This window comes from Maylandia zebra, linkage group LG13, assembly GCF_041146795.1.
Source record: "Maylandia zebra isolate NMK-2024a linkage group LG13, Mzebra_GT3a, whole genome shotgun sequence".
Lineage (NCBI taxonomy): Eukaryota > Metazoa > Chordata > Actinopteri > Cichliformes > Cichlidae > Maylandia > Maylandia zebra.
Window position 1 is genome coordinate 4,669,837 of NC_135179.1, and position 72,089 is coordinate 4,741,925.

Genomic DNA, 72,089 nt, shown 5'->3' on the forward strand with positions numbered 1-72,089 from the left:
GATCAGTACCAGACTTTACAGGCATGATGTCAGACCCGCCCTGAACAGATTGATGTGCCCATTGTCGGAAATACGGACAGCGCCACCTAGTGGCAACAGGAAATGTCATGGCTTTAATTTTGTTGTACTGATTTTCACAGGTTCATCGTGGCCACCTCAAAAGCGGTGAATATCAACATCAGTCCCTCGTGATGCTTCAGTGCAAAAATTGTGACTTTAAACTGAACGGCGCACCCTGGTGGTAACGCGGTTCACCATGAAAGATGAAGTGGCTTTTGAGGGGCTTGGAAAGTTTATAGAGGCTTGAAATTTGGCACACACCTCCAAATGGATGAAGGCTTTGTTGTCATGTGATCATTTTCATTGAATAGCGCGAAATGGCTCCACAGCGCCCCCTACAATATTTCAAAACATCAGCCCCTGCTCTGTGTTTCATCTATGAGTCTGACACTTGGTAAGCTTGTGTAAGATATCAAGATGTACAAAAAAGTCTCTTGGAGCAATATCCCAAATCCAACAGGAAGTCAGCCATTTTAAAATTAATGTGTAATTTTGATGACATTTCCCCCCCTTTTCAGGCCTCATACTTTGACGAACTCCTCCAAGGGATTTCATCATATTGAAGCATTCTTCAGGGTGTAGAATCTAAAGACCTTTGTGATGTTAAATTGCGAAGCTTTTTCCGTTCAGGGAAACGGGGTGGTCATGGCGGCACGTAGAGTTTCAATCACTCGCAAAAAGCAGTAATCTGCTGTCACTAAAAAACACAATGTCCAATCTCTCCCAAAGGTCGCAGGTGTGATGAGACTCGAGCTTGGAAATGTTTGTTATGCTATTTGTCAATAATGGTTAGAGCGCCACCTAGTGGCATGACTATAATCCTGGTTGAATAAGATGAAATGTTAGCTGGTGATTAAAAGCATGAAATCCATCAATGTGACATCACATCGGACGTGCCGGTTTGAGGTGTTGGCAGTGGCTCGACGTGCCGGGGGTGCGAGGGCCCTCATAACGCTGCTTGCAGCTTTAATTATTATTATTATTATTATTATTATTATTATTATTATTCACCCCAAACAAGGGCCTTTTTGAGGGCCTAAACATGCTCAAAAACTCATGAAATTTTGCACACATGCCAGGTCTGGTGAAAAATTTTGTATTTTAATGGTTTTACATATGAGCACTGGGAAATGGCTCTACAGCGCCACCTATGCCTTGTTAAATGCAGCCCTACGACCACATCGTTTGAGCTACATGTATGAAATTTGGCACACATGTGTATCATGCCAAGACGAACAAAAAAGTCAGTGGGCCCATTGACGCAAACCCAACAGGAAGTCCGCCATTTGGAAGTGAAGCTGACATTTTGGCTCTAATTTTGCCATTTCCATGCCTCGAACTTTAACGAACTCCTCCTTGGGATTTGCTCGTATAAGCTTCATATTTGGTCAGTGCCAACTACACCCTTGTGCCATGTTAAATTGCGGAGCTTTTGAGTTTTCACAATACTATGAGGCCGTGGCGCCATGGCGAATTTCGATGACTCGCCATGAAAATCTTATTGCCTCTCATTTTGTCATACAATTTCTGACCTTGACCAAAGTGAACACATATGATAAGGCTCCAGCCCTGAACATATTTCAACTGCCATATTTGACATCAAGGACAGCGCCACCTAGTGGGAACAGGAAATGTCATGTTTTACACTTTGGGGTACAGTATAGTGATGGGTGACATCTGCAGCCTCAAATTTCTCCAGGAAAGCCTTAAGGAGTTGGTCTTGGGTTACAGTGAAAACTGTGAGTTTTCGCGAAAGGGTGTGACCCCAGCAGCATGGCGAACTTTGATGTCACGCCATGAAGAAACAAATTAGTATAACTCAATGAAATCCAGTCTGATCAGTACCAGACTTTACAGGCATGATGTCAGACGCGCCCTGAACAGATTGATGTGCCCATTGTCAGGAATATGAAGAGCGCCACCTAGTGGGAACAGGAAATGTCATGTCTTACACTTTGTTGTACTGATTTTCACAGGTTCATTGTGGCCACCTCAAAAGCGGTGAATATCACCATCAGTCCTTCATGATGCTTTAGTGCAAAAATTGTGAGTTTAAACTGAACGGCGCACCCTGGTGGCAACGCTGTTCACCATGAAAAATGAAGTGGCTTTTGAGGGGCTTGGAAAGTTTAAAAAGTCTTGAAATTTGGCGCACACCTCCAATGTGCATAAGGCTTTGTTGTTATGTGATCATTTTCATTGAATAGCGCAAAATGGCTCCACAGCGCCCCCTACGAAATTTCAAAACATCAGCCCCAGCTCTGTGTTTTATGTATGAGTCTTAAACCTGGTAAGCTTATAGGAGATATCAAGATGTACAAAAAAGTCTCTTGGAGCAATATCCCAAATCCAACAGGAAGTCAGCCATTTTAAAATTCATGTGTAATTTTGATGACATTTTCCCCCCTTTTCAGGCCTCATACTTTGACGAACTCCTCCAAGGGATTTCATCAGATTGGACCGATCTGCAGTTTGTGGAATCTAAAGACCTTTGTGATGTTAAATTGCGAAGCTTTTTACGTCCAGGGAAACGGGGTGGTTATGGCGGCACTTAGAGTTTGAATCACTCGCCAAAAAGCAGTAATCTGCTGTCACTCAAAAACACAATGTCCAATCTCTCCCAAACGTCTCAGGTGTGATGAGACTCGAGCTTGGAAGTGTTTGTTATGCCATTTGTACATAATGGTTAGAGCGCCACCTAGTGGAACGACTAACTAATCATGAATGAATGAGTTGAAATGTTAGCTGGTGGTTAAATGCATGAATTCCATCAATGTGACATCAGATCGGACGTGCTGGTTTTAGGTGTTGGGCGTGGCTCGACGCGCCGGGGGTGCGAGGGCCCTCATAACGCTGCTTGCAGCTTTAATTATTATTATTATTATTTCGGCAAATGAATTGGCCTTTTGAGGACCTAAACATGCTCTAAAACTCATGAAATTTTGCACACGCGTCAGGTCTGGTGAAAATTTACGTATTTTAATGTTCTCAGACATGACCAGGGAAAATTAGCTCAGTAGCGCCACCTAGAAAAATGAAAAACGCGAGCCCCCGGTATGAGTATGACCTACATGTATGAAATTTGGCACACATATGTATCATGCCAAGACGAACAAAAAAGTCTGTGGGCCCATTGACGCAAACCCAACAGGAAGTCCGCCATTTGGAAGAGAAGGTGACATTTTGGCTCTAATTTTGCCATTTCCATGCCTCGAACTTTTGCGAACTCCTCCTTGGGGTTTGATTTCATAACCTTCATATTTGGTCAGTGTCAACTACACCCTTGTGCCATGTTAAATTGCGGAGCTTTTGAGTTTTCACAATACTATGAGGCCGTGGCGCCATGGCGAATTTCGATGACTCGCCATGAAAATCTTATTGCCTCTCATTTTGTCATACATTTTCTGACCTTGACCAAAGTGAACACATATGATAAGGCTCCACCCCTGAACATATTTCAACTGCCATATTTGACACCAGGGACAGCGCCACCTAGTGGGAACAGGAAATGTCATGTTTTACACTTTGGGGTACAGTATTGCGATGGGTGACATCTGCAGCCTCAAATTTCTCCAGGAAAGCCTTAAGGAGTTGGTCTTGGGTTACAGTGAAAACTGTGACTTTTCACGAAAGGGTGTGACCCCAGCAGCATGGCGAACTTTGATGTCACGCCATGAAGAAACAAATTAGTATAACTCAATGAAATCCAGTCTGATCAGTACCAGACTTTACAGGCATGATGTCAGACCCGCCCTGAACAGATTGATGTGCCCATTGTCGGAAATACGGACAGCGCCACCTAGTGGCAACAGGAAATGTCATGGCTTTAATTTTGTTGTACTGATTTTCACAGGTTCATCGTGGCCACCTCAAAAGCGGTGAATATCACCATCAGTCCCTCGTGATGCTTCAGTGCAAAAATTGTGACTTTAAACTGAACGGCGCACCCTGGTGGTAACGCGGTTCACCATGAAAGATGAAGTGGCTTTTGAGGGGCTTGGAAAGTTTATAGAGGCTTGAAATTTGGCACACACCTCCAAATGGATGAACGCTTTGTTGGCATGTGATCATTTTCATTGAATAGCGCGAAATGGCTCCACAGCGCCCCCTACAATATTTCAAAACATCAGCCCCTGCTCTGTGTTTCATCTATGAGTCTGACACTTGGTAAGCTTGTGTAAGATATCAAGATGTACAAAAAAGTCTCTTGGAGCAATATCCCAAATCCAACAGGAAGTCAGCCATTTTAAAATTAATGTGTAATTTTGATTACATTTTCCCCCCTTTTCAGGCCTCATACTTTGACGAACTCCTCCAAGGGATTTCATCATATTGAAGCATTCTTCAGTGTGTAGAATCTAAAGACCTTTGTGATGTTAAATTGCGAAGCTTTTTCCGTTCAGGGAAACGGGGTGGTCATGGCGGCACGTAGAGTTTCAATCACTCGCAAAAAGCAGTAATCTGCTGTCACTAAAAAACACAATGTCCAATCTCTCCCAAAGGTCGCAGGTGTGATGAGACTCGAGCTTGGAAATGTTTGTTATGCTATTTGTCAATAATGGTTAGAGCGCCACCTAGTGGCATGACTATGATCCTGGTTGAATAAGATGAAATGTTAGCTGGTGATTAAAAGCATGAAATCCATCAATGTGACATCACATCGGACGTGCCGGTTTGAGGTGTTGGCAGTGGCTCGACGTGCCGGGGGTGCGAGGGCCCTCATAACGCTGCTTGCAGCTTTAATTAGGGCCCGAGCACCGAGAGTGCGAAGGCCCTATTGTATCTGCTCCGTTTCTTATTATTATTATTATTATTATTATTATTATTATTATTATTATTATTATTATTATTATTATTATTATTATTCACCCCAAACAAGGGCCTTTTTGAGGGCCTAAACATGCTCAAAAACTCATGAAATTTTGCACACATGCCAGGTCTGGTGAAAAATTTTGTATTTTAATGGTTTTACATATGAGCACTGGGAAATGGCTCTACAGCGCCACCTATGCCTTGTTAAATGCAGCCCTACGACCACATCGTTTGAGCTACATGTATGAAATTTGGCACACATGTGTATCATGCCAAGACGAACAAAAAAGTCTAGGGGCCCATTGACGCAAACCCAACAGGAAGTCCGCCATTTGGAAGAGAAGGTGACATTTTGCCTCTAATTTTGCCATTTCCATGCCTCGAACTTTTGCGAACTCCTCCTTGGGGTTTCATTTCATAACCTTCAAATTTGGACAGTGTCAACTACACCCTTGTGCCATGTTAAATTGCGGAGCTTTTGAGTTTTCACAATACTATGAGGCCGTGGCGCCATGGCGAATTTCGATGACTCGCCATGAAAATCTTATTGCCTCTCATTTTGTCATACATTTTCTGACCTTGACCAAAGTGAACACATATGATAAGGCTCCACCCCTGAACATATTTCAACTGCCATATTTGACACCAGGGACAGCGCCACCTAGTGGGAACAGGAAATGTCATGTTTTACACTTTGGGGTACAGTATAGTGATGGGTGACACCTGCAGCCTCAAATTTCTCCAGGAAAGCCTTAAGGAGTTGGTCTTGGGTTACAGTGAAAACTGTGACTTTTCGCAAAAGGGTGTGACCCCAGCAGCATGGCGAACTTTGATGTCACGCCATGAAGAAACAAATTAGTATAACTCAATGAAATCCAGTCTGATCAGTACCAGACTTTACAGGCATGATGTCAGACCCGCCCTGAACAGATTGACGTGCCCATTGTCGGAAATACGGACAGCGCCACCTAGTGGCCACAGGAAATGTCATGGCTTTAATTTTGCTGTACTGATTTTCACAGGTTCATCGTGGCCACCTCAAAAGCGGTGAATATCACCATCAGTCCCTCGTGATGCTTCAGTGCAAAAATTGTGACTTTACACTGAACGGCGCACCCTGGTGGCAACGCGGTTCAACATGAAAGATGAAGTGGCTTTTGAGGGGCTTGGAAAGTTTATAGAGGCTTTAAATTTGGCACACACCCCCAAATGGATGAAGGCTTTGTTGTCATATGATCATTTTCATTGAATAGCGCGAAATTGCTCCACAGCGCCCCCTACAAAGTTTCAAAATATCAGCCCCTGCTCTGTGTTTTATCTATGAGTCTGAAACTTGGTAAGCTCATGGAAGATATTAAGATGTACAAAAAAGTCTCTTGGAGCAATATCCCAAATCCAACAGGAAGTCAGCCATTTTAAAATTCATGTGTAATTTTGGCGACATTTTCCCCTCTTTTCAGGCTTCATACTTTGACGAACTCCTCCAAGGGATTTCATCAGATTGGACCGATCTGAAGTTTGTGGAATCTAAAGACCTTTGTGATGTTAAATTGCGAAGCTTTTTACGTTCAGGGAAACGGGGTGGTCATGGCGGCACTTAGAGTTTCAATCACTCGCCAAAAAGCAGTAATCTGCTGTCACTCAAAAACACAATATCCAATCTCTCCCAAACGTCGCAGGTGTGATGAGACTCAAGCTCGGAAATGTTTGTTATGCCATTTGTCAGTAATAGTTAGAGCGCCACCTAGTGGGACGACTATAATCATGGTTCAATGAGATGAAATGTTAGCTGGTGGTTAAATGCATGAATTCCATCAATGTGACATCACATTGGACGTGCTGGTTTTAGGTGTTGGGCGTGGCTCGACACGCCAGGGTGCGAGGGCCCTCATAACGCTGCTTGCAGCTTTAATTATTATTATTATTATTATTATTATTTCGGCAAATGAATTGGCCGTTTGAGGGCCTAAACATGCTCGAAAACTCATGAAATTTTGCACACGCGTCAGGTCTGGTGAAAATTTACGTATTTTAATGTTCTCAGACATGGCCTGGGAAAATTAGCTCAGTAGCGCCACCTAGAAAAATGAAAAACGCGAGCCCCCGGTATGGGTATGACCTACATGTTTGAAAGTCGGTACACCTATATAACGTTCAGAGTCGAACAAAAAAGTCTATTATGGCAATGTCCTAAACCCAACAGGAAGTCTGCCATTTTGGATTGAAGGTGACATTTTGGCTCTGATTTTACCATTTCCATGCCTCGAACTTTAACGAACTCCTCCTTGGGGTTTGATTTCATAACCTTCATATTTGGTCAGTGCCAACTACACCCTTATGCCATGTTAAATTGCGGAGCTTTTGAGTTTTCACAATACTATGAGGCCGTGGCGCCACGGCGAATTTCGATGACTCGCCATGAAAATCTTATTGCCTCTCATTTTGTCATACATTTTCTGACCTTGACCAAAGTGAACACATATGATAAGGCTCCACCCCTGAACATATTTCAACTGCCATATTTGACATCAAGGACAGCGCCACCTAGTGGGAACAGGAAATGTCATGTTTTACACTTTGGGGTACAGTATAGTGATGGGTGACATCTGCAGCCTCAAATTTCTCCAGGAAAGCCTTAAGGAGTTGATCTTGGGTTACAGTGAAAACTGTGAGTTTTCGCGAAAGGGTGTGACCCCAGCAGCATGGCGAACTTTGATGTCACGCCATGAAGAAACAAATTAGTATAACTCAATGAAATCCAGTCTGATCAGTACCAGACTTTACAGGCATGATGTCAGACCCGCCCTGAACAGATTGATGTGCCCATTGTCGGAAATACGGACAGCGCCACCTAGTGGCAACAGGAAATGTCATGGCTTTAATTTTGTTGTACTGATTTTCACAGGTTCATCGTGGCCACCTCAAAAGCGGTGAATATCACCATCAGTCCCTCGTGATGCTTCAGTGCAAAAATTGTGACTTTAAACTGAACGGCGCACCCTGGTGGCAACGCTGTTCAACATGAAAGATGAAGTGGCTTTTGAGGGTCTTGGCAAGTTTATAGAGGCTTGAAATTTGGCACACATCTCCAAATGGATGAAGGCTTTGTTGTTATGTGATCATTTTCATTGAATAGCGCGAAATGGCTCCACAGCGCCCCCTACGAAATTTCAAAACCACAGCCCCAGCTCTGTGTTTTATGTATGAGTCTGAAACCTGGTAAGCTTATAGGAGATATCAAGATGTACAAAAAAGTCTCTTGGAGCAATAGCCCAAATCCAACAGGAAGTCAGCCATTTTAAAATTAATGTGTAATTTTGGCGTCATTTTCTCCTCTTTTCAGGCTTCATACTTTGACGAACTCCTCCAAGGGATTTCATCATATTGAACCATTCTCCAATGTGTGGAATCTAAAGACCTTTGTGATGTTAAATTGCGAAGCTTTTTACGTCCAGGGAAACGGGGTGGTTATGGCGGCACTTAGAGTTTGAATCACTCGCCAAAAAGCAGTAATCTGCTGTCACTCAAAAACACAATATCCAATCTCTCCCAAAGGTCGCAGGCGTGATGAGACTCGAGCTAGGAAATGTTTGTTATGCCATTTGTCAGTAATGGTTATAGCGCCACCTAGTGGGACAACTATAATCATGATTGAATGAGATGAATTGTTAGCTGGTGGTTAAATGCATGAATTCCATCAATGTGACATCAGATCGGAGGTGCTGGTTTTAGGTGTTGGGCGTGGTTCGACGCGCCGGGGGTGCGAGGGCCCTCATAACGCTGCTTGCAGCTTTAATTAGGGCCCGAGCACTGAGAGTGCGAAGGCCCTATTGTATCTGCTCCGTTTCTTATTATTATTATTATTATTATTATTATTATTATTCACCCCAAACAAGGGCCTTTTTGAGGGCCTAAACATGCTCAAAAACTCATGAAATTTTGCACACATGCCAGGTCTGGTGAAAAATTTTGTTTTTTAATGGTTTTACATATGAGCACTGGGAAATGGCTCTAGAGCGCCACCTATGCCTTGTTAAATGCAGCCCTACGACCACATCGTTTGGGCTACATGTATGAAATTTGGCACACATGTGTATCATGCCAAGACGAACAAAAAAGTCAGTGGGCCCATTGACGCAAACCCAACAGGAAGTCCGCCATTTGGACGTGAAGGTGACATTTTGGCTCTAATTTTGCCATTTCCATGCCTCGAACTTTTTCGAACTCCTCCTTGGGATTTGGTTGTATAAGCTTCATCTTTGGACAGTGTCAACTACACACCTGGGCCATGTTAAATTGCGGAGCTTTTGAGTTTTCACAATACTATGAGGCCGTGGCGCCATGGCGAATTTCGATGACTCGCCATGAAAATCTTATTGCCTCTCATTTTGTCATACATTTTCTGACCTTGACCAAAGTGAACACATATGATAAGGCTCCACCCCTGAACATATTTCAACTGCCATATTTGACATAAGGGCCAGCGCCACCTAGTGGGAACAGGAAATGTCATGTTTTACACTTTGGGGTACAGTATAGTGATGGGTGACATCTGAATCCTCAAATTTCTCCAGGAAAGCCTTAAGGAGTTGGTCTTGGGTTACAGTGAAAACTGTGAGTTTTCGTGAAAGGGTGTGACCCCAGCAGCATGGCGAACTTTGATGTCACGCCATGAAGAAACAAATTAGTATAACTCAATGAAATCCAGCCTGATCAGTACCAGACTTTACAGGCATGATGTCAGACTCGCCCTGAACAGATTGATGTGCCCATTGTCAGAAATACGGACAGCGCCACCTAGTGGCAACAGGAAATGTCATGGCTTTAATTTTGTTGTACTGATTTTCACAGGTTCATCGTGGCCACCTCAAAAGCGGTGAATATCACCATCAGTCCCTCGTGATGCTTCAGTGCAAAAATTGTGACTTTAAACTGAACGGCGCACCCTGGTGGCAACGCTGTTCACCATGAAAGATGAAGTTACTTTTGAGGGTCTTGGCAAGTTTATAGAGGCTTGAAATTTGGCACACACCTCCAATGTGACGAAGGCTTTGTTGTCATGTGATCATTTTCATTGAATATCCCAAAGTGGCTCCACAGCGCCCCCTACAAAATTTCAAAACCACAGCCCCAGCTCTGTGTTTTATGTATGAATCTGAAACCTGGTAGGCTTATAGGAGATATCAAGATGTACAAAAAAGTCTCTTGGAGCAATATCCCAAATCCAACAGGAAGTCAGCCATTTTAAAATTAATGTGTAATTTTGATGACATTTTCCCCCCTTTTCAGGCCTCATACTTTGACGAACTCCTCCAAGGGATTTCATCATATTGAAGCATTCTTCAGTGTGTAGAATCTAAAGACCTTTGTGATGTTAAATTGCGAAGCTTTTTCCGTTCAGGGAAACGGGGTGGTCATGGCGGCACGTAGAGTTTCAATCACTCGCAAAAAGCAGTAATCTGCTGTCACTAAAAAACTCAATGTCCAATCTCTCCCAAAGGTCGCAGGTGTGATGAGACTCGAGCTTGGAAATGTTTGTTATGCTATTTGTAAATAATGGTTAGAGCGCCACCTAGTGGCATGACTATAATCCTGGTTGAATAAGATGAAATGTTAGCTGGTGATTAAAAGAATGAAATCCATCAATGTGACATCACATCGGACGTGCCGGTTTGAGGTGTTGGCAGTGGCTCGACTTGCCGGGGGTGCGAGGGCCCTCATAACGCTGCTTGCAGCTTTAATTATTATTAGGGCCCGAGCACTGACAGTGCGAAGGCCCTATTGTAATTGCTCTGTTTATTATTAGGGCCCGAGCACTGACAGTGCGAAGGCCCTATTGTAATTGCTCTGTTTATTATTATTATTATTATTATTATTCCGGCAAATGAATCGGCCTTTTGAGGGCCTAAACATGCTCGAAAACTCATGAAATTTTGCACACGCGTCAGGTCTGGTGAAAATTTACGTATTTTAATGTTCTCAGACATGGCCAGGGAAAATTAGCTCAGTAGCGCCACCTAGAAAAATGAAAAACGCGAGCCCCCGGTATGGGTATGACCTACATGTTTGAAAGTCGGTACACCTATATAACGTTCAGAGTCGAACAAAAAAGTCTATTATGGCAATGTCCTAATCCCAACAGGAAGTCCGCCATTTTGGATTGAAGGTGACATTTTGGCTCTGATTTTACCGTTTCCATGCCTTGTACTTTAACGAACTCCTCCTTGGGATTTGGTCCTATAAGCTTCAAATTTGAACAGTGTCAACTACACCCTTGTGCCATGTTAAATTGCGGAGCTTTTGAGTTTTCACAATACTATGAGGCCGTGGCGCCATGGCGAATTTCGATGACTCGCCATGAAAATCTTATTGCCTCTCATTTTGTCATACATTTTCTGACCTTGACCAAAGTGAACACATATGATAAGGCTCCACCCATGAACATATTTCAACTGCCATATTTGACATCAAGGACAGCGCCACCTAGTGGGAACAGGAAATGTCATGTTCTACACTTTGGGGTACAGTATAGTGATGGGTGACATCTGCAGCCTCAAATTTCTCCAGGAAAGGCATAAGGAGTTGGTCTTGGGGTACAGTGAAAACTGTGGCTTTTCACAAAAGGGTGTGACCTCAGCAGCATGGCGAACTTTGATATCTCGCCATGAAGAAACAAATTAGTATAACTCCATGAAATCCAGTCTGATTAGTACCAGACTTTACAGGCATGAAGTCAGACCCGCCCTGAACAGATTGATGTGCCCATTGTCAGGAATACGGACAGCGCCACCTAGTGGGAACAGGAAATGTCACGTCTTACACTTTGTTGTACTGATTTTCACAGGTTCATAGTGGCCACCTCAAAAGCGGTGAATATAACCATCAGTCCCTCGTGATGCTTCAGTGCAAAAATTGTGACTTTAAACTGAACGGCGCACCCTGGTGGCAACGCGGTTCACCATGAAAGATGAAGTGGCTTTTGAGGGGCTTGGCATGTTTATAGAGGCTTGAAATTTGGCACACACCTCCAATGTGATGAAGGCTTTGTTGTCATGTGATCATTTTCATTGAATAGCGCGAAATTGCTCCACAGCGCCCCCTACAAAATTTCAAAACAACAGCCCCTGCTCTGTGTTTCATCTATGAGTCTGAAACCTGGTAAGCTTATGGAAAATATAAAGATGTACAAAAAAGTCTCTTGGAGCAATATCCCAAATCCAACAGGAAGTCAGCCATTTTAAAATTAATGTGTAATTTTGGCGACATTTTCCCCTCTTTTCAGGCTTCATACTTTGACGAACTCCTCCAAGGGATTTCATCATATTGAACCAATCTCCAGTGTGTGGAATCTAAAGACCTTTGTGATGTTAAATTGCGAAGCTTTTTACGTTCAAGGAAACGGGGTGGTCATGGCGGCACGTGGAGTTTCAATCACTGGCCAAAAAGCAGTAATATGCTGTCACTCAAAGACACAATGTCCAATCTCTCCCAAAGGTCGCAGGCGTGATGAGACTCGAGCTCGGAAATGTTTGTTATGCCCTTTGTCTATAATGGTTAGAGCGCCACCTAGTGGGACGACTATACTCATGGTTGAACCAAATGAAATGTTAACTGGTGGTTAAATGCATGAATTCCATCAATGTGACATCAGATCGGACGTGCTGGTTTCAGGTGTTGGGCATGGCTCGACACGCCGGGGGTGCGAGGGCCCTCATAACGCTGCTTGCAGCTTTAATTATTATTATTATTATTATTATTATTTCGGCAAATGAATTGGCCGTTTGAGGGCCTAAACATGCTCGAAAACTCATGAAATTTTGCACACGCGTCAGGTCTGGTGAAAATTTACGTATTTTAATGTTCCCAGACATGGCCAGGGAAAATTAGCTCAGTAGCGCCACCTAGAAAAATGAAAAACGCGAGCCCCCGGTATGGGTATGACCTACACGTTTGAAAGTCGGTACACCTATATAACGTTCAGAGTCGAACAAAAAAGTCTATTATGGCAATGTCCTAAACCCAACAGGAAGTCCGCCATTTTGGATTGAAGGTGACATTTTGGGTCTGATTTTACCGTTTCCATGCCTTGTACTTTAACGAACTCCTCCTTGGGATTTGGTCCTATAAACTTCAAATTTGGACAGTGTCAACTACACCCTTGTGCCATGTTAAATTGCGGAGCTTTTGAGTTTTCACAATACTATGAGGCCGTGGCGCCATGGCGAATTTCGATGACTCGCCATGAAAATCTTATTGCCTCTCATTCTGTCATACATGTTCCGATCTGGACCAAAGAGCACACATATGATAAGGCTCCACCCCTGAACATATTTCAACTGCCATATTTGACATCAAGGACAGCGCCACCTAGTGGGAACAGGAAATGTCATGTTTTACACTTTGGGGTACAGTATAGTGATGGGTGACATCTGCAGCCTCAAATTTCTCCAGGAAAGCCTTAAGGAGTTGGTCTTGGGTTACAGTGAAAACTGTGAGTTTTCGCGAAAGGGTGTGACCCCAGCAGCATGGCGAACTTTGATGTCACGCCATGAAGAAACAAATTAGTATAACTCAATGAAATCCAGTCTGATCAGTACCAGACTTTACAGGCATGATGTCAGACGCGCCCTGAACAGATTGATGTGCCCATTGTCGGAAATACGGACAGCGCCACCTAGTGGCAACAGGAAATGTCATGGCTTTAATTTTGTTGTACTGATTTTCACAGGTTCATCGTGGCCACCTCAAAAGCGGTGAATATCACCATCAGTCCCTCGTGATGCTTCAGTGCAAAAATTGTGACTTTAAACTGAACGGCGCACCCTGGTGGCAACGCTGTTCACCATGAAAGATGAAGTGGCTTTTGAGGGTCTTGGCAAGTTTATAGAGGCTTGAAATTTGGCACACACCTCCAATGTGACGAAGGCTTTGTTGTTATGTGATCATTTTCATTGAATATCCCAAAATGGCTCCACAGCGCCCCCTACAAAATTTCAAAACCACAGCCCCAGCTCTGTGTTTTATGTATGAATCTGAAACCTGGTAGGCTTATAGGAGATACCAAGATGTACAAAAAAGTCTCTTGGAGCAATATCCCAAATCCAACAGGAAGTCAGCCATTTTAAAATTAATGTGCAATTTTGGCAACATTTTCTCCTCTTTTCAGGCTTCATACTTTGACGAACTCCTCCAAGGGATTTCATCATATTGAACCATTCTCCAGTGTGTGGAATCTAAAGACCTTTGTGATGTTAAATTGCGAAGCTTTTTACGTCCAGGGAAACGGGGTGGTTATGGCGGCACTTAGAGTTTGAATCACTCGCCAAAAAGCAGTAATCTGCTGTCACTCAAAAACACAATGTCCAATCGCTCCCAAACGTCTCAGGTGTGATGAGACTCGAGCTTGGAAGTGTTTGTTATGCCATTTGTACATAATGGTTAGAGCGCCACCTAGTGGAACGACTAACTAATCATGAATGAATGAGTTGAAATGTTAGCTGGTGGTTAAATGCATGAATTCCATCAATGTGACATCAGATCGGACGTGCTGGTTTGAGGTGTTGGGCGTGGCTCGACGCGCCGGGGGTGTGAGGGCCCTCATAACGCTGCTTGCAGCTTTAATTATTATTATTATTCACCCCAAACAAGGGCCTTTTTGAGGGCCTAAACATGCTCAAAAACTCATGAAATTTTGCACACATGCCAGGTCTGGTGAAAAATTTTGTATTTTAATGGTTTTACTTATGAGCACTGGGAAATGGCTCTAGAGCGCCACCTATGCTTTGTTAAATGCAGCCCTACGACCACATCGTTTCAGCTACATGTATGAAATTTGGCACAGATGTGTGTCATGCCAAGACGAACAAAAAAGTCTGTGGGCCCATTGACGCAAACCCAACAGGAAGTCCGCCATTTGGAAGAGAAGGTGACATTTTGGCTCTAATTTTGCCATTTCCATGCCTCGAACTTTAACGAACTCCTCCTTGGGATTTGGTCCTATAAACTTCAAATTTGGACAGTGTCAACTACACCCTTGTGCCATGTTAAATTGCGGAGCTTTTGAGTTTTCACAATACTATGAGGCCGTGGCGCCATGGCGAATTTCGATGACTCGCCATGAAAATCTTATTGCCTCTCATTTTGTCATACATTTTCTGACCTTGACCAAAGTGAACACATATGATAAGGCTCCAGCCCTGAACATATTTCAACTGCCATATTTGACGTCAGCGACAGCGCCACCTAGTGGGAACAGGAAATGTCATGTTTTACACTTTGGGGTACAGTATTGTGATGGGTGACATCTGCAGCCTCAAATTTCTCCAGGAAAGCCTTAAGGAGTTGGTCTTGGGGTACAGTGAAAACTGTGACTTTTCACGAAAGGGTGTGACCTCAGCAGCATGGCGAACTTTGATATCTCGCCATGAAGAAACAAATTAGTATAACTCCATGAAATCCAGTCTGACCAGTACCAGACTTTACAGGCATGATATCAGACCCGCCCTGAACAAATTGATGTGCCCATTGTCAGGAATATGAAGAGCGCCACCTAGTGGGAACAGGAAATGTCATGTCTTACACTTTGTTGTACTGATTTCCACAGGTTCATTGTGGATACCTCAAAAGCGGTGAATGTCACCGTCAGTCCCTCATGATGCTGCAGTGCGAAAATTGTGACTTTATACTGAACGGTGCACCCTGGTGGCAACGCTATTCAACATGAAAAATGAAGTGGTTTTTGAGGGTCTTGGAAAGTTTAAAAAGTCTTGAAATTTTGCCCACACCTCCAAATGGATGAAGGCTTTGTTGTTATGTGATCATTTTCATTGAATATCCCAAAATGGCTCCACAGCGCCCCCTACAAAATTTCAAAACCACAGCCCCAGCTCTGTGTTTTATGTATGAGTCTGAAACCTGGTAAGCTTATAGGAGATATCAAGATGTACAAAAAAGTCTCTTGGAGCAATATCCCAAATACAACAGGAAGTCAGCCATTTTAAAATTAATGTGCAATTTTGGCAACATTTTCCCCTCTTTTCAGGCATCGTTCTTTGACGAACTCCTCCAAGGGATTTCATCATATTGAACCAATCTCCAGTGTGTGGAATCTAAAGACCTTTGTGATGTTAAATTGCGAAGCTTTTTACGTTCAGGGAAACGGGGTTGTCATGGCGGCACGTGGAGTTTCAATCACTCGCCAAAAAGCAGTAATCTGCTGTCACTCAAAATCAAAATGTCCAAACTCTCCCAAAGGTCGCAGGCGTGATGAGACTCGAGCTAGGAAATGTTTGTTATGCCATTTGTCAGTAATGTTTAGAGCGCCACCTAGTGGGACGACTATAATGATGATTGAATGAGATGAAATGTTAGCTGGTGGTTAAATGCATGAATTCCATCAATGTGACATCAGATCGGAGGTGCTGGTTGTAGGTGTTGGGCGTGCCTCGACGCGATGGGGTGCGAGGGCCCTCATAACGCTGCTTGCAGCTTTAATATATATTTTGAGTTCTTACTGTTTCGATGTATCATCATGACTCTGCAAATCTCACCGGTTTACAGCCCCCCCACACTGATAAGAGAACTGCCTTAAAGTTAAACAACTTTTTCATATACACGCTTCACACAGTTTTTTTAATCATTGTACCCATTACACACTGTTCAGGTCAAAGGTGACCTGACATTTAACAGCAGTAATGGTATGATGTGAATGTGAAACTATACACGCCAACGCTGTGTGTATTTCTTATGGCACGATGGTGACAGAGTTCAGAGAAAGACTTAAGACTGTCAGATAAACTTTCTGTGTTCCCACCATATTTGATCAGGTTCTGAGGCACCTTTATCCAGCAGGTATATACTGGTCTTTGAAGGCAATGCAGGAATCTCAGAACAATGAAATAGCAAAACAACATAGGAATCAAAGACCTACAGAGGTCAGAGGGTGCCTGTTTTAAATTGTAGGGCCTTTCTGTGTTGTATTTGCATGTTCTCCCTTCAGGTATACTAGCTTCTTTCCACAGTGCAAAGGCATGCATGGCGCATTAATTATTCTAAACCGGCCATTTACAAAGGCAGAAAACAAACTAACAATATCAAATTAGCATCTATTTATTTATTTATTTAATTAACCCAGAGGTAACTGAGATTTAAAGAAGGTTCGTAAAAGGCGTTGAGGGGTGGATGTGGCTTCCTACTACTGCTTTGAATATAAAGACTACTTAGCTGTAAGATGGCTGAGTAGTAGTTATAGCTTAGCAATAACAAATGCTGCTTTTAACAGTTGAAGTGGTTATGCATGCTTAAATAACAAATCTCAGCAGTTTCAGAATGCTCCAGCCATTTTCACTTTTAATAAATCACATGTTTTATTATGTTTTCTCGTCTTAGGTAAAACAGGACATGATATCGTGTGATAACAGATGTCCAAAAGTATAAAAACCTCAAAAACGCACTCCCTTCTCGCTTTTGTCTGAAATGTTCATCACGGCGGATTCATCCATTTCTTCATGTCAGATCGCCTGTTGATATATTCTAAATTGATCAGTAGTTCAAAATTTGGCATATACATTTATTACAAGGGAAATGACTTGATCCACTTGATCTGACGGATTAAATATGAAACATATGTAAGGCTTAAAATGCATTATACATGCATATTCATTACTTTTGTATTCTGGGTTCTGTTGGTGTTTAGAGTTATTTCTATCTGTTTCTTTGTGCTCAGATGTATTCTAGCCTCCCCAATATCTCTTTGTATCTTCTCAAGTCTTTGTTTCTGTGTTATATGTTGTTGACTGAAGGTGAAAAATTAAATTTTCTAATTAATGGATCTTTAACCTGCCAGTTCCCAAGTACAGAGTTTGCTTGATTTCCAGCTGTGCACATGTAAGAAAAATGCATATAATCATGATATGAGGTTCCAAGTGGTTGACTGATAGCGATAGTGCAAAGTGGAGTGAACTGTGACCTAAAGCTGGCTCTTTTTTTTTTGGCTAATGTAATAATGTGATTACCCTGTGTGTTTAATAGTCACTTGTTTTCTTACTTCCAACCGGTCGCGGTAGATGGCCGTCCCTCTCGGTGTCTTCCTGTTAAAAGCGAGTTTTTCTTTCCCACTATTAAAAAGCGATCGCTCATAGGACGCCATCTGATTGTTGGATTTCGGTTTCTCTTTACTCCGTATTATTGTAGGGTCTCTACGTCACAATATAAAGCACCTTGAGGCAACTGCTGTGATTAGGCGCTATATAAATAAAACTGAAATGAATTGTATTAGATTTTTGTAAGGAAAATGTAGCTCAGACTGGATGCTCACGTAAAGTAGTCAAAGTCAATATATAATTATCTTTTGTTCTGCATTGTAGCTCTCTCTCTCTCTCTGTGCAGACATGTCGACCAAGGTTGCCGTGGTCACCGGCAGTAACAAAGGCATCGGTCTGGCCATCGTCCGAGCGCTTTGCAAGCAGTTCAATGGAGACGTTTACGTCACCTCCAGAGATGTGTAGGTATCTTTACCTGGTACCACCTGGACCGAGCCTGGGTCATGTGGGACAAATATAACTGCAGTCACATCCTTAACTGCAATCTATGTGGATTTAATAGCACTTGTGGACATTATTACAATATCCTTGAAGACTGTGTTTTAAGTTTTAAAGTTTTGGGGAAAATGTAATATTCATGTAAATATTCATGAATATTCACCAACTGCCAGAGTTAATGTCAACGTCAATGTCAATTTTATTTCTATAGCACATTTAAAACAACATAGTTGAACAAAGTGCTTTACAGCTTAGTTAATGAACAGAAAATACAATACACTGTGACAACATAAACAAAAAACTTAATGGTACACAAACTGAATTCTAATTAAAGGCCAAGGTGAAAAATTGAGTTTTAAGATGGAATTTTAAAGACTGTTTCAACTCTGAAGTATGAATATCGAGTGGCGAGTTATTCCAGAGTCCAGGGGCTGCAACAGCAAAGGCCCGATCCTCTCTAAGGTTTAATCGAGACTTTGGTTGTACTAAGAGCATCTGGCTCGATGATCTCAGTGCTCCTTTGAGGTTATACTGTATATGTTGAGGTGTTTGCTTAAACAGCTGCATCCCATACCATTTAAAACTTTGAAAGTAAAAAGTAAAATAATCTGAAAATCAAATGGACAGGGAGCCAGTGCAAATTTGCTAAAGCTGGAGTGATGTGATCATTCCTCCTGACACCTGTTAAAAGACATGCTGCAGCATTTTGGACTAACTGCAAGTGATGGCGAGATGAATGTTCAAGACCCAAATAAAGAGAACTGCAGTAGTCGAGTCTAGTGGAGATGCAGGCATGAATACATTTTTCAAGGTCTTCTGAAGGAAGATAAGTTTCACTTTGACAATTTCACTGAACTGATAAAAATTGGTCTACACAATTGTGGACGCTTGCCTCTCTAATTTAAAAGCTCTATCTAAAAACACTCCAAGATTTCTTACAGTCTGGGAATGATGACAGGAAGGAGGACCGAGGGTATCTGTTAACTTATCCAAAGGGGTATGACTTCCAAAATCAATAACTTCAGTCTTATTTTCATTTAGGGTATAAAAGTTCTGCGTTAACTAGTCTTTAACATCATGTATACAGATAGTTAAACAGTGGGACAGACACATCCAATCCAATGGATGGCATCAGCATAACTGTGAAAGGGAATGTGTGGCATTTCTGATCGGCATGCATAAAAAAAAGTAACATTTTATGGAAAACCTTCACTTAGAATAAATATTAAACTCTACTTTACATTTTAATATTAGCACTTTACTTTGGTCAGTGCTAGCTGTTTTTAAAGTTCTTTAGAAATAAAGTTGGCTTGGCTTTATGGAAATGTAAGATCGAAAGGAAGAGAGAGTTAAAAAACCCACTGAGCACTGAAAGTAACAGTAAATGAAATGTTTTTGGTCCTTTTGCAGAGGTCGGGGTGAGGAAGCAGTGAAGACTGAACTCAGAGGGACTCAAACCCAAGTTCCACCAGCTGGACATCAATGACTTGAACAGCATTAAAAACGCTGCTGCCTACTTTAAAGGGAAGTATGATGGAGTGGACATTCTCATCAACAATGCTGGAACAGCATTCAAAGGTAGAATCATAAATATATACTGATGGATGTCGAACTGGATCCACATATACAATAATCTGAAACTGCAGCTATAAATTGAAATTGATGATTCAACACGTTATCTCTTTTCCTTTTAGCGTCAGACACAACTCCATTTGGTGTCCAGGCAGAGGTGACCCTGAGGACAAACTTCTTTGCCACCAGAGACGTGTTGACTCACTTCTTGCCACTCGTCAAAGCTGGAGGTACAGATGCAGAGCTCATTCCAGTCTACTGCTGCTCAAGTTTTTTTTGGGTTTTATTTTAATAAAAATATTCAGACTCCTTCAGATTCAGACTAACTGTAAAGCATGGTGGAAGTAGCATCATGCTAGGTGTTGCTTTGGAGCAACAGTGAGAGGTAATTACTACTGATGGTTTCCATAAAACCTAGAGGAAGGAATGGCATTAATTGTATGTGTTGTAGGCCGTGTGGTGAACGTCTCCAGCATGCTTAGCGCCAGCGGTTTGAAACAGTGCAGCCCAGAACTCCAGCAACGCTTCCACAGTGAGGACATCACAGAGGACGAGCTGGTGGCACTGATGCAACGATTTGTTGATGAGGCCAAGAAAGGAGAACACAAGCAAGGCGGCTGGCCTGATATGTCGTATGCAGTATCCAAAATTGGAGTGACGGTACAACTGAACACTTTGTCTTTAGATTTTTACCTGACGAGGTTGCAAAATATGCTCAAATAAATGAGCACAGTGGCACAGTGGTCAGCACTGTTACCTCACAGCAAGAAGGTCCTGAGTTCAATTCCACCATCAGGCCGGGGTCTTTCTGTGTGGAGTGTGCATGTTCTCCCCATGTTTCCGTGGGTTCTCCCCAGGTACTCCGGCTTCCTTCCAAAGACATGCAGTTTGTGGGGATACTGTAGGTTAATTGATTAATCTAAATTGCCCGTAAGAGTGAATGTTTGTCTGTCCCTGTGTGTTAGCCTTGCGACAGACTGCCAACCTGTCAAGGGTGTATCCCGCCTCTCGCCCTATGACAGCTGGGGTAGGCTCCAGCACCCCCCGCGACCCTGAAAAGGATAAGCAGAAGCAAATGGATGGGATGGATGTTGAAAAATGGAGGAATATTCAGATAGGGCAACTTGATCCCTAAACATTTGGAAAACTTCAAAGACAAATTTCAATTAAAATGCTTTTGCTTCAGTTTTAAATTCTTGAATCTCATTTATTATGTTTGTTTGTGTTTTAAGGTACTATCCATGATTCATGCTCGTCATCTGTCTAAGGAGAGACCAAAAGATGGGGTAACGGAAATTTATGATCTTAAAATCAAATTATAAACAACTGTCTTGATTCTTCTATGCTGTGCAGCAGACCAGTATGTTTTATTGATATAGTGCCAAATCACAACACCAGTTGTCTCAAGGCACTTTATATTGTAACGTAAAACAGTGTGAAAATAAATTAAACAGGACTTAATATGATATTATGTATTCTTAAAGATTTTGGTCTGTCTTTGAAGCCTCCCTTCTTATACTTGTTATTCTTTTTTTTTTTACAGATCTTGATTAATGCATGCTGTCCAGGGTGGGTACGCACTGAGATCGCTGCGCCAGGTGCCCCAAAGTCACCAGATGAGGGCGCCATAACACCGGTCTACCTGGCCCTGCTTGCCCCCGGAGCCACTGAGCCTCATGGAAAGTATGTCTCCGATAAGGAAGTTCAACCATGGTGATAGAAAGTTGAATATCTAATGACATAAAAAAATAATGTACAAAAACAATGTAGTTATTTTATAAGTTTATACTTTTTCTTGCCAGAATGAAATTTGTAATATTTAAGGCCATAGTGTGATACATTAGATCTACAAACGCCCGTATCACACAGCTAAAACCAAAATGTTTTCCAGTTTAAATGTTTTGTTAGGTTAAATCCATCAATTTAAAAATGATGTTCTGATAACTGACAGTGTTCAACTGATGAAAACAAAACTTAGCTATATTTTTTCTTACGTGTTTTAACATGTGAAAAGTAAACTTGCTGTTTCTGAATGAAGATATTTAAAAAAATAAAATAAAATGCTTGTTATTAAAACTTTACTGTGATTTTTTAAAACAATAAATTGACTTTAGGTTGAAAATGTTTTTGAAAGAACATAATAGGTTTATGGCTACAATGTAATTTTATTTATACAATATAAAATTACAACATTGTGAATAATTGTCAAAAAGCAGTGAGCTTGAGGTGTGAATCAGTTTTTAAAGCAACTTGTCTGGGGTGTAGAATAGGTCACACGTTGTACCCATGCTGTCGGTGTTTTGCTTATCGGGGCAATGTAGAGCAGAACCACAAAGGAAGCTAAAACATAAACATCCTGTCCTGACAAAATGCTGTTTGCTGGACAAAAGCACATACTCTGTTCTAAGCCTCATACTTTTATATGTCTGTAGTGCTAGAGATGCAGTCTTTGACCCTCTTGCTGAATGTGTAGTTGCAGCAGAGGATAGTGTCAAATGTGCAGAAACGCTTGCTGGTTTGCAAACTGCACAATGTGATCGGATCAATAGAACAAACTCTGGCTGCTTGTTTAGACGCGCAGAGAACTTTTTGATTTGCGTGACTTGACGGTTGACTCGAGTACAGCTGCAGAAATCAGGATCAAGATTAACTCAGCTCTGTCAAGTTCACATGAGAGTAACTGGGTGTGTCTGTTTCTTTAGTTTGTATAATTCAATGGTTGATGTTTAATCAGCAGGTTCTTACTCACATATTTAACTAAAAGAATATATATCACAGAATGGCAGCTCCAGAGGCCACAGAGATAAAGCAAACACTGTTTTGCCTTCATCTTTATAAATGCATCAGATTAACAGAAAGATACGTTAGTTTAAACTTCCACACCCCTCCACATAACCTGTACAACTTGCTTTTGCGCTGCGTGGGACTCACTTGAAAGAATGTTTAAAAGTGAAATGATTAGAGAAATGGGTGAGGCAGCAGCGACAGGCCTAAGCATTGTGCAGCATATCAGCGATGTATGTTTTTAAGGACAATGCAGTCATTAATACGGGCTAGCTTAAAGCAGTGGAATGAAAATTTGATGATGTGCTGTGCCCTGACTCTTTGCACGTTCAACTCGTGTGACCTTTTGATATGTGCAGCTGACGATGGGAACTAGACACCACTTTCATTTTCATTTCCTGCTAAGGTGCAGACGCATGCACGCAGGTGAGGTGGAGCAAATAATTCTTTGAAGTTATTTTCACTTAATAGAGCTTCCACTGTGTGACCTGATACCCTATAAACTTTATTTTAGATTCACACAAACACGTGCGCGCGCGCGCACACACACACACCCTTTGACAGCATGTCTGAACAGTTGGTGACTTATCAGATTGTAGCACCACAAAACAAAAATCTGCATGACAGAGAAACAGCAGGTTTCACTGCATGTATAACGTCCTGCAATGACAAAGTTTAGATTTATTCCCATGTTTTTCTATCAGTGGTTCCCTTAAAACTCTGCCCCTGGTTGGTTGAAGATCACAAAACACAAACTGCTGAATCTTAAGAGAACATCCTTTTGTTAACATCTACATGAAACAGCTTTCATTCTGATTCCCATTTAGTAAAGCAGGAACCATTCAAAACATTTAATAAACTCGCTAAATTACTGTTAATTAAAAATAAAAAGAGCTGCCTCAAAGCCACATTGCTACCCCATCTAAAGCGTCTTGTTTAAAGGACAAACAATGTCAATTAGTTGAGTTTACACTGCTAACACGTGTCAGTGAAAGCAGAAATAACTGAATAACTGGAATCAGTAAAAGAACTGGTTTTGTTTACTTAACTGTCCATGCAAAACATTTCAGAGATGGAGGAGGAAATAGATTTTTTCAAATTTAATTCCAAATCAAAGGTCTTCATAAGGAATTACTCAAACTCTGATTTCTTGAATATTTTTTTTTAAAACTGATTAAACTTGATCTTGCATTAAAAATGTACCTGGCTCTGTTACCTGGGTCTTCCGTGTAGGCGCGGTATTACTGCGCAGTGCTCCCTCCTCCTTTGTCCCTCTGCGAGCGCTTCACTCCTGTGGTAATCTTCAGTCAGGACGACAGCTTCAGCCGCAGGTAAGAAACGTCTGCAGCCTGATTAATATAACTGCGTTTTTTTTCCGTGTGGGCGAAGAACCAGTCCCCATTTAAAAGTTTGTCGTTTTGATAATTAGGCAACAAACTTTTCCTGTTTTAATCTCACACCACGTTAGTTCATCACGTTACAAAAGTCGTTATTTTGCAGAACTTGCCCGGTTAAAATCCGTTGTTATAGCAGGACAGAGTGGCTCTAATGTCAGACCGTCGGGTGGTGTTAGAATGAAAAAGGTGAGGTGGCCTGAGCAATTAATTAAAATACACGAGAGGTCTTTTAGGTTTTAATGGCAATTTGCTTCCACTTTGTTGAAACATAATCATTGTGCGTTCGTGTCTATGTGTGTGTGGTCCATCTAGAAGCCCCCTAATGTTGTACCAAGTGTCTTTACACAGTGACAAAATGCAGAAGAAAACCTTTATTTTTTGTAACAACGTCAAAACCCCAGAATGGGTTAGATCAGTCATGGATGCATGACTGTGTGTGTCTGCGTGTGTGATAGATCATCTGGTGTTATGCATTTCAGTCTGGGATGCTCTGTCTCTCCGGATTTGAGAAAGTACTAATAACAGGATGAATAATGTAAATGTTTTTAGTAACATAAAAAGGAAACTATGTCCCAAAACAGGAAAAAGTCAGAACAACATGGAAAAACCCTAAAAAGAAATGCAAATGTTTTATCTACTTTTGCAGGCGTAGACATAGGCTGGACTTTATTATCGAATTATCTATTTATTATCTCCTAAACATTAGATCCTAGCAAATCTGTATGTATGTATGTATGTATGTATGTATGTATGTATGTATGTGCGCCGCTGGATGGATTCTTTGGCCGTGTTTTGATGTGTGTGATCCCATAACGCTATTTGCACATTAATTATTGTTTCAACACTCGCCTGGGAGCGGCACTGTGAACCAGTGATACAGATAGTGGGAGAGAAGTGTTACTACCAGGAGGAGACTGTCAGGCAGACAGAGAGAAAGCACAGCAAAAAATTCTGGCACAACTTCATGACCCTGATGAAAGCCACAAGCCGAAACGCGTTGGTCAATTATTAAAGTTGTTCATCTTCCCTTAAGTGTTGCTGGAGTTCCTGCATTGAGGAAGACAGAGAGAGACAGAAACAGGAAGGTGTGTCTATGAGGACAGGTACATTAAACAAAGTACGAAGAATATGGATCTTATATGAAATATGACAAATCTCTGGCTGGTTAATTTTCCTCTGAATATCACATACTTCAAAGGTTTTATCGAAGCTGTATTGATTTGTATTATTCATTTCCCATCCAGAACTGTTCAGTGTACACACATGTACATGTCCTCTGTGTTATGTTTTAGTATTGAAGAAATAAAGAACTTGACACACCAAACACTTGTGTCCAGGCGTCTGTGTGACTGTGAGTGTCAGAAGTGGCCCAGATGTGTTTGGAGCTTTCAGACTACAAATTTGTCCATAGTTTGGCCTTCTACTAATGTTTGTATGAGTTAGCCAGCTTTATATAACTAGATCCTGCAGGTCATCTCTGAAAGCTAAAGTCAAAGACTTTAAGTACTGACAGCCTGAGTGTGGTTGCTTAAAAACCTGTTAGAATGATATTTATGCAGGATTATTGGAATTTATTTAGCCAGAAGTTTGTGTCACACCTGTAGGTCGTAACAGTCGTTACAGTGACTCTTTAAATCAGGGGTGTCAAACTCAAATACACAGTGGGCCAAAATTCAAAACTGGGACAAAGTCGCGGGCTAACGTTAATATTTATTGAAATATATTTATTCCTCCAGATATAAGAATGAATCTTTTCTTATGGACTCAAACACGTTTTGCTGAAAAACTGAATATGGAACAAGCAAAGCTTAATACTAAACAACATATATATTAGCTGTATAATACCAGTAGGCCAGCTCTAATAGTAATTTGGTATGGCTTCGCAGGCCAAATGTAATTAGGCTGCGGGCCAAATTTGGCACGCGGGCCAGAGTTTGACACCTATGCTTTAAATGATTGCTTTAGTTTGAAACTGTTGCTGTTGGGCTGGTTCTACAGCTGTAAACCACACTTATATGTATTATTAAACTGGAATAAAAATGTGTTTCTATAAGCAGCTTAGCAAATCCTTTAAAAGTACTTTTATTGCATTAGCCCTACCTAGTGTTAGCGGAGGTGACTCAGCAGTTATTTGGAAGGAGTGGACGTCCCTGGCCTTTCATAGAGTTTATTTGTCAGCTATTGATGAGTTTAATACTTTGTGTGTTTGAGATGTTACTTCACATGTTGCTCTCTTTGTGAACAGACATGTCAACCAGGGTTGCTGTGGTAACAGGTAGTAACAAGGGCATCGGCCTGGCCATCGTCCGAGCTCTCTGCAAGCAGTTTGAAGGAGACGTTTACCTCACTGCTAGAGATGTGTAAGCACCACAGCTGGTAACACCTGAACCACACTCATGTTTGCACCTGATTTTACTGCAAAATCATCTGTTTTACTTTATTGCTGTAAGGATATTTTTGGTTTATTTCCATGTATTTGATGTTTGCCTCTAACCTTTTCAAACACTTAAAAATCCTAAAAAAAGGCAATGAAAAAACCTCTACCCCTTGAAAACATAAAGTTACATCATTATTAATTTAAATCTGCAGAAAACAACTAATTAAAAACAAATATTTATCTCTAAATTACAAAACAATTGTAGGTATTAAGATGAAAAGATTAAAAGTGCTGAATCACAGTGACTCCTTCTGTTTAACAGTTTTGAATTCAGTGCAGATTGGCGACATCTGCTGGTCACATGTTGGTATTTGTTTTTGATATATATGAGTTTAGATTTTTTACGTTAGTTTGTAAAGTAATTGCATCTAGGAGCAGATTTGATTACATATTGCAGTTATTTTAAGACAGCAAGAAGAGCAAAGAGCACACACACATGCTGTTGTCCACACTAGGAAGCTGAGTGAGAAACAATAAACCAGCATGGTTTTCTGAGGCAGACAGTAACGCTTTGTGTGTGTTGCAGCGGGCGTGGTGAGGACGCAGTGAAGGTTCTGTCCTCTGAGGGGCTGAAGGCCATGTTTCACCAGCTAGACATCAATGACTTGGACAGCATTAAAACTGCTGCTGCTTACTTTAAAGGGAAGTACGGCGGAGTGGACATTCTCATCAATAATGCTGGGATAGCATTCAAAGGTAGAATTAGATATATACATTGATTTTAACTGTATTGTGCACTACAGCCTCATACACAGGAAGTTCAATTACAACGTCTAGTACTACTGACACCACCACTATTTCTTTTTATCCCATGTGAAACATAAAGCTGCAACTTGCTGCGACCGATCTAGAATAAGAAAGTAGGTTGTGTGATGATTTTTTTTTTCCTCCCAGTTTCTATAACAGAAGGTTGTTTATGTGAGGAGGTTGTTGGCCTCTTGCACAACCATTTGTCTAGCTCCTTGCCTTTGACTAACCTGGTATGCTATGTAGAGCTGAGGCCCTGGGGTCTTCAAGCATGCAACCCTGCCCACTATCGAAAGCCAGGATGTTAATACTGCTGTGGCTTCTGTTTAGACACACTGGAAAAATACTGCTAAGATTGATGCTGCTGGAGCATCAATCTTTATCTAGAATTTAAAACAGTTTACACTTCAGCAGTCAAGATTAACCAAAGTTGTCCTTTTGTCCATTTTGGAAAGGATCCTAATCAAAGTGGGCACAGGAGGCAGGACGGTCGGTGGCTGTAAAGTCAAATGGACACACACAGATTTTGTACTAGAGACCTGAAAAGCTAAAACTAATTTATTATTCAATTGATTCTTTGTCAATATTTGAAAAATATTAAAGTATCCATAAACAAGAACCATTTGTCCTCCTGTGCTACATTTCCTTTCCCCCACTTTTAGGCCTTTTCATTGCATAAATGATCAGAAAGCCGTTTGGCTGTGCTTGTAGCTCATCACACTCACCGTATATGGAGCAAAGAGTGACGTTTTAAGTTAGCAGCTAAAGTTAGCAGGCTGTGACTGTAGCCTGTATGGGTCCGATCTAAAGGGCACCAACACCACAAACATATTCAAGGGGCCCACTTCAGGGAGTCCAGTTAGCTGAGGTGAAGCCAAGCTGAAGCTAGCAGATCTGTCACTTAAAGTAGCTACGCCACATATTCCCCCAGCTGGGCTGAAGGGAAAATAGGTTGAGCATTTTAATGTGGGAGTCTGTGGGGACTGACTTGCTTTTAGAAGAAACCACCAGCGGCCATCAGAGGAGATGCAGGTTTTTACACCTCCGCATTAGCTTCAGGTTTTAGCCCTCAGGGCTGCACTTTCATTGTCACATGCACTTCCATCATTGATGTCTTTAAAAGTTCAGGGTTGCTGTGTATGTGTGACTACAGCTATACAATAATATAAGAAATGCTATGGTGCATATGTAAGTGAATTAATGTGTTGTAGTCTTCCTGAAAACCATCAGATATTCGCCCCTAACATCCACCGTGATGAAGAAGAGTCAGATAACGTAAACATTCTGAAAATTGTCCTGTAGCTCTGAACAAAAAGAGGATTTTTAATCAAATACAATTTATTTGATTAAAAACCCTCTTTTTAATTAAATAAAAAGATCTATAAATGATTAAGGCTGTCATGAATAAGGTGACAACATGTGAACTGTGGGTTTTTTTTCAGCGGCAGACACAACTCCATTTGATGTCCAGGCCGAGGTGACCCTCAACACAAACTTCTTTGCCACCAGAGACATGTTGACTCACTTCCTGCCGATCGTTAAAGCTGGAGGTACGAACACGAGGCTGGATCCAATCTGCCGGTCGTGCCCGTCGCTGCTGCTTGAATAAACAGCTTTGGTCAGCGTTTGATTAGAGGAGCAAGTTTGGCTTTGATTCAGACTATATTAATGAGTGTGGATGTTCTAAAATGTTCTCTGTTGGCTCATCTTGAACATTTTATCTATAATTGGAAAGCGATATCTTTTTTTTGCCCTCAGGATGTGTGATCACAATTTGCGGAAAACAAAGCACGACAATAAGTAAACATACAGACACACTACAGCCAACTCGCATGTAATCTTTCCTGGAAGATGATGAGTTTGCTTGATGTGCTGTGAGAGATGCACATGAAGAGTTTGTTACCCTGTGTGTGTTTCAGGTCGTGTGGTGAATGTTTCCAGCTTTGTCAGTGCACTTACGTTGAACAAGTGCAGCTCGGAGCTCCAGCAGCGTTTCCGCAGTGAGGACCTCACAGAGGACGAGCTGGTGGCACTGATGCAGCAATTTGTCAGCGAAGCCAAGAAAGGCAAACACAAAGAAGGCGGCTGGCCCGATTCAGCATATGGAACATCTAAAGTCGGGGTGACGGTACGGCTGATGTGAAAATGAAGTTCATATCAACATGTAAAGAACCTGCTCTAAATCTTAATTGGCGTACTTCTTTGATTATGATTATGAACGTGTGTGTTTTCAGGCCCTGTCCATGATTCTTGCTCGTCAAGTTTCCAAGCAGAGACCAAATGATGGGGTAACTAATATTTAAAATCTTTAACGTTGCCAACAACATTATCTCCTAATTTCTGCTTTGTTTCCTTTTTATTTTCTGTGTCTTTTATTCTTTTAACAGATCTTGCTGAACGCCTGCTGTCCAGGATGGGTGCGCACCGACATGGCTGGTGATAAAGCCCCCAAGTCACCAGAGGAGGGTGCTGTCACTCCAGTGTACCTGGCCCTGCTGCCACCCGGAGCCACAGAGCCTCACGGAAAATTTGTGTCTGACAAGCAAGTTCAGCCGTGGTGATGAGTGTGTGATTGTCAGCGTTTCCACCCAAACGACATGTCGAAGATCCATATTTAGAATAGATGAACCTGAATAACCCAGACACATTAATACAGCAACCTGAAGATGCCCTTTTTTCAAAACGATGCATTTTTAACAGTTTGAGTCTGTCAGTGTGCATGTGTGTATCTGCTGGATTATAACATATACAGTAATTAAACTTGTGTATGTGTAAGGGCTAATGTTTTTGATACAACACTTTGCCTGTGGCAGTATGAATGTTTGATCATTTTTTTACATGGAGGAAAGTAAATGTGCTTTGTGTATGAAATATGAATCTCCCGAAGAACTAATAGACAGTTTTCTGCAGCACAGGGCTTGTGCATTAACTGGTTATGAGCAGAATAGAAACATTAAATTTATTACAATGATATAGAAGAAATGCACATAAAACCGAAGACTTGTCTTCAGTTAAAAATAATGACATTTATTGTTAGCTGAGGATGAAAATGATTTTGTTATTCAGGTACATTTGTGCCATTATAAAGCATAAAAACTTAAGAAAACTTGATGGTGGAGAGGAAAGGAAGCCATTTTTTTCCTGCTCTTCCATCATCTCTTGAACCAGAAAGCCAACCATACAAGCAGCATGCAGATACAGATTATGATGTAAATATCATGTTGCTGTGAGGTCAGACTGGCAGCCCGTCCTGGATGTACCCCACCTCTCACACGACGACAGCTGGGATAGGCTCCAGCCTCCCGACAACCCTGAATTGAATAAGCAGAAGAAAATGAATGGATATAATATTGGAGCTTATATAATGAACTTGGAACAGAGCGCTCTGGCTCTTGCTGCAGTGGCATTCTGGGATATGACAATCAGATAATCAGCGAAAAGTAAACACAAAGCAATTTCCACAACCTCATCTCCAGCTAAAGGAGTTATCAGCCTCTGATAAGGATAATGACTTTTATTTTTGGACACTGGAAATGGCAACTAAAAACAACAACTGCCAATAAAAGTAAATAATTCACAGCAAAATGTCATAAGATGGCAGCATGAGCTGATTATTATGGACCAAAATGCTGGAATAAACAGGTGTTATGCATTTAAAGGGAAACTCGAAGCAGGAAGTTACAGAGCTCGGGGTTCACATAGTTACGAGGACCAACAATCAGCAGGTGTAAACAGAGACAATATATGCACAGGTCAGCTGGAGAGAGCAGACAAAATGAGACAGGGGGAGTATATTTAACATTAAACTAAAAACAAAAAACTTTTTTTCATCTTTTCCCAGGATCTGCAGCTATGGGAAATAAATTTCTCATAAATAATACATTTAAGTCATGGCCCTTTAATACTCTTTGTTTTCAGCTCTGCAAGTTATTTCCCCCATTTCTGATATTCCATTTGAAGGGTTCTTTCCAGTTCTTTATTATTAGCTTCAGTTCTGGTGTTTAAGCATTTGAAAGGCACTGGTCTGTTTCGTGCTTTAACTCACCAAACTGCTTGTTGCCTCCTGTAACTCAGCACTAAAATTCAAAACAGCTCAGACACTAAAAATTGTAGTTTGCCTTTGTGTCACCGTGCCACTATATTCATTTCTGCCAACATTTAGAAAACAGAACATTTTAAATGTAAAACCAGAGGCTTAAAATTTTAACAACATGGTTATTTGAACAGTTCTGTGCAAAAGGTGATTCCCAACATGGTATTAACTGAAAACTCAAAAAATCTCAGCACAGTGTGCGTCCTTGTCCAACATTGCAGGACTAAAGAAATGAACAATTTCTAAAAGTCCTTAAGAAATAAGAAAACATCCAGCAAAGACCTGGCACGGGACCAGAGAGATGCAGCTGCCCCATCAGTTGATCCATCCACTCTTTACTGAATAATCATCAGAAAAGGATTCAGTGGGATGGCTGGCCGTTCTGGAAACAGAAAAGAAAGTCTGGAGATGCCAAATCACACAAGAACAGAACGTCAAACAAGGGAAAATGAAATTTGGGGTTTAAATAAACATCAATATGCGTCATCCAACAGTCTTTCCATCTCTTTTTGTACATTGTGTAGGGGCGTGGTCTGCAGTGCCGCTGCAGGGGAGGCGGACGCACCTGAGCGGCATGCGCAATCACGCCTCGCCGGTCGGCTTAAGGTCTGTGCTGGGTTCTGCTGCAGTTATTGTTGTTGATGTGTGTGTGTGGGGGAGTGTGGAAGCTGCAGCCTGTGTGTGAAAACGGCAACCGTAATAATAAAGAATGCTGGAAAGCATGAATGTGTGGACGTGTCCTGTCGTGGGTCTGTTACACGCATTTCAGTAAATCACTGCGCCCACAGGAAACTCTAAATTGGCTGTTTCAAGCGCCTTAGTCTAATGTTGGTGTTTAAAGACTTCGGAAAAGGGTGGTGTGGTCTGAATTTGCTGCCAAAAGTCTGAGAGCAAAATAAAAGCGCAGCTTCATGGAGATGTCACGACACCTGCTGGTGATACTGCACATTTATTATTACCAACGCTTTATATTCAAAACGATGAGTATTAAGTGCGATGCTAAATGTGAACAAGAGCAAATCAGATAGGCTCCAAAGCAACAACACAGATATATGCACAGTAAAGGTCAAGTCAAATGTAGCCTTGTAATTCTAATTCATGAGTACATTTATGTTCGGAGACACAACAACATGCACACAAAGGCAACAATAAATGACTCCCTGAAGCAACATTCACAGTGTTGACATGTTTATTGGGGCTGATGTAGCTGCGCAGCTGGAAAAGCAAAGCACACAGAAAGCCGAGCCTGAGGTCTTCTTCTCCCTTCACGTTATATTCAGTCTGTGAAACAAGCTTCACAGTAATGCTGATGTTCTCTTTTAACATGTCCGACTGCATGTAAAACAACCGCCTCACCGCAGATATTATTAAATATAACGCCAGTTTTCAAAGGACTGCAAAGTGATGCCAAGTGTATCATTTTTAATGCATGACTTTTTAGTTTTTAAGACCTCTAAATCATCACTGTGCCCCCAAAATAAATAATAATAATACATTCTTAAGCAATAAATTACACAAATATTTAAATGTTGCAGAAATGACACATATTAAAATTCAATATGGCAATATCAATATCTTTTTTAACCAGAAACTACCCAAATGCACAAGTTATTTTATTTTAACTTATTTTATTGTTTTTTAATAGTTTTCATTGCTGGATACAGTAGGTGTTTCAAAATGCTGTTTGTCTTACATAAAAACATACATTACATTTCATGTTTCCATATATCCTCCATAAATGGCCAAAGTTTAAGATTTCTTTAGCCTGAAAACATTTCATGCTGTCTTAAAATAACAGATAGATGTAATATCTACTGTGTATGCAAACCGCCCGCCGCCCCACTAATTCCCTTAAGTAATGCAAAAAAGGACCTTGGTGTCCTTTACAGCTATGATCCTGCGCCCATTAATAATTTATATGCCAGCTCAAAATTTCCGGAGGAAAAACAAAAAGATCACTCAGTACCAGCCCCGGTTCGTTGTCTGAGCTGTATTTTGTTACTACAACAGCTCTCTACAATAGGTGTTGAATATATACAATATTTACCTTTGGATTTTGGTATCTTTCACCACTCCTGGAATGAAATCTGACTGCTCAGAGTGTTTGTTTATACCAAATGCAAAGAACGTCAGAGAAGGAAATCTCATTCAGGTGGTTTCATATTGTTTGTGCGGAGATAAGAAGAGATTTCATACAAAATAATTCCTGTGGAAATCCAGATTTTTCTGCTTTATCGCATCCCTTTCTGCCTGGTTTAAGTCTCTGAGTCAATATCGCAGTAGACTGTGCAGTGTCGATGTAATCTCTGTGTGTATCTGTGTGTCTGTGTGTGTAAAAGTGTGGGAGTTGTAGTCCTGTCAGACAAGAGAAAAGCCCCGATTACTTTGTAGATAAAACCTAATCCAGGGAGCGAGAACGATAGAGAGATGGCCAAAGACAGGGGAGAGAAATAATCCTCTAATCCCTGCTGCCTGCCAATGGAAGCCCCATCACACGCTCACTTTGATAATCATAATGATCGTCATTGGTTGTAAGTGCTGCACAAGCGTTATAATTTCTTCATTGATCCTGCTGCTGGGAATTCCCTCAAAGCCGAAACACAATTTGTAGACTCGAGAGCTGAAGAGAAGGCAAGCGAGTTTCTTTTTGGTTTGTGAAGATGTTTCCTCTCATCCAAAAAGCTTCTTCAGTTCGAAAACAACCCAGAGAGAGTCCCAGGTTTTTAACCCCTGATTGTCATTGACCCAGTATTGATCACGTGAGTGTGAAACCAGTGTAAGATATTGCCATCATTGTGTGAACTATTGAGAGTGGGCGTTTAAACACCCGGGAAGGGATCTCAAGACTGCATTGTAGATGGCTGATAACTGGTGTCATAAACCTCAACCTCTGTTCAACGTCGGTCATTCGCAGTGGATTCCCAGCTGTTGAGGTGGCTCTCTTGTGTTGTGGGCTGATTGGTTTTTCCTGGGTAAACGCTCCAAGCACTCATCACTGCACTGCATAACATACATGTTGGTCTTTAGTTTGTGTTTGGGTGTTTTGTCCTTGGGATGAACGAGTTTTTGCCCGAGGTGCACAGGGACGTTAGGTTTCTCAGTCTGCCATGTAGGAGATTTTGTTTCCCCCGGCTGCTGTCTAAGGTTCTTTCCTGTACATCTTCACCAATTTAATGAAAGCCCAGTTAGGATAACCACATGTTTAAGGTGCTTTCTTAATTTCTGTCCCATTCTTGTCAGACAGAGGATTCTAGCTGCCCAACAGTCCTTGTTCTTCTTTGTTGTATTTTTCTTTTCATGATGTGTCAAATATTTTCAAATGATCACAGGTCTGGAGTACAGGCAGGCCAGTTCAGAGCCATGCTGTTATAATAGCTGCTGCCTGCAGTTTAGCATTGTCCTGCTGAAATATTCAAGGTCTTCCCTGAAAAAGATCCAAATGGGAGCATATTTTACTCTAAGACCCAACTATACCTTTCAGTGTTGCTGGCACTGGTGATGCCTTTCCAGATGTGCAAGCTGTCAGTGCCACTGGCATTAATGCACCTCTGTCCCATCAGAAATGCAGACTTTTTAACAGCAGGATGAAAACAAGCCTTTTTACATTTTTTAGTCTGGAGGACCCAGGCTCTTGTTTTCCCAAAAGTATTTCCACGATTGATTCGTTTTACTTCAGAACTATTTTCTACTTTGTCTCGGGCCATTTTCAGCCTTTTCCCTCGCACACGGAGAGTCCCTTAGAGTCTCTGAACCTTTTGATAATGTTAGGTACTATACATGATAAGATATTCAAGTCTTTGCAATTTTACATGGAGAAACAAAATTCTGATATTGTTCCACAATGTGTAGACATAGTTTTTGCAGACAAATGAATGTGTGAGATGTTTTTTGAATTTCTAACCAATCACAGTACTGATCTGTTGCCAGTTAACCAAATTAATTGTAAAATGTTCCTCCGGATGTTTCTTTTTAGTACTGGTTACTTTTCCAGGCTTTCGTTGCCTCTGTTCAAACGTTTTTGAGGCATGTTGATGACTTCAAATTCAGAATGAGCTAATACTTTTCATGAAATAGTAAAATGTCTCAGTTTAAACATTTTACATGTTTTTTTTAAATAAACAAAACAGCTTTATGGGAGTCGCTAATTATTTGATTATATTTTTGTTTACATTTTACACAGTGCTCCAACTTTTTTGAAACTGGGGTTGTAAATGCAAAAAAAGAGAAATGTGCACAGAAATGTGAATGAGGCACAGCTGAATATAATCAGGTTGATGACGGGGAAGAAATAAAAATCCAAGCAGGAACAAGAAACTTTCAAACTAGAACAGAGAAATGAAAACTCCTGAAGACTCAGGAGTGATTATAAAAAGGTCATATTGCAAAACTAAAATGAGTCACAATAATAATAATAAAATCAACACAGGCACCCAAAGTAAAAACACAAGAATCCAGAACTCAAAACTGAAGAATCAAAGAAAGCAGAAACACAAACTGAAATATATTTCTTACTAAAAAAAAAAGACCAATCCCAGGGGATCATGACGACCGTATTTAAAAACAAGCAAACACATCCCCCAAACAACAACAACAATAACAACCATATTTAGCATTATTTTGTTTTTTACTTGACAGATTGGGGTAAATTGATTCAGATTGTATTACACTCCCTCTGTCACAGCTTTGATTTGAACTCCCATGTTTCATGTCTCTGTGCAGCAGTGCTCTCCAGGAGAGAATGAGGAAGAAACTCACTTAAACTTAAACTTAAAAAGTCTTAAAAAACTTAAAAAATGTCACCATGGAGACCAACATAACAGCAGCCCGACGTTCTCCTTTGAGCAACACATTACAGTGGGGTTCAAAGGTTTGACACCAAATCAAAAATCTGTCATGAACCTAGAAATAATCCATAAAATATGCACAATGAACAGAAACTATTTTAAGTTAAGTTTCTGCACCTCGATCAGGGATCAGATTTAAGCCAGTTTGGTTCTTTTGTGTGAGACATTTTCTTTGATCCTTCAACTGAAGCAGCATTCAGATGACAGCCAGGCTGACGTGATCACCTCATCAGGGTTGTACTTGTACAAATAAATACGGCTGTGCCTCAATTTTCCAGCAGACCATTACTAAGTACCACTGCGGATAAGCAAGTAGTAAAAGCATCAGAAGACAGACTCTGAAGTAGGGAAACTTAGATCCAAATCATCATTAGAGTGAAGATGGATAAGGAGTGTTGACTCTCACATTTAATTTATAGTCTAGAGCACATTTAAACATCAGAAGATGACCAAAAGCATTTTAGAGAAACAAATCTCCCCAAAACACGAAAAGCTGGTGTTTTGTTGAATATATATAAATATTTAGATTATTTGATTATTAAAATGTGTCTAGAATTCACAAATTTATGATGATTCATCTTATAAAGCATGACACACTGCTCTTATAAGCTGCCAGTATAGTATTTATATTGGTATTGGCATCAGTAATATTAGCCCTGTATTTACTTGATATTGAATCGATACCAACATTTGCAGCATTGCACAGAATGAATAGAAAATCTAAATAAACAAGATAAAAATAGCTGTAAACAAAACACAGCCAGGCAGAGTGAAGGAGACCACCATCAACAGCTGGAACCTTAACCAGTTATATGATTAATTTATGAAATAGTTAATCTATTAAATATAAATCAATTAAGAAAACATGAAATAAATTAATTAAATAATGTGAAATGACCTTATCTTGATGATAGCTAACTAGACTAATCTAACCTGGAGCTCCCAGCATGTCATCATGGTTTTTAATTCTGTCTTCATTTATAAGTTAGTGCACTAGCATGTAGAAAACAATTCTACAAATGCAGCAGTGAAAACAGGTTTAGAGCACTGGACACTATTTTACTCCATGTCCCAGTTGTGTAGAAAAGATGCACTGAAACAGATAAAAAGGACAGAAATATGAGAGTAAGATGTATATGTGAATGGATGTCTGTCTCTCTGCAGGTATAAATAATATATAAAATAATAAATACATCAGATTTATGAAATATTAAATAATAATCTGACATTCTGTCAGTGTAAATTACATATCTGTCGTGCTTCCTCCTGACAAAGTAAATTTAGCCATGTCACATGATGCCTAAGTCTCCTGAGCTGCACAAAAAATACATTGCTCTACATTTACTGTACTTTACGATGGTTTAACATTATTAAACAGCTGACATGTCAATTCAAACAAACACTAATTGTTTAATTTAATTATTATTTGTACACTGCAGGGACCTGCGCATAGGGACTACACATGACATACAGCTTTTAACCATATATCTGGTACAGTATATTTATATTATTTATAAGATTTTACCTGCAAAATGAAATTAAACAAAATTAAATGAATAATGCACAATTTTCTGTCCCTCATGTGCCATCAAATGTCAAAAGTCATCCTTGAATCATTTCCCAGTAATTTGTGTGTTATTCATAATCAAATCAAATCAAAATTTATTTATATAGCACATTTTAAAGATCGAAGTACACCAAAGTGCTTTCCAGTAAAATCATGATACAGATAAAAAAATATCACAATATAAAATATAAATTACAGATATAAATAAAATAAATAAAATATAAAATAATTACATAATCTAAATGCAGAGCCAGATGTAAATTACCCTAATTAGCCTTGAATGCCAGGTTAAACAAATAAGTTTTTAGACGTGATTTAAAAGACTGAATGGAATCTGATGCGCGAATATGAAGAGGAAGAGTATTCCATAACCTGGGTGCAGCAACGGCAAAGGCACGGTCTCCTCTGGTCTTCAGCCGAGACCTAGGTTGCACTAAGAGCAGTTGGCCCGATGATCTTAGTGCTCTCTGAGGGCTATACAGACAGAGGAGATCAGCTAGGTAGTCAGGTGCCATATTGTTGAGGATTTTATAAGTAAACAATAAAATTTTAAAATCAATTCGGTATTTAATAGGAAGCCAGTGTAAGTTGGCCAGAACAGGGGTGATAGAGTCATACTTTCTAGTGCCGGTCAAGAGACGTGCTGCGGCATTTTGGACCAGCTGCAATTGCTGAAGAAGAGAAGATTGGAGGCCCAGAGAGAATTACAATAATCCAGTCTTGAAGTGATGAAAGCATGAATGAGTTTCTCCAGATCTTTGTGTGGTATATAAGGTTTAGCCTTAGAAATTAGGCGTAGTTGGTGAAAGCTGGTTTTTACCACAGCAGAAACCTGTTTATCTAGTTTGAAGGAACTATCCATGAAAACTCCAAGATTCCTAACAGCATCAGTGAGGTGGTTAGCAACAGGCCCGAGTGTGCCAGCCAGTTGTCCCAGAGGCATATTTCTATCAAAAACGATAATTTCTGTCTTCTTTTCATTTAAAGTAAGAAAGTTACGTGATAACCAGTCTTTGACATCCCTCAGACAATCAAACAGAGGATGTAGTGAAGATGAAACATCCCCAGTCAGGTGGAGGTAGATTTGAATATCATCAGAATAGCAGTGAAAAGAGACATTATGTTTTTCAAAAATGGAGCCCAAGGGCAGCATGTACAGGTAAAACAATACAGGACCCAATACCGAGCCCTGGAGCACACCACAGCGAAAAAGGGCAGAAGAAGAGGAATATTTTCCCATCATGACAGAGAATCAATACATCCTTAATGATACGAGAAGGAATAATGTCATGCAGAGAATTTGAGCTTCTCAGGTTATTAATTATTTCCTTTAAAGTCGAGAATGACACAGGTTCCAACTGTTGAAAAACTGTTGAACATTCGGAAACTGGGGCTTGATTTACTACCGGAGAATGTGGGGCCCTTAACACTGAGATTTTATCTATAAAATAATTAAGAAATTTTTCGCAGAGGGCCGGGGAGGCACCCATCGAAACATCAGAGCAGGGATTAACCACTGAGTTAAAGATTTTGAACAGAACTCGAGGATTATGACTATTAGTTGCAATAATGTTTGACAAAAAAGAAGTTTTTGCCATTTTGGCAGCCTTCTGAAATTTAGATCGGCTCATATGCAGGATGTCAACGGACACCTCCTCTCAGCTTGACGACATTCACGTCTAAGAGCGAGGGTGGATTCATTTAGCCAGAGTTGGCGAGAGGTTTTATGGCATTTAGTCTTTACTGGAGCCACAGTGTCCAAAATAGAAGAACATGTAGAAATAAAAGAGTTGACTACGCCATCAACCGAGAGAGGTGCATTACTGATGTCATCATAACAGACAGAGGCCGCAGAGAAAAGGGCAACAGCCTCAGAATTAATCAGACGCGATAGGCTCAGTGGACCCTCAGAGTTCAGTTCCATATTGCATAACTGAACATCAAACATAACTGGGAAATGGTCCGAAATCCCAGCATCATTAATGTCCGTGATGCAAATATCCAGTCCATACGACAATACCAAGTCCAGCATATGGCCTTTAGTGTGGGTTGATTTTCTCACCCACTGAGTGATATTAAAAGAGTCAATAAGGGCAAGAAAGTCCTTAGCCAATAGGTCCGCCTCACAGCATATATGAATGTTAAAATCACCACAAATAAGAACACAATCATAATTTAAAAAGATAAATCCTAAAAGATCAGCAAATTCACGGATAAAATCCTTGTTGCGCTTCGGAGGTCGATACACCACCACACAGAGGCTCCGGGGGAACCGGACAGCTCCAGTAGTTGTACTTCGAAGCTGGAATACGAGGCAGGAGGCAGTTGTCGCACTCGGAATTTACTTCTAAAAACCGAGCCTAGACCTCCACTCCTAACTCTCCTAGGAGAGTTAAAGAAAGCACAATCCAGTGGAAGAAGTTCCGAAAAGGAAGAGGACTCACCGGGGCGAATCCAGGTCTCCGTTAGAAACAGGACGTCCAGTGACGCGAGAAAAAAGTCGTTTACAACGAAGGACTTGTTCACCAGTGACCTAGTGTTTAGCAGAGCCATTCGGAGCGTAGCCACGTTGACGCTACTAGGAGCACGTCCCAGCCGGCGAAGATTGCTGTGATCCACACCTCCTCCAGAGACCCGCTTCCAGCTCCATACACGTGGGCACTCAACTGGTAGGACCGAGTGGGCTTGCTGGCCAGCATAGCAAATCCATCGATGGCGACACAGTCTGAAAGTATACTGGGAGGGCCGCAAGATGTTTATGATGGAGCGGTAATTAATCACTTCATGTGCTTTTAAATAGGCTTTAATACGAACGCGAAAACCACTCCGTTTACCCCGTTTCCTATGTCGTTTCTTGTGTGGTGGAAAAAAAGGCAGGTAGTATGTGCAGGTGGAAGTATCCGTTCGAGACTGGGAAAAATTCCCTAAGTTCCAATATAGATCCGGCTTTTGATGATTCAAGGGTCGAAGATTTAAAAGAGTTTGTCGATCATAGGCAATTAGAGCAGTAACATCCGGAAAGCGTATAGAAAATAGTAAGGAAAGAGTAAACAACACTCAGGAAGACGGATCCAGAGACGGCTCGCCGTACACACTGGCGCCATCTTGTTTGTGCTCATAAGGCAATATTAGGATTATATTGTTGGAGTTCAGTATAATACAAAAATCATCTCCCTACATCACACTCGTGTTGTTTTAAGTCTTTAATATATGAAACAGCTCATGGACTGTTTGATTGTTTGCCTTATGAAAAAAGGCTGCAGGGCATCTGAGCCAAAATCCATTTGTAGGCAAGTTATTAATATTTACAACAACAAAATGAATGGATTTCTAGGACAATTCTTTATGAATATTTTATTACCTTCAGCTGCATTTGACTTTCTGACTTTTGCTGATGGCGTGTAAGAAAATGAGACAATGATCTAACTGCTTAATAATATTTCACAGGTAGTAAAGTTATTAGTCTCTGAAATGAATGAATGCCTGTAATAAATCAGAGGGCGGCTCCTCGTGAAGGCACAAACTTGTCACGAGTCTTGATCAGTGAATGCAAAATGACGCCCAGTGGTTGCACCGACTCTAGTGATAATCTTTTCGCAGCCCGTTGTTGTTTTCTTGTGATCACTTCTTGTGAGGACACTGGCAGAAAAACCGCAGGACTATTTTACACTTAAACTTCTCAGGACTTTCTAAATGTTTCCTCATTTAATTGACACTTCTGCTGCTTATAGTTTGGGAATATTTAGGGCAGGATACACCCTCCGGCATCCTGCTTCTCCTTATTCAGAGGTCAGTTCCACCTCTCAACCGGATGAGCTAAATGAATCCTTCGCTCACTTTGAGGGACAGAATGACACCCCTCACAGAAGACTCCACCCACCCCAAAGACCAGGTGGTGCACACTGGATGATCTGATATCGTCGTGTTGGTGTTGTTCCCAGATCATCATGAAAATGTTGTTCCAGGTTCAACATTGCAAGTGACCAATCACATTGTTGTGACGTTATTATTTTGGGCGCCAAGCCATTCGTGCATTTATTAAATTCCAACGTTGCAAGGACAATATCAATTCTGCTTACCGTTTATTAAAGGGTTACGGTTAGGGTCAGGGTCCATTGATCGGCGGACAGAGGTGGTTTCTCGCAGCTTAAGTACAGGTTTTTGTTTTACGGCAGTTTTTCCCGAAGTCGCAAAAGTATGACGTCACAACATTCTGATTGGTCACTTGCAATGTTGATCCTGGAACAACATTTAGTATGATGATCTGGCAACAACACCAACACGACGATATCAGATCGTGCGGTGACACTATCCCCAGAGTGTGTAAAGGGGTGACCGTGGTTCAGGGGGTTCAAGGTTGCCGGTTCGATCCCCAGCTCTGTCTGTCTTGGTCGTTGTGTCCTTGGGCAAGACACTTCACCTGCCGCCTACTGGTGATGGCCAGAGGGGCCGATGGTGCGATATGGCAGCCTCGCTTCTGTCAGCCTGCCCCAGGGCAGCGGTGGCTACAACTGTAGCTGCCTCCACCAGTGTGTGAATGTGAGAGTGAATGAATTGTAAAGCACTTTGAGGGCCTCGAAAAGCAGTATATAAAGCAATCCATTATTATTATTATCATCAATACACGCAAAGCCCCCGGTCCTGATAACATCCCTCATGGATCCATTTCAGTTCGCATACCGATCAATCCGCTCGACCGATGATGCCCTTCACTCTTCCTCACACATCTAGAAACTAGAGACTCATATGTTAGAATGTTGTTCATAGACTTCAGTCCAGCATTCAACAAGATTGTTCCCCAGCAATCGTGCAGACAGTATGGGTCGGCAGCAACACCTCCAGCACAAGAACACTGACTATGGGGGCTCCCCAAGGATGTGTGTTGAGCCACCTGCTCTTCACTCTTCACTCTGCTGACTCACGACTGCACACCATCACACAGCTCCAACACTTTCATCAAGTTTGCAGACGACACAACTGTGGTCTGTCACATCAGCAACAATGATGAGATCTACTACATGAGTGAAGTTAACCATCTGGTCGAGTGGTGCAGCAACAACAACCTGTCCATGGATGTGGAGAAGACTAAGGAGATCATCACAGACTTCAGGACGACTCACACCCTGCACACCCCACTAACCATCAATGGTGCTGCTGTGGAGAGGGTAAGCAGCACCAAGTTCCTGCACGTCTTTGCACGTCTCAGAAGATCTCTCCTGGTCAAAAACACTGCATCACTGGTCAGTAAAGCCCAACAGCAACTCTACTTCCTCTATAAACTGAGGAGAGCGAGAGCCTCAACCCCATTTGAGCACCTTCTACAGAGGCACTGTTGAGAGTATCCTCACCAGCTGCATCACTGTGTGGTATGGCTCCTGCTGGAAAAAGCTACAATGAGCAGTGAGAGCAGCTGAGAGTATCGTGGGTGTTTCTTTCCCTCCCTCCAGGACATCTACTGCACCCGCCTCACCCTAAAAGCCCTCTGCAGTTCAGGTGACTCCACTCATCCGTCCAACAGCTTTTTCAGTTTGCTGCCATCGGGGAAGGAGACTGAAGAGCCTCGGGGTGAAAACCAGCAGACTGAGAGACAGCTTCGTCCATCAGGCTGTCAGGATGCTGAATCCTCTCCCTGCTCTGTCCTGACTCTCACACACACACGAAGAGACCTTCATTCACCTCTTCCCTCTGCACCACCTACACACACACACATACACAGACGGACATAAAAAACTCTGACCCTCCACCATCACCCTTCACTGATTCAGCCACCCTACTTGCACATGAACTCTTGCCGATGCAGATTTATAATAAAGTGCCAGAAAAAAAACAAACATGGCTCGTTATTATCATTGTTGTTTCCCTGAGTTGCTGATGACCAAATCATTTTACTGTGGCCACTTACTTTTACCAGTTGATTATAGAGACCTGACTCCTGTTTTGTAGCTCTCGTATATAATTAGCTTTTTATATGATACTCGCAAATCTGTAAAGGTTGCTGAAGCAATGACCTTTATCATCAATTAAAAGGAATGAGATAACTCCAATTTAAATGGGTGACTCAAATATGTCTGTGCAGCTATAGAGATGTGGTTACTCCCAGACAAACACTGGATGCAACTGCAGTCATATGAGTATGGGTATCTCCATAATGGTCTTCATTATGTGAATTGGCTAGAGTTGGCTCTGAAGAGGCTGCCTCTTGACTCTGACCCTGGTGTCAGGCTGATGAATATTATGTGAAGAGCTCAGGAGCTCTGAAAGCCAGCAAAGCTTCTGGGTGCATGTATTGTTTCAGTTAAATAAAAACAGTCAGTACTGTGCCACAAAGCAAGAAGGTCCTGGACGGCTGGAGCATCTATGTGCAGAGTTCACGTGTTCTCCCTGCACTGGTGTGGTTATCCAGCAGATACTCCAGCTTCCTCCCACAATCTAAAGCATGTTTGTTCAGCTTAAAATCATTTATAACCTTTTGTACTTTTGATAAACTGAAAAACTTGAGTTGATTGCACACACATCTCAACACCTATGAGTAATGAGCTGGGCTGACAAAGGCAAACCTCACAAAACTGTCACAGATCTGCTTTATATTAGAAGTCAGAGGTCAAATTTCCTCTTTCTCTCCTCTCTCAGGTGGAGAGGTGGGCCGGCCTGCTGGTGGCGTCTGCTGTCGCACCTGTTTTCTATCTCCTCATCAGCCTGCAGTCTTTAATGACCAGCTTGTGCTCCACTCTCTGCTGGAGACACTTTCACCTTCCCTGCTGAAAGGGTGACTGAAAAGCTCTACTGCTGATCCCGGTGCTCCTTTGGGAAACTTATCTCAAGCTTGCTGCTTTACTCACTTCCACAAGCTGGTCCTCTACCTGCAAAAGAAAATAGCTCACATATTACTCACTTGCCTCCCCTCTATCTGCTGAAAGATTAAAAACCCAAATCTTGGACTCTAATTCCTCTTAATTATCAGAAAGCTCTGATAACACTTAACTCTGACTGGGGCAACTTGTCTCCTTTGCTCCCAGAGCTCCCTGCCTTGTTCCTGTAGAAAGTCTGCCGTTAAAGTTCTTTAAACTGCCTGTAAATCATGACAGACCGCCATTTTTTTGTCATTAGTTATTTTAATTTAAACTCAAAATATTCTGACCAGTGCTACATTTGGCCCGTTTCTCTTAGCAGAGCAGCAGTAAAGTCAGAGTCTGTGACATTGTTTCACAGTCCATGAACTTTCACTCATGCGTCCTCTGGGACAGTCTATATCAAGACATTAGCAGCTACTCTTAATTTGTGCACAGTTATGTGCTCTTGCGTTGTTTTATCTTTCACCAAAGAGTTTTTAGACTTAGATTTTTCAGCCACTGTACCGAGCTTCATTTGCTGCCCTTTGTTGGGAGAGACAGTGACAAACAAGGCAGCTTTATAATACATGGATTTTACTCCAAAGAGCTGCATTTTGAGCATAGAATGAAGTGCTGTGTGAATCTGTGTGGGAAAACAAGAGGCCAGTTTTTTCCATGACTTTATCATAGCCTATTCCCTCGTTTTCAGTTTTTATAATGCTGCTGCAGGACTCACATGATGGAACATGTGATGCTTTTATCCAACAATGATGAAGCTTTTTAACTTTGGTTTAAACTTTGGTCTCTGCCTTCTTGGGGCCTATAATAACGAAACCTTTCTGTCTTTTGAACCAAAGCAAAAATAATTTCACAGTTTATAACAAGAATTGTTTGGACACCAGTTTCCAGAATCATTGATTTCACTTCCAGAAAAATAAATGAAAGACCGTCAGTTGAAAAGTTTTGACCGCAGCGTGTCTGCTGGATGAGCTAAGAAGGACTGATCGATACTGAAGTGTTGGGAGGAAATGTACTGCCACAGCAATCATCCATAAAACCACAATTTAGTTTTTACACTTTGTATATGAGGGAAAATATATATATATATCATTACCTAGGAGATTCAGTCTTTGTTGTTAGGTTATGCTAACTTGCCTGCATCATTTTTTAAGATTTGGGTGTGAGAGTTGGCAATAATCTAGCCAGAGAACCAGCTTAGGTATCCTGCCATCTTTCTCAAAGCTTCACCAAAGAGCCTTCAATATCTAAAAGATTCACCACCTCACATGTGTCTCTCAGATGGTTAATTTGGGTGCTGAAGTTAGATCTTTTTCTTTACTCCCTCCACTTTTCTCTTTTTCAAAAGAAAGTGGAGGCTTTGGAGCCCAACCTTTGATTCCCCACTCCCTTTCAGACTGACACAAAGCCCCCAAACCCGTTAACACTGAACACAGCCTTACATCCACTGCTTCCTGCGTTTATACGCCCCACCTAATGCATCTTTCACATGAACCTGTAGCTCAGTGATAAAGATCTAGCAACAACAGTTAAACCACAACAAATGAATTGACCTGAGTCAGAGAGCATCTTTCAGATCGCAGCTGCACTCAGTGAACAAAGGTTTTCTCTTCTAAAGATTAGCAGAAATAAAAAATATATAGGGAATATGTTTTGGAAATATAATTTATTCTGTCAGACAATTAACAAAGTAACTGCAAACAAAAACCCGTCAAAATAGAACAAAGGAGCAATACAAAAGGAGTCATACTTGTATAAAGACATTGGGGTGCTGACCCCAGTGGATGATAATCACACTGGATTGGTTTGCAGCTGAGTATGGAGTGACGTGGATGAGAATCAGGACCTCCGTAGCTCTCAGCAGGAAAAGGGTGTAGTGCCCAGAAATACTTCTCCCAGCCTGGGCTCTCTCCCTTAGCCAAATACATGCTCAACCGAGAGGGTCTCAGAATAGAGCTGCTGCCTCTCCAAAAGTTGAGGTGGTTCAGGCATCTGACTAGGATGCCTCCCAGGTGAGGTCTCTTGAGCTTGCCCAACTGTGAGATCCAGAACATGCTGGAGAGATCATGTCTCTCGCCTGGCTTGGGAATGCTTCTGTGTCCCAGCAGAGGAGTTAGGGGTGGTAGCTGGAGAGATGGAGGTCTGAGTAGCTCCACTGAGACTGCTTCCCCTGCAAGCCCAGACCTAGATCATGGCATAAGATTGATGAATGAAAGAGGGTTCAAATCCCCCCACTTAAATGTATGTAAGTGTTATTTAACAAAATTTTAAAGACGTTCATGCATCCAGGATATTGATAAAATAAATTATAACACTGGCAAAAGTTCCAGTATTAGCCAATCGTGATTTTACGATAAAAAAAACACAAACACATCAATTTATAAGCGTGTGAAGAACAAAAGATGCAAGGATCTACTTCAGTTTAAAGATGATTTGTCTAGAAAAGCACCAACAAAGCAGTTGTTGAATGCATGACCTGCTTAAATACATGCCTGATTAACTGGAATAGTTATGACTCTGAAAAATGATGCTGAAAAAATCCAGCATTCTCAGCTTTAGATAGAAAAATGCTGGATTTTGCTGGAACAGAGGCCCATCATATTGTCAGGTCTTTTATTAATAATGCTTCTGTTTCCACTGTAGCTCCCTGCACAGTTTAAAATACGAATTATAGATACCACTGTGACAGATTTATTGACATCACTATCGTTGGAGTTCACGCTGCATACCATTAGATGTCAGTAAAGCAGCGTATCGCGCCTCTGCAGGATTCTGCTCATGAAAGATACCTGTGCTGCATTTTAATATGCTGCAGCTGGTGTCTCCACATGATCCTCTGCTTACTCCAGTCTGTCTTGCTGTTAACTGGAGTCAAATTTTGCTAAATAAAAACCGACATTTCTCATGCAGTAACCCTGCACACGAGTCTAAACCTCAGGTGTTTGTTCTTGAATGACCTTCAGGGGAACGTGGCGTCCTCACCAGGATGGAAATGTAGGATTGGAGTCATTTTAGTTCAGTTGCCATTTGGAGGTATATTTTTTGCTGCATGGTTCATTTTTGAATTTAGCTCATGCTAGGTTAAAGCTAAGGGTTAGTGATTAAATGTCAGATTAAATGCCATGTTTAAATGTCAGGGAAGCAATTCGAGCCCTGAAATGCAAGACAACAAAGTTAAAAACCTTGTTTTTATGCCATTTTGTCCCCACTGCTCTAAAACAAATGCACATGGAAGCAGTTTTCTCCCTTTCTCTGCTCTCGTGCAGGAGCATAAACATAACATCAAAGTCAGTAGCTGCTGCATGGGGGGGAGGTTTATGTTGAACCAAAATGATCTGTCAGCTCGACAAGAAGACTGTGTCCACCCCAGAGACCTGTCTTCACAGGACCTGCTTCTTATTCTCCTGCTTTGTAATGGAAAGGACAGCGTGCTGACATCAGATAGAGCGGAGCATCTTTTGAGCCCTGAGATGTAGAAGCGAAAAAAATTACAACATCAGCAGGGGATACTCTTCTGTGTAAAACACACAGCAGGGAGCTGGCTTTTAGAGCACAAGATGTTTGAACACGACTGAGGCTGTGGGGGAAATGCCACAACCTAGTGGACGAACCAAAGAATTACATGTTTATTTGAATATTGCATAAAGCAGCTGTATTAGTAGATGTGTGTAAATAGCGACACTTTTATAACAGCACTACAGCATCTTAGTGGTGCTTTTCTACATCATGTGACTTTCACTGTTACATATAACAATAATTAATATAAAAGGCTGTGTTTGGTTTAGTTTGAATTGAAAGTGATGGCACACAATGAAATTTTACTTATTTTGATACACTGGCAATGTCATTATAGTTCTGAAAGGCAAATTCTTACACTTATTGTGTTTTTACAACGATAATTTTTATTATTATTCTTTGTTTTGTTCCATGTTTATTAGCTGCCATTCATCTCAAGATGAAGGCAGTCTAAGTTTGCATGCAAAGCAGGACATCTGTGGAGTTCTTTTATTATTAGAATTGATAATTTCATGCACCCACAGCTTTATTAAAGGTGACATTTTGCCTCTGGCCATGTCGCTTCTTTGTCACTGCTGTGACAGATTCTGTCTAAGATTAAATTTGTCTTCTGAAAAAACAACAGCAAAACACTCGCGCTGGCAATGTTTTTAAACCTGAACAACTTTTATTTATTGTTTAAAACAAATGTGCAAATGCCCTAAGATGCAGGTGTTGGTTTTATCAGTATTGTTTTCTATAATAATATAGAAATGATATAGATAGATATCTATCTATATACACTACTGCTAGTAATAATTATAATAAATAAATGTTTTGTGAAAGATGCCCTCTGCAGTCTTTTAGCTCTAGGAACACTTCCACATCAATGGGTATCTCCATTCTATATTTTCTATATATATATATATATATATATATATTCTATATTCTTGTCATCCTCATACTGACCATCTTCCCCCCCCCCCCCCTCACTCTTTTGTGCCCCTGGTAGCATTAAAAACACACTACACTACCTAGAGCAACAAGATGTCATCAGTCTCGGTCAAAACCAAGGCAAAAGCTGTGTGGCTGAGCCGCAGCATAAAAGTGCAGTTCCTCGAATGGCCACTTGAGGCTGTCCCCGCAGACTCATGTGACAGTACCCAGTTTTACAGCAGGAACAAATGTGTCTGTGTGCTTTATTGATTCATTTTTACATTTTTATAGTGGTAAGACTACACAGTGGTAAGACTGGCGGGAGTCGCCAGTTCGATTCCCGCCTGGGGGTGGTATCAGTAAGGGTCCTGGCTAGACCCCCCCCATACTAAACCAAGCCCTGAGATCCTGCGTCCACGTCTGCAGCCTGTCTGCTGGGACACAAGCATTTCACTGCATGCTGTACTGTGCATGACTGTGTATGTGACGAATAAAATTTGAATGTAAACCGGACCTCTCAGCCGTGTTTGTGATGCATTGTCAATGCAGAACACAACACGGCTCCCAGGTTAAATGTTATTTTCAGTTAGCAGTTATCGTGTGGCAGTGTTGCAGGTACAGATGGATGCAGCTTTCTAACTGAGCTTACAGGCTTTAACTGATTACTTGACTGCATGCCCTCTCCTCCAAATGTGTTCTGCTGTTGCTTAAAATGGGTTGGTTGTGGTGGCTTTATAAATGTAGTAAATGTTAGGTGTGGCTGTGTGCAGGCAGGAATAGGACCCAAGGTGCAGACTCCAGAGACAGATGTAAACTCAAAAACCGTTTTAATGTTAAACTCAAATATAACATAACTGGAAACGATCAAAAAAATAAACTAATACCGGCGGACAGACAGAACACACAGCTTGGTAAACGGTAGATCACAACACGGACACAGAGAAACACAGGGCTTAAATACACAGAGGGAGCAATCAGGGAATGAGTAACAGGAGGGAAACACAGCTGGTACAAATCAGAACTGACGAGACCAAAGAAGCGTAAACTGAACACACTGAGAAAAGACAGAGACCTTCAAAGTAAAACAGGAAACACATAACACAGACTGAACAAAGACACAGACTCACATGCAGGTACTACAGAGGGAACAGAGACGTGGGAACAGGGCAGACACAAACACTGACTGAACACGGGGATATAGGAACTTAAGATACACATAGACGCGAACTAGACAAGGGGATGCAGGTGATGGGGAGACAGAGCAACTAAAGAAGACAGAGACATAAGCCATAAGACAGAACTCAAAGAAACCAAAAACTAGACAGTATAAATAATATCGTAAACTCAAAAACCCTGGGTCAACGACCCAGGCATCCTAACAGTAAATTACAACAGTACATTTACAGATTTATGCAAAGTGACGGTCAAACAGAATATGGCTCTGGAAGAAAATCAAAGTTTACAAGCATAAATGTATGTTTACATTTGTTTTTTCATTTACTGGTCAGAACAGGTTAACCACTGAAACTCAGCTTTTTATTGGTTCTTGTTTAGCACAGTTAAATTTCTACATTTTAGTGTTAGATTTTACTTTTATTACAACACCGAGGGCATTTTTTTTCAGGGAATAGATTTAAGAAGTTCAGAATGGGTAAACAAACATAACTTTATGAAGGCGTTTCTGTCACGCTCACGTACACATTGGTCTCAAGAAACATGAAACTCAAGAAGCTCCTCAGGGTTGACAAATTTAAATAATATGAAAAAAACTACAGACATCCTCTACATTATCTTGGTTCACTTTCCAAGCCATTAAAGATTAAATTTTATTTCTAAACAGTTTTTTCCCTTTTAGCAGAGCTTTAATTAATTTTGCTACAAGTTTTTCGTCATTGATTTTGTTTTGTCTTCTTTGATTTGTAGTGCATGTTATAGAAAAACAGCTAAATGACACCTCTGGGGATTTGTGTGATTGTGTTGATCCTACCTGATGAAGATTAAATTGCGATTCATCAGGATCTGATCAGCACAGTGATAATAGCCACAACTCATGAATATAAACAATGTCAGTCATAATTGGAGTTTTTTTTTTATGGATTTCAGTTCCAGTTTGGGATTAGGTGGACCTGATAAGTACAAAATCAAGCATTGCCAAACAGTCACACCCATCGAGCCATGTCAAAAACTGTGAAACAGTTCACTTTGTAAGCTTAGACACAGATTACAGATCACACAAATTTCTCAGCGCTGCTCGTTTCTCTGAGGTGGTGATGGAGCTACGTGGTAGCCGGGGGGCGGCCACAGCCTCCACAAACTGTGGCCGGCCCGATGCTTGACTGCACACGCAGATAGTGACAGCTGTGGACATCATGGAAACATGTGTATGATCCTATTTTATTCATTTCTATTAGCCTGGAGTACGCTTGGAGGGTTTGTTTCAATTTGTTTGAGGAGTTTGAGCAGAAAATCTAATTTCATTGACATTATCACTGCTGGAAAGTTGAAGTCTCTGTCCTGGTGTATCACAAAGCTGGAGAGCCAGCTCGGGAGGGAAGCAATTGGGAACCCAAACATTACAGCCTGCTGCACCTCTTCTTCTTCCAGTTCTGAGGCAATAACGGACCTCTTTACACATCCTTTCATCAAATCCAGCATCCATTGCGATGCCTTTGAGGCGCCGTGGTTCTACAAATGTCTGCACAAAGCCTTGCATTCACCCCCTGATGACAACACATGACCCTTACACATTTACAGATGTGGAAACTAGAACGCAAGCAATTGTAAGGCCAGTTCGGGCTAAGCACACACAGTCACGGAACTGGAATTGCATGCAAGAGCTACTTTTCTGGGAGAATGTATTTGCAGACACACTTATCTGCATTTGTTCACACACAGTGGGACAAAATGTTCCATTAAATTGTAAGACCCAGTACAAGTTTCCACCCTAATATAAATACTCCAAGACTGACATGACCACACCTGTTTGCACTGCAGTAGTGCTCCGGTGTGAGTTCATAAGGCTCAGAATGATGGGAATAGAAACGTGACAGCTGGTCAACCTTTGCTCACCTCACCTACGGCCATGTACTAAAATTGCAAAAATAAGAACGATTCATCAATACAGCATCACAAAGGAGCTCCTGCTGCAATGTTTTCATACAGTAACAATTAAAAGTTAATGAGGAGAAAGTCTGGGAGAAACAGAGATAACTACAAGTGACACTTTTTATTAAATATTAAAGTAAAGTTCTTAAAACAGGGGCCAGATAAGGACAGAACAGATACCAAACAGGCTTCCTGCAAGTCTTTAAATATCAAAAATCACAAACACATACACACAAAACCTCCCCCCCCAAACAACAAACACTCCCCTTGTAAAAGAGGGTAAAAGCCACCAGGCTTCATTCACTATAATAGTGCACACAAACAGCCTGAATGCTTCCCAAATGGCCCACTGGCTTCTAGCAGCACTTCCTTCTTCAGCTTTTGTTGCCCGGGCCTGATGAACAGGTGGGAACACCTGCGTCCGATCACCTGCTGCAGAAGGGGGAAGGGCAGTACACAAAACACACACATGCAGCTCTGCAGCGCACAAATGCACATATTTTCATGTATTATTAAATGTGCACGTTTTATCAAACACCATTATGTCGGTTGAGTGTATTATCAGCAGGAACACTTCCTCTCAGGGCCTGAAAAACCTATTACAGTGTGAATTCAGGGCAGAGGCTTTCATCTGTTGACGACTCTATTTCTGGGCTTGTGAGAGATTTTGAAGTGAGTCTCAAGCTGGGAACTTCTTCCCCACATAAAGTGAGTTTTTTTTAGGTGACCTGACTAGAACATTGGTTTGGATACTCAATAACATATTTAACTGATACTAAACAGTACATTTTTCCAAGCCCATCAAACATGTTTAAAATGAAATATATGTTCATGTATATTTCGAGAGGACTGAAAATGTTGTTAAACTGCTCTGCAGAGCAAAACATCAAAGTGCCATCCTCCCTTACTTGGTGTTTTAAACTTGGACCTGATCTTGGCTGTGACTGTGGAGCTAATCAGATATCACTGTTGGTAGGCATTCTTTCAAAATGTGCCTGTGTTTTGAAAGGGGTAATAAGATGCCTGGGGGAGAAATCATACTGAGATGAGAGGGTGACTGATCAAGCAGCAATTTAAAAAATGATACTCCTCACCTCTTAGGAGTTTTGAGTTAAAAATATAACTTTATGAATTAATATAACACAAATAAAATCTGCACATATTGTTCCAGGGTTTCTGTGAGCAGTTGTACCGTACGTTATCTGTTTAGACATTTAATTGCTTGGGAGTTATTTGCAATTAGCCTCCTCTAACGCCTGAGGAGAAATTCTGCGACCCCTTGAGAATCTGAAAAGTGAAAAATGGTAATTAAAGACTAAACAATTTCCATTACAACATACTGCGACTACTTGTGATGTCCAGCGTCCTCGATGTTTGCCGCTGTGGTTAAATACGTTTGTGACTTGCACCCATGTGTAATTTTTTTTTTGCCTGTCCTGTTTGGTTCTTTTGCCATCAGAATTATTGTCTAAATGCAAAGAAAGATGCCCAACGGATTTACTTTACCAAACGGACCATCCCAGCCTTGCCGTATTGGTCTATTTGATTCACCTTTGCTTTTATTGTTTATTTTATTTTCATTTGCTGAACATGGGACAGACTTGACTGGGGAAAAGAAACGGGAGAAAGAAAGAGGGAAAGAAAAAGAGCGAGGAAGAGGGACGGTGATAAAGGGCAAAAACCAAAAACCAACAAAACAAACAGACAAAAAATACATTTATCAATCACCTGGATCACCTGTTGAGAAAGAAAAAAGAGAAAACAAGCAAAAAGCATGAAGCAGGCATGGAGGAGATCCAGGCTCCAGACATCCAGAGGCCCCAAGAGCAAAGGAGACCAAATTAACTCTGATGGAGTAAACTTAGAAACACTTGTGGTATGTTTTCCACACTTCAGTGAACACTGATGACTTTGCTAAAAAAGCAGACAAAACTGTTTTGGAGATTACCACGGTCGAGTTCTGGCTCACACGCCTCATATGGTTTGGGGACGATTATGCTGAGTCGCATGTCTCAGCGGCGCAACGTGTAGCTGACACCTCACACTGTCAAGACGCATCCTTGGGGCCACAGTGTCCTAATGGAAGAAAACATCTGCCTGTGTTATGTGGTGTATTATGGCTGAACCTTATAAGTTTCCCCCCCTCCCACTGAGATCTCTTTTGCACTGCCCTGCTCTTTGTGAAATATAGCTACAAAGCAGGAAAAACCTAAACATCAAGTAGCAGGAGGAAAAAATAAGATAAATGGCCACGACAGAGAACTGGATAAAATACATGAGCGACAAAAAAGAGGGGCAATTTCAATTTCAATTTATATTCAGGGATTAAAATGGACAGGAATGATAGAGAACTGAGATCTTCACCAGCAATTCTTTGCAAGATTGCTGTTGCTGTTAGCCGCCCCCAATTACCTGCTTGCATTTTCCTCCTTGGAAGTGCACTCGTCAGCTACCTGTGGAAAACTCCAGCCAAGGTTGGATTCACCAGCCTGCCTCCTCTCTGCCCACAGACCATCTCCTCGACTCCATTCTCCAACAATACAAGTAAGACTGACACAGTTTATCAGACACATCTCTGTCAGTAATAGCTCTTTCTGGATGTCCTCTCTTTCGGAGCGTCGCATGCGAAACAACTGAACTCCCACCTCTTATCCATTAGTTCTTTAAAAACGCCATTTTTTGCAGACGGTAAAGCTGTGGTCAAAACTTAAGTGTCTAGCTGAAGGTGTAGGCTAGCACTACAGAACTCTATAACATTAAAACTTATTCATTCATAATAATATTTAGAACTGGCAGGTATGCTCACTCTCAAAGATGTCAAAAGAGAGGAAGAGATATTAGGTTAGGTCAGTTTAAATTTAGCTAAATTGAGTTTGTAGTCCAGCCAGTAGGTCACAGCTTCTGAGATCCACGCTTTTCATCCAGATATGTTCATAAGACGTTTCAAAAGTAGCATCAACAAACCAATCAGTGATACCACAGCAGCTATGTCAATCTTTTATATAGTCTGCTGGTTTAGTTTGTGGTTGAATAAGTCATGTTTTCCTGACCTTGGATAGATCCATCATATTCTATGGAAAATGCCATGAGGCTAACACAGGCTCTCAGAAAGATTGTGTGAAGGAGAGCAGGTACCCAGAGCCTAAAAATGCTTTGTGAACTGCTTATCCTCTTCATGGTCATAGGATGGCAAGAGCCCGGTATCACAGGGGAAGTAACTGGCAGTCTGTCCAGGCTGTACCTCCCCTGTCACAAATGCTATAAGATCTAATTTTCAGAATGTTGAATTGCTCATTTAAACAGAGAAGAGGAAAAAAGCAGCATTTGTTTGCTCTAATGCAACCCAGGTATCATCTGAAATTGTTGTTTCTGCCTTCTTAATTTCTTTACTGATGCCTTTTGTCGGTCTTGATTGCAGCAATACTGTTTAAAATTTGATCATTTAGCATTCCACAAACCATAATCAGACATAAATTGAATCTCATCTTAAAGAAAGTAAACAAGTGGAAGTCTGATACAATTAAAAATATCAGATGCTGACACCCTGCGGATACCAGGCTCGCCTTATTTTTTCCACACGAAACATTATCTCATATGAATAATTTCAAGGACACTTTCATTACACATTAGAGGCTCTAACTGCACAACAATACACTGCAAATGCCTCCATTACATCTGCATCAAATAAAAGTAAATATGAAACATTAAATAATGCGCCAAGTAAGATGCATAATTTTGCAATTATCTTCATAGATCCAGCCTATACCACTTCGTAGTAAACGAGGCAGAATTCTATAGTAGATTAGTCAGGCAGTGTCTCATTTAGCTGACGATGATGGGCAGAAAATTACCCGTTTCACATACCTCCACTATTTATTTAGGCTGCTATTTCCACTCTGAAGAGCTTGATGATAGAAAAAGAAGATGAGTGAGTGTCTGCCATGCAGATAGTTGAGACGTGCTTTTATGCAAAGCTCCCTTTAGCCCACAGCTCTGACACACAGCCAGCATCTCACCTGGAAACTAGAAGCTCTGTGAGCGAGTTCAGCTTTAAAAGGGCTTTGCAATAATTTTTCTCCTGCTCCAGGTCCAAAAACTTTCTAATAAGATGTTGTATTTAAAAATAAAATACACAGTTTTAGGTTAAATGTCAGCTGTATGTGTTTCTAATATGTAATTTCTTTATTTACACAGATTGTTTGTTTATACGTTGTTATATCTGGAGAGATGTTGAGCATTGGGCAGCAGAAGAGAGCTGCTGCAATTTCTTTCAGGAATTGGGTCAGTTCCATTGAAGTCTTCAGTTAATTGTCAGATCAAGAATACTCTGTGGAGAAAAGCATCAGACTGGAGAGAGATTGTCGGCTCTCATTACAGTGCAACTAGGTCAATGGCAGTCAAGGAGCGTTAGTGAGGGATTGTACTGACTGCTGATGACCTCCACTGGGGGACTTAGACCAAACATGATATACTAATATGAAGATGAACAATGCCTGCACTCCTGCAAGGGCATCAGAGTTCCTGCAGTGGATGTGCGCACACACATGTTTAATGAGTCCGATGCAAGATTCATGTTGTCAGAGGAAATTGGAAAAAAAAGTTCAGCGTGCTGATGATGCTCTTTGATCAAAGTCAGAAAATACATGTGGGGCAACATGTCTTATCTAACAGTTTCCTCCCATGGCTACTCCAATTTTCTTAAGTAATGTGTAAAACCTCTGGGATGGGGTTAAAAGGTAAACTTGCAGAGGCAACTAATCAGTGGTCCGACTAAAACTGGGCTCTCAGGTGGTTCAGTGGGAATTTAATCATTTTAAATAAATTCCACCATTTGTCAAACATATTAAACACACAATCAAAAAGTCATATAAATTTTAATTGAAGGAGAATCCCCTGTTTCCACAGCCAGGAAATGGGGCTGAAGAGCTTTTGTGGTGTTGAATATCCATTTCAGATTTGACAGTGATTTCTGTAAAGGTCCATAAAGAAGCCTCCGGCTTTCACATGTATTGATTTTTATTTAATTTTAGAGAGTTAAAGTTCTCCTGAAGCCTGGTTTGAAAGAATTAAAGGTGAGAAAAATATCGACTTCTTAGATTTCACCCACCTTTGGTTAAGGGGAATAATATAATCTTTGGACGCACAGTTTTTAAAAGACCACCCAATAGATGTGACACTCTTTCATACAAGGTTAAAATAAACATTGCTGAACATATTTTTCTGCATTATTAGAAGTGTGTACATGTACCTGTGTGCATCCAGAGAGGCCAAATGTTTTGACACATACTTGTCATCCTTCTGTTCAAAATGTCCACAGCCCTCAGGAGAAAAGCTTTTCATATCAAACACCTATCTGGGACAAATGTATGTAGTTTCATACATTTGAAATGATTTATGATTTATGTCCACGAAATGGACATAAATCATCCTTTTATCCATATCAATCCAAATGACTTTGAAACCAATCTAAGCATGTTTTTCATGCCACCTTAAAACCAAGAAAACTGAAGTTTGAAACAACCAAGAATCAGTTTGTTTTTCAGGTGAAAGACACATGAAACATGGAGGTAGACAACATGATGCCAACTAGGGCTGGGCTGTATCATACTGTTCACGGTAAAACCGGTATAATGTTGGGCAATGATAAGAACATGAAATATCGCGATAGAATATGGGTAAAACGCGCATGTGCAGTGTCTTTGTTTTCATACACACATGGCAGAAAAAGCATGGTGGCGACACAGAATGAGAAGGGCGAAAGCGGATCGTTGAATGAAACGGATGAACCAGAACTGGTTTGTAAAAATGCTGCAACTTCAGTGGTGTGGAACTGGTTTAGCTTTCGTCCGTCAGATACACAACAAAGCACAATTTTTGGTAGAGCATGCTAGCGGGCCGTCGTTATTACCGTGTTTTTCTGAAAATAAGGCACACTTAAAATCAATCCTTTGATTTTCTGAAAAATCAACAGAGCCCCTTATAATCTGGTGCACCTTATGCATGAATTCTGGTTGTGTTTACTGACCTCGAACCGATTTTATGTCGTACACGGCGCTCAAAGATCTGTCAAAAAATGTTTTAGTACAACTTTGCTAAGCTACGAAGCCGCACTGCTTGATGGATTGTCGGAGCATTACGGCTATCGTAGGCAGGAGCCTTGCGGAGTGATACGTACTGTACTTCAACATAATATTACCGTATTGTGTGCGTATAACCTCTTTTTAAGTTTTGTGGATATTATACATGGTTATGCTGAGGATATGTCGGCCAGTTTCCACTGGAAATGCCTTTTGGTTAAACTGTCAGTGAGAAATTAGCATTTGCACTGTTAAATGTTTAAAATAACTTTAATGCACATAAAAAAACAGCTGCTTGTTTAAGTGAAAATAAATTGATAGGGTTTTTTTTTTTTTGCACTAATAAAGTTGTGGAGTTGTAAAGTATTTTGTCTCGTGTCAATTATATCATCAGTTATATCATTATCGCAAATTTTCAAATATATATCATGATAAATATTTTTGGCCATGCCCTGCCCTAATGCCAACCACAGGTTAGAAAAGCCTTTTTGAGAAGCTTCACCATTAGTTTTCTGGCCACCATCATGGTTTTCTGAAATGATTTGGAGTGTTAAGTTTAAAGTGGTTAGCAAGCATTTATAAGGGCCTTTCTCACACAGTGCAGAACCCTCTGCCCTCTGAAACCCTCCCTTTCTACATCTAAGATTTGTTTAACATGTGACATGTTTGTGGACTAATACAAACAGACTGGCAAATATAAAATCCATGAGTGGCTGTAAAAAAAGTGGCCAGCAAAAAGCCGATTCTGGGCCTGTCAGAGAACCAAGTGGTCAGTGCTGTGCAAGCTGCTTTTTATAGATTGTATGGATGCAATGCTGAAACACCGATAGCAGCTCTGCAGGTTCTCGGTGATACCAGCCTGCAGGGCTGTTTTGTTGCTCATTTAAAGGGGAGAACTACAATTTGTGACTATGGTCATGAGTGAATTGATCATAATTCATGAACTGCTGTGAGACTGCATGAGATGCTCCAAGAAGATCTATTTTCAGTTAATCTGTTTCTATTTCATGTAGTTTCAGTGACACTGGGACTATTGAGTGATGATTGGTTTGCACTTTAGGGCTGAGAGTTGCTGTCAGAACAATTTATCATCAGATCTAGGTGAACGGAGGACACGGGCAACTTATTGCTAACAGCCTGCATCTCTTTGTGTGGTCTCATTTCCCTCCTGGTCATCGGTGTTATTTGATATTCCAGGTGTAAAATAATCCCAGATTCAGTCGCTGGAAGGAAAATCAGCAGCGCTCTGAATCCTGACCACCAGGATCAATGCTCACTAATGTATATTATTTCTCTGCACACGCGCTCACACACACACACACACACACACACACACACACACACACACACACACACACACACACACACACAGACAGACAGACAGACAGACAGACAGACAGACAGAGACACACACACACACACACACACACACACACACACACACACACACACGGTTGGCGTATTATACTTGTCAGGAGCATACACATGGTTTAGATCATAACCGGCTGCATTTATTCCCCCCTGCTACTAATCTTTAATTACTCAGTGTCACATCATACCCTAATCTAAATGTAATCCTAATTAAACTTTAAGGACTACTCTGGTGGTTTTAGCCCATTAATTATAAACCAGATACATTTAACATTGTGGCAAATTAAGTCTAGGCGGCCATTTGTTTCTACTGGTGTCAGGGCAGAGTAAAATCAACTTTCAGACCTGAAACTTGCAAGCGCAGCTGTTACATTTTAAAACATAGCTCATTCTTGAAGTTGGGTAGAGTATATGTGGAAAAATAATGTGAACCCCAAGGTCTAGTTACTAGTTTCTTCAGAGTATTTTGATGATGCACTGGAGAGAACTACAGATGAGAGTCAGTGCGCCTGAAGATCCATCACCGGCCTATGTACAAGACAGAAACTGAAGACTCTTAATGGACCACTACGACCTGTGAGGCCAGGATTATACATGATTGTGAACATGCACGTTGCTGTTCACAATCTGAACAATTTGTCTGTTGGTTCATGGCCGTTTTGTTTTGACAGTTTTTTCTGACAGTGAAAAGGACATGTCACCCTGCAAACCAGAAAATTGATGCTTTAACCCAAACCATGATTTTTTTTTCTAAACCTAAAACATTAGTTTTATTGCCTAACCCTGATCTAGTGGGTTTTAATGATCATTAATAACAAAATTAAAGTAACACAACCAATCTGTCCCTGGGGTCTGACAAAGAAAAATAATGTAATAGATTAAGGGTCCTGTCTGTTTCACAAATACACCCTTGCTGTAGGGACACATGTAGATGTTACATCAGAAGACCTAATATTGACATACTGACTAACTCATTACATTTACATTTATTTGTAATACTACGTTACTAGTTTTGTTCAGCTGTGTTTTAAATAAATGGTAAAAGTCAGCAACAAGTTAACTTAGCTTAAACTTTGGTTACTTTAACAGCTTGAGATTTTTTTTTTTTTTTTTTGCAAAAACAATGTTGGGGGTGTCAACCCTTCACTCCATGGACTGTATCTGCTGACCGCAAACACTGACTGAGCCCAGCTGGAACAGACTATCAGTGGTCACGATCATTATCAGCCTGACAGTCGTTATGTGTGTGGTCAGCTTAAGTGTACCGTAATAATCAACGTGCTGACGGCATGTATGTTTGAAATCCACGACAAAGCTAGCAGTAACCAAAACACTAAGACAGTGCAAGACAGCTTTGTCTGTCATCAGTCATATATGACAGAGATTCATGGTAAATGGCCTGCATGTGTATAGCATGTGTATAGCATGTGTATAGCGCTTTACTCAGTCCCTAAGGACCCCAAAGCGCTTTACACTACATTCACACACACATTCACACACACACATTCACACACTGGTGATGGCAAGCTACGTTGTAGCCACAGCTGCCCTGGGGCGCACTGACAGAGGCGAGGCTGCCGGACACTGGCGCCACCGGGCCCTCTGACCATTCATATGCTGTAGACCTTCTGTATTATTGTGATAGTAATAAAAGTGACATGACAAATATGTAATGTCAGACTCACAGTTGCCCCATACGGGCACCAAAAGGACATGTTAGCTGGGAAACTGTCCTACACAGAGAGCTTATCATAGAATTAATTTACACAGATGATTCCTGGAGTCTATAGATGAAAAAACAGAGTGATTAAAAAACTGATTGTGACCTTTTGGTCTGTCATTCATTCCCCAAGAGAATTGTTGACGTTACACATGAAAATGAGTTGGTTAGTCTACAGCAAAATATCAGCTGTAATGCACAGTTCAATTCAGTTCAATTTTCAATCCAGTTTTATTTATATAATGCCAAAACACAACAACGATCACCACAAGACACTTAATACTGTAAGGTAAAGACCCTACAATAGCACAGAGAAACTCCAGCAATCATATGGGCCCCTTTGAGAAAGCACTTTGGCAACAGTGGGAAGAAAAACAAACAAACTCCCTTTTAACAGGAAGAAACCTCCAACTGAACAAGGCTCAGGGAAGGGCGGGGCCATCTGCTGCAACTGGTTGGGGGTGAGGGGAGGAAGATGCCACCCACCAAGTATCTGGCTTTTAGGGCCAAGTACAATAACCTCAGTGTTAGCTGAATTTAGAAGCAGGAAGTTTGAGGTCATTCAGGTCTTTATGTCTTTAAGATATTCCCGGTGTTTATCTAATTGGTGTGTGTTATCTGGCTTCATGGATAGATAAAGTTGTGTGTCATCTGCATAGCAGTGAAAATGTTTGCTATGGCTTCTACTAGGATATTTATAATTAGAGCCATTTGTATTTCTTATAGCTAATTTGTTATATTTTGTAACCTTGTAATATATTGTTATTGCTCTTGCTTGGGACGAGCATGTATGATGTAAACAAAACTGCATCTAGCACAGAACCCTGTGGAACACCTCATTAACATGAATAAGTTGGAGTCTATCAGATAGACATGAGCCACTTTAATACCTGCAAAATTCTCTAATCTCTAATAAAATAGTGTAGTCGGTAGTATCAAATGCTGCACTGAGGGCTAAAGCATGTACAGCACTGCTGTTTCATATCAAGACAATCAAATGCAAGTTCAAACTTATTGTTGGTTTCATGTTGACAGATTTGAGAGAGTTCACAGACCACCTGTTGATCAGATCATCGTCATATTTCCTGAAGGTTTGCTTGGAGCGTAATAGAAACAGCTACAACTTGGCTATGAATCTGGTGATAGTGCATAAAATTAGCCCTGGGATTTTGGATAATGTCAACTAAAATATTTTGTTATGCTTGTGTTTCGATCATTGACAGTATAAACACTGACATAGCTGATTTGAACAGTTAGGTTTGAATACCTTTTCATTGACTGAACTCTCATTAAAAGGCCACAACAGAGCGACGGCTGTTGTCGCTTAAAGATTTCTAGTGCTACAGAAGTTTACTGTAAAACAGCCAACTGCCCTGCACAGACCTCTGTAAATACTTTCCTCCTTTTGGTATCACTTGCTCATTTCAGGTCATACTGATTAAGTCAATTTTTTACATTTTGGTCATTGTAAATTTCATAAAGGATGATAGCAGGGATATCCTCAATAAACATCTGATTTTACAGTCAGATTTGGCACTCGCTGATCACATCTAGTTTCAAAGCACCAAGAGGCTTCAAAATGGGACTTCACAAATCAATGGGGTCCATCTTTCGTCTTATATACAAATCTCAAAATTGCATATCTCTTGAAAATGCTCCTGTTCTGTAAAAATGTAAACAGAACCCTTTAAGACAGTTTCATCAACATCATTGTCTGGAAAAAATTCAGAAGCTGGATTACTATGATAATACAGTAGACAATAAACTGAGTCAAATATTCAGTTTTTAATAAACAGTGTAATGGTAGTGACTTGAGCTTGAACTGAAGTTTGTACTTTTTAATGCTGCTTTGCGACGCTGACTAAATAGATAAATTGGATGTAAGAAAAATCTCAGTTATTTCATCAGCAATTATTTATATAACCAAGGACATACAGACATCAGACAGCAATTCACTGAAAGTCACGATCGCATATCTTTTAGTACTTGGAGCACACACCCACATTCACACAGTCTGACTCGTATTAAAAAAACCTCCCTCTACAGTGGTAGTCTTCCCACGGTCTTCATACTTCAGTTCAGACACAGAGGAGCTTGATTTAATAAGAAATAGACAAAAGTGACGACTAATGATCTGGAAGATCTCATATGGGGTAACAGGTCTAATTTACTGCATATCAAACAGACCGCAGATCTGCCTTTTCCAAAGATCCTCGCTCTTGTAATGCCATAAGAACATTCACTTACTGCCCCGCTTTGGGAGGGTACATCAGGGTTAGGATGTGCTGAGGAAATGAAGTGCGGTGAGCTTCAGAATATATCTTTCAATACTGCAGGAATCATCCCGTGCCAGAAGGGAAGAAAGTAAAGTCAAAGCTCAGTCAAAAATAACATCGAAATGACATTTAGAAATGATTACTGGTTGTTTAAAAATTAATGAACAGAGAAGTTGGCTGGCTGAACACAGGGGAATGAATTACAGTAGACAAACTCTGTAGCTTACAAGCAGGCAGTGGGTTGTTTGCAGTGGAAAATAAGGACCACACCAGCATCTAAAATGAACCAAATAACCTTTTCAGCTTTGCTTATGTGCTGTTTAATGGGTTGCAGCTAAAAATTCAAGGCCAGGTGCACAACAAAATGTTTGCTGATGTTTCCACATTAGATAAAAAGGCAACTTTAGCAGGAAAGCTAAAGTGTTTTTTCTTCTTCTTCTTTGGGCTTTGTAGCTGGCTGCTGTCTGGCTCAAATTGGCTGTTTTCCAAAGATGGAACAAACATGTCCAACAGGAAGCTGAAATTTGAGTCTTGTCAAGGACCATTTTTAAGGTTTGCTTTCACTCGCTGAACATTGGTCTGCACCAAGCACACAAACTACTCATTCGGGGTTAAGAAAACCTTGTGAAAACGCGCCCTTTTGCAGCATTAAACATGTGAGAAAGTTCAGTTTTCAAGGTTGTTGTTCTGCCATGTTTGCCACATCTAAAGATGAAAACACCAGCCCTCATTTTAGATGATGTTGTTAATACTACTGCTGCTGTCTCCAAGCTTGAAAACAGAACTAAAGTGTTAATAACGGCTCGCACAAACTGCCTATTGAGTCATTTTCTCGGGGAAGACTGTTTCAGTAGAGCAGTGACCTTATCGCTTTGGCAAATATGGTTTAGAATAAAGTCAACATCTTCAAGAAACTCAGAGGTTCAGTTGCTTTTCTTTTCTACATACATGAAGAGAGAGAGAGTATGCATAGTATGCAAACGGCTACCAAACAGCCATCATAATTCGCCATACAATGAGAACAGGACAAATAAAGAATTGACAATGACTAATTAATATTGTGCTGAACACACGCTCTTTTCTGGAATATTCTCACTAATTTATTTATTTATAATCACCTCTGTTAATCCTTGATATTTATAATTGAGTGATCTGTATATATTAGTGCTATTTCTTAAATGTGTAAAATCTGTAACATAAGGTATTGTTTGGAGTTTAGTCTGTTACTGTTACTATTTTTACCATTTCTTCTTGGAGCAACTGTAACGCACATAGTTTCTTTAGGGATTAATAAAGTATTCTGATTCTGATTGTTTCAGGATGACCTGCCATGATCCAATGATACATCTGCTTACTTGCATCTTTTGCTTGTTTCTCTTCCTCTTCTCGGGCGACCGAGGCTCAGGGGGTTGGGAAGCGCATCTGCAACCGGAAGGTCGCCAGGCTCTCTGTCCTGGTTGTTGTGTCCTTGGGCAAGACACTTTCCCCTACGCCTACTGGTGTTGGCCAGAGGGGCCGATGGCGCGATATGGCAGCCTCGCTTCTTTCAGTCTGCCCCAGGGCAGCTGTGGCTACAATCGTAGCTTGCCTCCACCAGTGTATGAATGCGAGAGTGAATGAATAGTGGCATTGTAAAGCGCTTTGGGTGCCTTGAAAAGCGCTATATAAATCCAATCCATTATTATTATTAACTGAGCACCTGATGGCTTTCAACTTTTCTTGTCCATCTTCCATTGGTTTTAATTTTGCACTCCAGTATGAACACCCACCCTCCATCACCACAACATAACCTAATAGACCTACACCTTAGTTCACAGATTTGCTTTGTCTAGGGTGCATTTCTGGGATTTCGCACAACCCAGGGTTCAAATCATGAATACATAATGGGCTTGGATTTACAACATTATGAATGAAATGTGCTCTATTTGGAAGCAGCCGGTCCTCTTTCGACGGGTTGTGTGTGAGACTTTAAATCATCAAACTCTAAATTATAAATTTTAAATTGTTATTGATCCCTTTACCTCTAGTCCTAAAGTGTATATTTATTTTCTTACTCTTCTTATATTTATTGTTTGTTTACTTGCACTACTGTACTGTAGGTAGCGGAGATGACAATAAAGTTTACTTTGACTTCAGCAGCGTGCAGGCTCACCGAGGGCTCTCGCGCTCACTTTTCGTGTATAGAATTTTGAAAAAAACATTGGTGCAAATTATAAGTCTGTATCACAATGTCTGGTGTTTTCATGTTTGTTGGTTTGTTTTAATTTTGTTTTATTTTGCGAGTTGGTTATTAGATGCTGCTCCAGCCAGCCAGAGAATCCCCCGCCGCCCCGCCCTCTCCTCTCTGTGCAGCAAGCAGCAGGCGCACCTCGCAAACGGAGGGCGCCCTTACTCCCAACAAACCCAATCGGTGCCTACGACATTCCCGATATGCGCTGGCATGATGTCGGGGCAGCATGAGTACGAGTATTTATTTATTTATTTTTTTGCCGATGCCCGTGATGCCGCCCCGAGCAACCGCCCGTGTCGCCCATATGAAAAAACGCTACTGACTTGGAGCATCATACTCAAAAAATGTGTGGCTGTAATTGCAAAAGTGCTTCACTGCACTACGCAAAGGCTGTGAATATTCATGCAGATTAAAAAAAATGTTTTTTTTAAATAAATTTGCAAGAATTTCAAAAATAATTTCATCTCTTTTAGAATAATGCGGTAACATGAAAAATGCAGAACAAGTGAAGCTCTGTGGATACTTTGTGGACGGACTATAAAATGTGCGCATTCTGCTAATGCACGCTTACTAATTGGTTAAAGATTTATGAAATATTCCCCAACGGCATGCATTAGTTAGTTAGTTAGCAGGTGGTTTGGGCGATTGAAGTGGACACAATCAGGAGGTCAGAAGCTGACAGATATTCTCTGCTGCTGCTCACTTCATGGCTGAAATAATAAAAATGGTGGTGGTTGGCGCTGTGATTTTCTTAATATTCACAAAAGGGTGTCGTACTGTAGTACAGTGAAAACTAATTCAAAAATATAATATGTGGAAATGTATTTGTTTCGATCCCTTTGATCAAATGAAAAATATTTTCTTATATGAAATGTTCATACTAGAAAATGTAGATCCACAGGATATCATTCATTCTGGGCTACGTTGCGAGTAGGGATGGGTATTGATAAGATTTTCACGATTCCGATTCCATTTTCGATTCTGTTTAACGATTCGATTCTTTATCGATTCTTTTTAAAAGAGGAGAACACTAAGGTCGATTAGCTTAGAACTTTGTTTTATATCTTCTCTTTGAACAAGATAGAAATTTAGGAGTAACATGGCCTTACAAACCCAGCAGTGAGATCTTAAGAGATCCACAGCCTACGGCTCTTTAATGGGGTGTCACAGGGTCCCCAGGAAAAAAAATGTAAATGTAAAATAATAAAATAAATATTCTTCTGTAGCAAAGTATAACATAAATTATTCTGTAGCAGTTACACAAGAATATCCAGTAATGTCCCTGCCTACAATTAAACACATTCACTTATCGAAAATTGGGGGCATCTGCTGTGGCAAATGGGTTCAAGCCTTTGACCACAAACTTAGTCACTACTCGGTGACATTCGTCTATCCTGGCCTGAAAAGAGACGCTACCGGTAGACTGCAGCGAGAAGTGCCAGCATCTGAGCCAGACTCTGTCTGTCTCTCTCATCATGGTCGCCTAAATGCACAGTAATGGCAGGTTTTGTAATAAGACAGATCGCGCTAACATAATATGCACTGTTAGTTGATTATTTACCTGCCGCATTAACGGGAGAGGACGTGCAAACGTTACCGCTGCTGCTGGGACGAGATTCACGAGTCTGGAGCGGAATTAAAAACACGACATTCATTTAAGGTCATTGCGTGTTTTGTGAGCAAATGCTTTTGCATATTCGTAGTGTTTCCTCCCTTGAAACGAAATATCTACTTTGCAAGTTGCCCTGTTGTCATCCGTTCTCGTAAAGTATAACCAAACTTTTGAGCGTTTGAGCCGCTTAGGTGCTGTGTTTCCTGCCAGGTAAATGACGCTCCGCAATGTGGTGACATCATTCGGGGTGACGGGAACCGATAAGGGAATCGTTTGCAAAAGTGGCAAACAATTCCAAGGAATCGAAACAGTGGGAACCGGTTTTCAACAAGAACTGGGTTTCGATACCCATCCCTACTTGCGAGTCAGTCTGTTAGAGATTTTCTACATTATACATTATAACCAAATCTCTATAATACAATATAATCAAGTAAGCCTTATATTCTAACCAAGTAAGCCTTATATTCTAACCAAGTATGCCTTATATTTTGTGTTTTCATATATTTTCACATAACCAAGCCTATTGTTGAAGAATCACCTAACCAAGTCTATTGTTAAAGGAAAACTGATGCATTCCTTACCTCAGTGTCTGAGATGTTTGACAGCATGATATAATGATGCATTCTTTTCCTTTAGTGTCTGTGATGTCAGATAAAGCATGATATACTTCTGTATTCTTATCCCAGTGTGTGAAAGATCAGATAAGTTGATTTAATGTTTAACCTCTTCCCTGACAGTTAAAAGAGGAAGTACTATGTAACCCATTTTTGCCTTATAAATAAAGCAAGCGAGCCTGTGCTCGGTGTGTTTTGTCTTCTCAGAGACATTCACCCGTGTGGGTGTCTTCTCAGAGACATTCACCCGTGCGCACGTTTTCTAATTACACTCTGAGTCGGTCTGCAGTTGTCTCATTTCTCTTACTTGTGTTTGAACAAATGTCTACCCCTGACACAGTCCTATGAAAGCAGAAGAATAGCATCTCTTATATCAATTGGATGCTAGAGGTACTGCCTTAAGAGCTATCATTCTTTCCTGTAATGACTGCTGTGGGCTGCTCTTCTTCTTCATGGAATATCATTGTTTAAAATCACAAATAGCAATATGAGTTGTTGTCGTAGTTTTCTCCTACTGAAAGATCAATAAAGTACACGAACAGTACAGCATGGGGGAAGTTAAAGTTAAAAATGCAATTTTGCTTTGCTACTCGTGAGGCTGAGCAGCCAACGCATCAACACAAACCCTGACTGCTGCATTTAGAAATCAAACCTTAAAAATCTGAGGAAGTGAAAACACGTTTGCAGCATCAGCTGACTCGGAGGTCTTACCTCCTGTCCACAGATGCTTCCACAGCTATAGCTTGACCCCAGCTCAGGTGGATCTCCAGGGATCTCTTTGGCTGTCACATCTCATCTCATCACAGCCTGGTTGGCCCATATGTTCCTGTGGCTGGTGTCCTCCTCTCTGTCACCTTTGTGTCCCACGCTGCCCCTCTGAAACTGGAAACCAGAGTGTATTCCATACGGGACGCATGTAACCAGCAGAGGCAGTGGCTATTTTAAGGACTGGTCATATTTGGAAAGAAAAATAATCAATTTCTGTTTATTTAAGCACATTTGTGGGACAGAAACGTTTCTGTTAGCTTGCTGAGACTGGACTGGGTGACAAAAAACCAAAAAAAACCAAAACATATCTCATAAATAATCCATTCATAATTGAACACCCCAAATTTGATAATTTCTTACTTTATATTTAATTCATCTGTACAAAAAGGTTTTGGATGTTTATTTGAATTCAAAAATGAAAGCAGTGCTGACACATTTCAAGCTTTGGAACAAGGGTTGCACATCACGATGCCGTAAGTCTGCAGAGTACAGCGAATCTCAACCACCAAATCCATTTATCTTCTATTGCTTTTCACGTTGTGTCGGATGCAAGTTGTATTTCCATGCCTCCTTGGCATCTTTCCTCCTGCTTCTGTTTGTGCTCTTGCCTTTGGCTGATGGATTGAAAGGCTGGTGAGGCCTGAGCCAAATAGATTTCTGTTCTGGACTGAGATGGTTTATTGAGTGGATTTTTCTACCTGCTGGGAAGCTGTCAATATGCCAAAATCTGAAAGACTTCCTTTTGATTTGTTACTCTATTCCATTCAACCTGTTAGAGGACAAAAGGTCACGTGTGTGTAGTTTGTCAGCGTTGATATACACATGCGGATGTAATGTTTTTGGTGCAGCAGTTGCGAACAGGGGGAAAAGCAGTTCCATTTTAATCTATAATACACTGTTTTGGCAACAGTAAAGCAAAAGAATGCTGAAGGGTTTGGCCTGGCGAATGAATAACTGAATATTAAGATGCTAATTAATTATTCTCCTTTTGAAATAAAGTCCAATGTTTCACTTTAAAAGGAAAGTCCAAACAGACAATATAATTGCAAAACTGCTTTGCGTCTTGGCATTTCGAGAGGCCAAAGGTTAAGGCAGAAGTTAAAGAAGGATTTTTTTTTTCGAGTCTAGACGTGATAGATATTGATTATCCATGTGTGCCATTTAAGGTGGAAATTGTAAGGACAAAAGATTTAGAGGCCTATGGCAGCAGTGGAGCCTTGTTGGTTCATGTCGCGGGTATCCCTGTATTTAGTTTTTGTTTTAGATGCAGGAGTGCCATTTTCAAATGCCAAGTGAAAACTTTTCGGTTGCACATTTTCTAAACAATGTTGCTTCATCTTCATTATGTTTGAGACAAAGTAACCAGCTGAGATCTTTCACAGCGACTTTAGCGCATCTTTCCCTCGTAGACTTGAGAATTTTGATCTTATCGAAAGCCTGGATTCCCAAACCTAACCTTTTTTTTCCTCCACTGTCACTTTTAAGTTGAAAGTTTTGCTCTCATATTTTGGCACTTCAGTCTTTCATTTAAAGCGTTATGAATACCCCAGCTGTGCTCTTCATACAATGTTTTGCTTCTTTCCACAAATCCGAGGCCGTACACTGTAAGCGTAATAATGGAGCAACACCCAAAGGACACCCAAAAACTAAATCCAAACAGAATAAAAATGGCCCAGAAAGTCCAAAAAACCTCCTGGTTGATTAGAAAAAGAGAAAATGGAACTGATGGCATTGATCCTAAGGTCAGTTTCTGTGATGCAGCAGAAAACAGTGAAGTGTGAATCCTTCTTGATTTGAAACATTGCCTGCTCTAATGATTCGTGGCTGCTGTTATCTCACACTGATGAGAACACTGGAGAAATGGGTTCACACAGAATAATGCTTTGAGGCTTTCTTAATCACAGTAGGAGATATTTTTTAAAGTCTCTTTGCCCAGCAAGAAAACAGAAAGCGTAGCCAAATGCATGACTTGCGAATAAAAAAAAAAAAAAAGTTAAATAATAATTTAAAAAGGTCATAAAGTTACTCCAGGGCAGTAGGATCAGGTTTGAAATAGACGAGTCGAGCTTGTTCATCCAATCCAAACAGACCCAGACAGAGAGAGCTCCAACCCTGGATGCCTGTCAGCGCCGTGTTGCTCTGCCAGTTAATGAGCAACCGTGGTTCAAAATAGCAGCAATCATTTTTCACTTATTTTTTTCTGCACATCACAGTTTCCACTCTGTGTCAGCTCCAAAAACCCAATTTGCTCTTGTGACATATCACATGATCAGAGCTGTCAGGTAGACATTCATTTACAGAAACACGCACACCTCCCCTCCACAGACCTGTGGCGATACAACCAGACTCGGTATAATTTAAGTCTGGGTGTAAGTTTAGCTGCGACTTACCACAAACTAAATTAAACTTTAGCTGATTTTAACAGGTTCACTCTGTATTCTTTTGGTAAAACATCAGCAGCACAGCTTTAGGCCCCATGTAATAACTTTCCCTATCTTTCTAAAGACTGAGAAAAACAATAGTCAGTTAAAACTGCGCTGTTAATTCTGGGCTTTTCATTTCATCTCATGGATTAACTAAAGAGAGGATCCAAATGCAGGACACTGGAGTGAGATAAACCAAAATCTAGCTCAGAGGTAGGCAACTCCAGGCCTTGACTGTCGGTGTCCTGCAGGTCTTAGATGTGTCCTTGATCCAACACAGCTGATTCAAATGGCTTAATGACCTCCTCAACATGTCTTGAAGTTCTCCAGAGACCTGGGAATAAACAACATAAGCATTTGATTTAGTGTGTTGACACTAAAACCTACAGGACACTGGCACTCGAGGCCTGGAGCTGCCTACCTCTGATCTAGCTGATAGAAAATGAAAGAAAAAATCTTAAAATCAAAAGTCCCGTTCGAAATAAAACAGGAATGTAAAAGGGGCACAGGAAAACAAACAAAAAAGTCAAACTATACACGCCGTATTTACCCAGGGCATCAATTAGCAGAGGCTCCACTTGCCACCAGACAAGGCAGGCAGCTGCAAGGAGCCCCAGGCCAGTGGGAGCCCCCCGAGTGCTGAGAAACTTTAAGCTACAGCAGTGGCAATGTGCAAAGTTTGCAGTAAGAGTTGGAGAGGCCCGACCTCCCTAAGGTGGCTCCACCTGACGCCACTAACTGCCATCGTGGCGAGCGGTATTAA

At 40.9% G+C, this 72,089-nt stretch overlaps 1 protein-coding gene and 1 pseudogene across 2 annotated transcripts; both read left to right on the forward strand.

Annotated features, from left to right (window-relative positions):
* Window positions 1–17,676: 17,676 nt before the first annotated feature.
* On the forward strand, window positions 17,677–22,016 carry LOC101465469 (carbonyl reductase [NADPH] 1-like; annotated as a pseudogene). The gene is made up of 6 exons (XR_013101317.1): window positions 17,677–18,373; window positions 19,821–19,988; window positions 20,105–20,212; window positions 20,434–20,642; window positions 21,215–21,268; window positions 21,526–22,016. The product of XR_013101317.1 is annotated as a carbonyl reductase [NADPH] 1-like (transcript).
* Window positions 22,017–23,984: 1,968 nt separating this feature from the next.
* Window positions 23,985–30,122, forward strand: LOC101465189 (carbonyl reductase [NADPH] 1). The gene is made up of 7 exons (XM_004553544.4): window positions 23,985–24,097; window positions 26,409–26,523; window positions 27,127–27,296; window positions 28,790–28,897; window positions 29,267–29,475; window positions 29,582–29,635; window positions 29,735–30,122. Exons 2-7 carry the CDS (start codon window positions 26,411–26,413, stop codon window positions 29,906–29,908), a joined length of 828 nt encoding a protein of 275 aa, XP_004553601.1. The 5' UTR covers window positions 23,985–24,097; window positions 26,409–26,410; the 3' UTR covers window positions 29,909–30,122.
* The last annotated feature ends 41,967 nt before the right edge of the window (window positions 30,123–72,089 follow it).

Bases quoted from the DNA above. Each gene is read 5' to 3' on its own strand.
- LOC101465189 (XM_004553544.4), top strand. From the start codon at position 26,411: ATGTCAACCAGGGTTGCTGTGGTAACAGGTAGTAACAAGGGCATCGGC. The intron at 28,898-29,266 runs GTACGAACACGA...TGTGTGTTTCAG, and splicing joins GCCGATCGTTAAAGCTGGAG to GTCGTGTGGTGAATGTTTCC. The intron at 29,636-29,734 runs GTAACTAATATT...TTCTTTTAACAG, and splicing joins AGCAGAGACCAAATGATGGG to ATCTTGCTGAACGCCTGCTG.